The 70,088-nt window shown below is 39.5% G+C and overlaps 5 protein-coding genes and 1 non-coding gene across 10 annotated transcripts in view; 2 read left to right on the top strand and 4 right to left on the bottom strand.

Moving 5' to 3' along the window:
* trmt10b (tRNA methyltransferase 10B) overlaps nucleotides 1-10,476 on the top strand; it is a 65,757-nt gene extending 55,281 nt beyond the window's left edge. Inside the window, exons 2-10 of the mRNA XM_036146328.1 lie at nucleotides 5,428-5,471; nucleotides 5,747-5,880; nucleotides 7,718-7,826; nucleotides 7,918-8,039; nucleotides 8,127-8,279; nucleotides 8,470-8,548; nucleotides 9,632-9,699; nucleotides 9,847-9,970; nucleotides 10,054-10,476. Coding sequence (XP_036002221.1) covers nucleotides 5,767-5,880; nucleotides 7,718-7,826; nucleotides 7,918-8,039; nucleotides 8,127-8,279; nucleotides 8,470-8,548; nucleotides 9,632-9,699; nucleotides 9,847-9,970; nucleotides 10,054-10,283 — 999 coding nt within the window. The 5' untranslated portion in view covers nucleotides 5,428-5,471; nucleotides 5,747-5,766 and the 3' untranslated portion in view covers nucleotides 10,284-10,476. The remainder of the gene's footprint in view (nucleotides 1-5,427; nucleotides 5,472-5,746; nucleotides 5,881-7,717; nucleotides 7,827-7,917; nucleotides 8,040-8,126; nucleotides 8,280-8,469; nucleotides 8,549-9,631; nucleotides 9,700-9,846; nucleotides 9,971-10,053) is intronic.
* LOC118565953 lies at nucleotides 3,510-3,725 on the bottom strand. Its single transcript, XR_004932702.1, has one exon. It is a non-coding gene; the product is annotated as a small nucleolar RNA U3 (small nucleolar RNA).
* A 2,170-nt stretch (nucleotides 10,477-12,646) lies between the features above and the next one.
* cxcl19 (chemokine (C-X-C motif) ligand 19) lies at nucleotides 12,647-17,490 on the bottom strand. The gene is made up of 3 exons (XM_012858179.3): nucleotides 17,362-17,490; nucleotides 15,614-15,749; nucleotides 12,647-13,235 (listed from the first exon to the last, which is right to left on the bottom strand). The coding sequence occupies exons 1-3, from the start codon at nucleotides 17,411-17,413 to the stop codon at nucleotides 13,109-13,111; spliced, it is 315 nt and encodes a 104-aa protein (XP_012713633.1). The 5' UTR covers nucleotides 17,414-17,490; the 3' UTR covers nucleotides 12,647-13,108.
* Nucleotides 17,491-25,595: 8,105 nt separating this feature from the next.
* LOC105922289 (C-X-C motif chemokine 9) lies at nucleotides 25,596-27,101 on the bottom strand. Its single transcript, XM_012858173.3, has 4 exons — nucleotides 26,916-27,101; nucleotides 26,690-26,798; nucleotides 26,520-26,600; nucleotides 25,596-26,082 (listed from the first exon to the last, which is right to left on the bottom strand). The coding sequence occupies exons 1-4, from the start codon at nucleotides 26,974-26,976 to the stop codon at nucleotides 26,010-26,012; spliced, it is 324 nt and encodes a 107-aa protein (XP_012713627.2). The 5' UTR covers nucleotides 26,977-27,101; the 3' UTR covers nucleotides 25,596-26,009.
* Nucleotides 27,095-60,679, top strand: LOC105922291 (protein mono-ADP-ribosyltransferase PARP14). Of its 5 annotated transcripts, XM_036146334.1 has the most exons (8): nucleotides 27,095-27,112; nucleotides 27,189-27,308; nucleotides 51,335-51,375; nucleotides 54,550-55,474; nucleotides 55,562-56,152; nucleotides 58,483-58,619; nucleotides 58,825-59,005; nucleotides 59,704-60,679. In XM_036146334.1, exons 4-8 carry the CDS (start codon nucleotides 54,589-54,591, stop codon nucleotides 59,982-59,984), a joined length of 2,076 nt encoding a protein of 691 aa, XP_036002227.1. In that variant the 5' UTR covers nucleotides 27,095-27,112; nucleotides 27,189-27,308; nucleotides 51,335-51,375; nucleotides 54,550-54,588; the 3' UTR covers nucleotides 59,985-60,679. The 5 variants fall into 5 exon arrangements, with proteins under 5 accessions (XP_036002227.1, XP_036002223.1, XP_036002222.1 ...); XM_036146329.1 differs by lacking the exons at nucleotides 27,095-27,112; nucleotides 27,189-27,308 and adding an exon at nucleotides 50,729-50,933; XM_036146333.1 differs by lacking the exons at nucleotides 27,095-27,112; nucleotides 27,189-27,308 and adding an exon at nucleotides 51,024-51,181.
* LOC105922290 (C-X-C motif chemokine 11-1) lies at nucleotides 35,094-36,353 on the bottom strand. Its single transcript, XM_012858174.3, has 4 exons — nucleotides 36,088-36,353; nucleotides 35,848-35,959; nucleotides 35,684-35,770; nucleotides 35,094-35,450 (listed from the first exon to the last, which is right to left on the bottom strand). Exons 1-4 carry the CDS (start codon nucleotides 36,146-36,148, stop codon nucleotides 35,363-35,365), a joined length of 348 nt encoding a protein of 115 aa, XP_012713628.2. The 5' UTR covers nucleotides 36,149-36,353; the 3' UTR covers nucleotides 35,094-35,362.
* Nucleotides 60,680-70,088: the final 9,409 nt, after the last annotated feature.

Consider the following 70,088-nt stretch of genomic DNA (forward strand, 5'->3'; position numbering starts at 1 on the left):
TTACCAACGCAATCTTTTTAAGATGATCGAAAAGTATGAGAGCCAAGTTTTAGTGATGTGAGCGGCTTTACCGATACAGACTTCATTCATAAGAATTCTTAAAAACACATCTTCGGCGACAATAGTAGAGAGTAAACGCGTTGCAGTGGGACTGTTTTGACTTGCAACAGGTGCTTGTTACCACACAATAGTCAACCTCTTTTTTTTTTTTTAGCCAACCTCTTTGGTATAGCCAGGTCCACCGTTAGTGACGTTTGTCAAGTATCAATGACGTACAGGTCGGATTAATGCGACCCGGCCGTACAGACACAGGTCGCATTTGAAAAGATCAGATACGTATCGGATTCAGGACCACATATCCAAGCGACCTGGGTCGCATTTGAAAAAATCTGATCTTTGTTGTTCAGACTGTCATGAAAAGGTCAGATCCAGGTTGTATATGGGCAAAAAAATCTGAATTGGGTCACTTCAGGCTGCAGTGTGAACGTAGCCTAAGCCTACGTTCACACTGCAGGGAAATCCAACCAAAGTCCGATCTTTTGCCCATATGCGACCCATGTGTCTTTTTCACTGCAGTGTGAATGGCCCAATTCTGGTCTTCCCGCCCCCAAGATAAAAGAAAAAAAAAAGTCGGATTTGTGCCACTTATATGTGGTACTAATTCGGAAACAACTCGGAAATTTTTCAGTGTCCTCAGTCTGAACCGTCATGTCACATTTTATCCATCTTTCACATCACCCTCTTGACTCTCACTATACATACACACACATACTGGTAGCAGTTAGTGCTCCCTAAAAAAACGTTATTAATAGCATTGCTGCTTTCTTCTTACCTGTCTTCATCTTGGTATGATGTGGTCTTAATATTGTCAGCTCCCATTGTTGAACAGCTTTCTAATAATAACAAGGAGAGATGCTAGCCGGCATCCGCGGTTTTTTTTATTATTTATTTTCTTTTAACGTTTTTTTTAAACAAAACTTTATTGTAAGGCTCTAGAGTGGTTTAAATCCTATCTCTCTGGAAGCTCGTTTAGTGTTTTTGGAAACATGTTCATGTCCGACTCAAAATACCTGCTATGTCGGGTACCACAGTGCTCTGTCTTGGGACCTGTTATTTTTCTTTTATATATTTTCACCCTCTTGGACAGATAATCAGGCAGTTCCCTGATGTATCGTATCATTTCTATGCTGATGACATTCAGCTCTATTGTTCCTTTAAGCCTACTGAATATTTTAAGATGTCGTGCTTGATCAAGTGTTAATGATATTAAACAGTGGCTCTGTGACAACTACTTGCAGGTAAACAATGGAACGGAAACACTCATCATTGCCCCTCAGAACCAAATAACCAAATTTTAGTCTTTACTTTTAGAGCCCTGAGTGGCCAAGCTCCAGTTAATATCACCAACCTCATACAAGCATATTCCCCATCTCGTAGTTTGAGATCCTCCAGTCAAAGGCTGTTAATGATTCCATAAAATAATTTCAGGACCAGAGGGAATCGGTCTTTTAAAGCTGTGGCCCCCAGACTGTGGAATCAATCGCTTTATCTTTGCGCTGTCTCGACTCTGTTCACTCTTTTAAGAAGCAGTTGAAGACCCACTTGTTCCGACTGGCTTTTAACTAGTTTTTAACTAGTTTTATGCTAATGTTGCATTTATACTGTTTCATGTTTTCATATTTTTATTTTGTGTTGTTATATGGTTGTTTTTATTGTGAAGCACTTTGTGGTTTTTATCCTGTGAAAGGTGCTCTATAAATAAAGTTTACTTACTTAAAGTTTTCTTCTGGAAACAATTACATTCATCATTACTTCTGTAAACAGTGCGCTACTATGTGATGTTTCTTTCTGTCATCCATGCATGCGGGTTGTTTTGCGGCCTTCCTGAACCATTCAGACAGAATTGGTCGTCTGATGACTGTCACATTTAATAGTGATGTGAACAGCCACCTCAAAAAAATCGAAATTGAGCATCAAGACCTGCAGTGTGAATGTAGCCTAAGACAATGGTGTCCAAATTTTTCAGCTATTGGGCCAAAATTGTTAAATCGAAAGCGCTTGAAGGCCAAAAAACAAATAACATAACCAAAAATATTAACCCTGCCTACCAAAATATGATAATTTTAAGAAAAGTATGGTAAACTTTGTTAGCTTATTTTGTCAAATGAATTCCAATCAGTTTTTAATGCACCAAAGTCTGAATTTTGAGTAAAAGTTGTGCTATGTACTATGAAATTAAAGCAAATGTAAAAAGTGTGTCCCTGAGCAAGATCCTTAACCCTTTACTCCCCCTGCGCTGCACAGTGGCAGCCTACTGCTTCCCAAGGAGATGGGTTAAATGCAGAGAACAAATTTCAATGGAATGTATGTTGCAGTGACAATAAAGATGATTATGATGATTATTATTATTAATAGACAAATGTCTTGTGTTGTACTGAACATCCAATTTAGCATTCAATCGTAAGATTTCAACTTGTCTATAATAAATTTACCACAATTAAAATTATACGTTTCCATCTGCATAGAGTCGCCAGCGGTAAATCGTTCTTGAAATTCAGTTGGATGGCTGCAAAAAAATCAGCACAGGGACCCCTGGGCCGCACTTTGGACACCCTTGGACTAAGACATTGTTAATAGAGAGGACAGATTGTTTATAGGGAATGTTACTTCCATCCTGGGTGACAAGTGATAATGATTGTGGTTAATTTTGCAGTAAATTTCTTACTCCTTTAATGAGGGTGGTGTGCGAGAACACAGCTTTAATTCGCCACTGATGACACACATTGACTTGTTCAATGTGTGTGCGTTCAATGTGTGCCGCTACCTCTAGGTTTTTGATCAACAACAGCGTTGTTTATTTTTATTAGTTTTATTCGCCAAATGCCGCCATTAAAATTTAGAATTCCCTTGGCAAGAAATACACACTTCTTATGTCCTGCCATTGCCGTGGTGAATTGCATTATTCGGAGCAGGTCTATAAGTGTTGAGTCATTTTTGACTTATTAGTTCAAAGAACGACACATTCAAATGAACGAACGAACTAGTCTATCTTCCCCGGAATATTTATTTTCTAAACTGGTTAAATTTACATTATTACATTATTATGCAAAGGAGAGCTGATTCTAGTGTATTCCAACGGTATTGTATTTATTTTGTTGCTCTGATCTCCTGTATTTCTGAAGCTGTTGCTTTTTTTTTTTTTTTTTGGAAGTTAAGTGCAAATGTGCATTTGATAAAATTTTGACTTTTTCTAAAGTATTTTGTTTTACACATACCTTAAAAATTAAGGCAATATAAGTCGTGGCCTCCTTCGGGGTTAAGAAGGGATCATTTATTTCCCGGTCTGTTCAGCAACCCGAACGTCTTTCTACAACTAATACAGTGGAAATATGGTTCACAATAAACTCTGAAGTTACGTGTATTTGACCATACAGCTTCACGTAGGTTTATACAGAGCCATAGAGCTTTCAACCTCTATGGCACTGACACTTCTTTTAACATTTTGCACTACCACTCTGATCATACTCTCACCCTCGCTACTCCCGAGGAAGCAGTGAACGGTCATCAATTGTTAAGAGCCCATGAATAAATTCATCACTCTATACTAGTTTCGCGCTCAGGTAAGAGTATCAATACCTCTTCATCGTGGTTAGCGAGACCACACAATTTAGAAACACATTTCTCAAGTCATAAACTATAGAAATGATCCCTGAAAGTATAGTCTTAACTAGTCATTTCTCCTCCCCACCCATTACTATTACCGTCATACACTTCTCAGTGACGGTGCAGATCACAGCTGGATCCGTACATGCGACTTAAAGTAGACTGATGATCACACATACCGACATTAAACCCACATATCAAAATCTTAACAGTTACGTTTACAAGATTTAATTGTATTTAAAGTTTTAAAGCAACCGGTAGATAAAGCAACCGGTAGATAAATATTATGTGTTTAAGTATAAATTATATTTCACATCTCCAGTTTCCACCATTAGCTACATATTACACGCAACATAAGTGCTATGTCAATTGTATTCTATACTTAAAATTACACAAACATTAATAAGAAGTATAAACTGTATTGTATTACCCATCATGCATTGCTGATCCGTCCTCCGCCTCTGATTGGCTGTCTGGGGGACACGCTGGAAACAACAACGGGGAAAACGTCTATGCGACGTTTAAATCAACACTCCTGGATAGATATAAAACGTTTTGAGAAAATAGCTAAACGAAAGTCCGGTTGCCTCCGATTCAAGGCTGTTTGCTGTTTAAAGGACAACAGAAATTGTTCTTAGTACGTCTGAATCCAAGAGTGAGATGACATTTATCAGACTTTGCAACTGAGATACTGTGAAGTAAATGTCCATTGAGTAGAAAACTAATTCTGTAGCATTATTATGACCCCTTTTCCTTGGAGAAAAACTCAACCTGTTGGACTTATGCTGCAGCTCCTCAGCTTACCTGAATTCTTGAAAACGAGCTTAAAATGCTACAATCTTCATGGTGTCTGAAACTCACACCTGGTTTATACCTTGCTGATTCTCCCTGATAACGAAACAGAGCTTTGATCAATAATTAGATCTCAAAGTCTGACTTCGATAAATTATCTGTCTTAATTCAGAAGTACGCTTAAAGTTCCTTTTCGGTCAAATTTGTTGCTGTTGTCTTTTTAGCGCAATACTAATTAGCTACTACTAATCGATTGCGCATAATTAAATATTCTAATTAAATTTCAACTTTTACTCACTATGTAAAATACGTTATTTCTGAGATTTGCACATGGAAAGTCAAAACAACTAACTCTTTAGGGCATGTTTATGTTCTGTTTGGTGTCACTCTGCAAGCTGTTCTAAGTTTAACTTTTGAAAGGATGCAGAAGCTATAAGTGTTAATAATTAAGACTATAACTAATTAAATACTGAAAATTTTACAAAACATACCAATAACTTTTAAGGAACAGCCAGAGCTACCGTTTTACATTGTCAAACATCAGCTTCAACATGTTTAAAACACTATAGGGAAAACATACACAGAAAAAACATCAGCCTCCTCATGTTTAATTATGGTTTCATATGACCGGTTAGGCCAACATTCTGTCTTATTTTTTTGTAAAAGTTCAATATTGGTTTGACAAAATTTGAGTAACCAAGTACGGGCTATTAAATTAAATTAAATTAAATTAAATTAAATTAAATTAAATTAAATTAAATTTAATTTAACTTAATTTAATTTAATTTAAAGCGTCCACCGCCCTCTTCTGGTGGAACGGTGCAACGTTCACGCTCATAGGGACGAACGTTTATTTTTTTATTTTATTTTTAAAACTTCAAAACACTGAAAACAACACATAATCCACGTGATTTAATAAAGTAATATGTAGATGACTTTCGTTTTCTCGACCTCTCTTGATATTTTGTTTAGGCTGACGTCACTACCGGGGATCGCCACGTGCTCGCAACCAGGAAGTAAGTTCTTTGAACTCAGGCATGTGTTTCTTCTCTTTCTCTGCCTTCGCTGCTGTCAGCGGGTTTTCCTTTGGGTTTAAGATTATTCCAAACATATCGAAAATAATAAAGAGTTACCAGTGTGACGGTGACAACATAAGACTGTCTTTTACCACGCACCCCAAACTCTTGCACCCGTGTTGATCCACAAACAACAATCCTTAACGGGAAGTTTGCTACGAAACAACAGAGATACCTAGATATTTCCGCGTAAAATAAGGTATTATTTTATACAGGTTATCGCAATCCCCCAGAAATGTATGAGACCGAACCGGATGGGGTCTCAGAGCTGATGGATCTGCTGCACATAGACCTGGAGGCTGATGGAGTGGAAGAAAAAGCAGCAGGGGGAGACCATGCACCGTGTTCCGTGAGTAGGACAGATGAAGCAGCTCCTCCAGACATGCAAGTGGGCATTTGCAGCTTTTTATTGGGGTGTCTTTCAAATCCAGCCATGGCCAAAAGTCTTTGGCATTGATGCAAACTTGCATTGCTTTTGGGTGGTTGTGCAGAGTGAGCAAATTCATGCGAATGTATTGCATGCAGTTTTATTATCTTAAAGAGATGATTTCGTGGTGAAAAAAAAAGACTACTACTGTGTTTTGCACAAGATCATCAACTAACCTCATTTCAAAAGTAATGTCATATTTCCATTGTTCTGATTAGGAGGTTTAAACATTGCTTTGCCTCAAAATGTTCTCACATGTAAGAAAATCGCAGCTGAAATATGTTTATCAAGATCTTCAAGGTGAAAGGTTCAGTTGAAGTAAAGGAGGCTGTGGAGTGTCCCAAGAGTTTCCAGCAATCCCCAACCTACTGATGCTTGTTGCTCGCTCAGCAGTTGGAGGATTTGGCCGCAGCAGTCAGGTGCAAAAAGGTTTATCTTCATGGAGAGCTGCACATTTAGCTTAGATATTTATCATATGCACAGAAGCCAGTTAAATCATTATCAACTCTAATAATAATAATAATAATAATAATAATAATAATTAATCCCAATCGGTCAGTTTGGTCCAGGGAGTGCTAACTTCACATGAATTTTATTATTTCCTTGTAAAATTCTTCATAGGAAAAACACAAGTTATCCTTTAAAAACAAGCCTTAAAAATGTTTCAGCTCTTAGAATCACCACCAAACCCTGTCGCCATTACTGTGCTCAGACAAGAGAATGATCTTGAACATCAACATATTTCAGATACACTATTCCTTTTTTTAAATATGCAGTTGCAACAGATGAGCACGATCTAAAACAATCTAAAGGATCCTGTTTACTCTTTACTGAAAAGCATCAAAATGTTTTTACGACGATGCTGCAGAAACGTTCTAAACCTGAAGCTGCAGTGATGTGTTTTTTTTTTAATGGCTTCTAAAATATTCTTCTTTCACTGAACACTTTCATTATTTTTCTTTTACTACAGCTTTTATGATTGCTGTATCCTTAAAAAAAAAAAAAAAAAAGCTCTTTACATTGTCTTGTAAAAGTATTCACACCCCTTGAACTTTTTTCTGATTTTGTCACATTACAACCCCAAACGTTTAATGTCTCATGCTGGGATTTCATGAGATAAGATAAGATAAGATAAGATAAGATAGTCTTTATTGATCTCACAATGGAGAAATTCACTCGTCACATCGGCTCATACAAGAAGGTGCAGAGTAGGGAAGGTGCATTCAGTTATATACAGTGAATCTTCATATATACAATGGGTCAAAAAGAATACCAAAAAATACAAAAAAGGAAATAGGAATGGGCATATGATGTCTCATTTACATTCTTAGTGGTCTATATATATATATATATATATATATATATATATATATATATATATATATATATATATATATATATATATATATATATATATATAATGTATAAACATATCTATATACTTAAATATATACATATATCTATGCGCCTACATACATACGTACCTACGCGTATATATGTGCATATACATTGTATACATTTGTACATACATACATACATGTGTGCTGACTTATGTTCAGGTGTTGGTAGCAGCAGAAGTCACTACATCAGGATTATTGCACGGGTTGACCAACACACAGTAGCTCATGTGGGTGAGGTGGAAGAAAAGGAGGCACGGTTCCCAAAGGGGATTTTATGTTATGATTTTATGTAAGTAGGGGATCCCTACTTACATTTATTTTCTTCCTTTTTTTTTTTTTTTTTTTGGTTTCATGAGCAGAAGAACGTGCTGAGGAAGCAGCGGCACTGGGAGAGGCAGCTGGCTGCGAAGAAGAGCAGACGGAGAGAAGAAAAGCAGAGGAGGAGGTTGAATCGTGCCCAGGAGGCGGGTAAAGACCGGAAGAGAACGTCGAAGGATCGTAATCTAATTCGACATTTTTTTTGTAACCCTGTCTCATTTTCACAACGATGCTGACGCAGACCCTGCTGCGTTAACTAAGCGAGTCATGAAGGCGATCACCAGAGAGCGTTTGAACGAGGCTCGATCCACAGGTGTCAGACTCTGTGTGGACCTCAGCATGACGGACTGCATGTCGGACAAGGTGGGTGGCGGATCTTCCTCTGTGCTGAGACACATGCTGCAGAAGTGAAGGTTAAAAAAAGACCCGACGTCCTTCCTTGTCGCTCAGGAGATAAGCCGACTGGCGGGCCAGTTAAGACGGCTGTATGGGTCTAACAAAAAGGCGACCCGGCCATTTCACCTCTTCCTAACAGACCTGAGAGAGGACGGTCGACTTTACCGGGAGTGCGTTCGAATGAATGACGGCTTCCTCGGCTACACTGTGATTATCGTTTCCTGATTATCATACTTTGATTAGGCCATTTCCAAAAGTTTCAGAAAAGCTCTGTAGTCCCTGAGTAAAATAACATTCAAAGTTTCTGCTATGTTTTATATGCCATGGTTCTTTAATTCATGCTAGTTTCCTTGTTGTCTCACTGTCGCTCACTTCTTTTATGCCTTTTTGATTCTAGATGGAAATAACGGAGGAAAGCTGTCTAGATCTGTTCCCTTCAGAAACTATTGTGTACCTCACCCCAGATGCTCAAGAAGGTCTGGCAAATTTCAGTTGGTTTCTTACATATGCAGATGCAGCTCAGTAAATTAAAATATCATTGAAGAGTCTATCTATCTATCTATCTATCTATCTATCTATCTATCTATCTATCTATCTATCTATCTATCTATCTATCTATCTATCTATCTATCTATCTATCTATCTATCTATCTATCTATCTATCTATCTATCTATCTATCTCGTGTAATATTATTTTCTGCCTTTACATTTGCTGTTAACCATAATTCACGAAATTAACAGAAGTAGACAGTTAAAGTATACATGTCTGTATAATGAATATATATAAAATATGAGTTTCACATTTGAAATAAATTATGCAAATAATAATTTTAATGATTCTCAACATTATTAGGATGCATCAGTCTTAAGTTTAACTTTAGAGGTCCGGATCTTTGTACCTGAAAAATCTTTTATAACATCTTTTGGCCACATGAGGGCGCAATCAGTCCATATTTTTCTCACTATCTGAAAACCAAAAATGTGTAAATAAGTCAGTAAATGCTGATTTATTAATGTAATATTTTAGATAAAGCTGGAAACGAATCTAATAAAGTAACTAATTTCTAGTCATTTAAATGTTTCTATAATTTATTAGATGCATAAATGCCAAAAAGGATTATTCCCAGTTTATGTTCATTGCATTTTTTAAAGCAAATATGATTATTCAAGTATTCATTTTATCATTAAATTAAGTATATTCTTGTGTTTCACAGACCATGACTTGATTTAATCTCCGGCCTACACATCACAGACAGCGAGCTGTGCCGATTCTGTTAGAGGAGAGATGCTTTTGTGATTTGACGATAGTTACAGATTTGACTATTTCATAATGGAGTTTAGTACCAAAACGTGAAATGAACTCATAATGAATTCAAGTTTTAAGTGTGTATTTACGCATCAAATGTTTATTTAACTAAGATCATTTTGTCTCTCAGCAGTACACCCAGGAAAATGTAAATGTAATGAAAGTGTGATGGGAAATGTTGAAAAGAAAGACTGAAAACCTGCAGAGCACACAGGATATGTTCATGTCCGCATTGTTTTATCATTTATCACAGCTTTGGAGACAGTGGATCCTGACAAAGTTTACGTCCTTGGAGGTCTTGTGGATGAAAGTATCCAGAAGGTAACATGACACAGACTTTCACTATCGGCACATTTATTGAGACCGGCTAGGTTATCGTTTGCCTGTTTAATCAGAACATCGCCTTTATCGTCTGGTGTGTCTCATAAACGACAGTCGATTCTCAGCTCTGTCGTCTTTGTGCTGCAGAAGCTGAGCCTTTCCAGAGCCACAGAACTGAGCGTCCACACTGCCAGGCTCCCTATAGACGAGTACATGGTGAAGAAAAACAACGCCAAGAATTTCCACTCCAAGATCCTCGCCGTCAATCAAGGCAAGCGATGACGACATATTTTAAGTCTTTTTTTTTTTTTTTTTTTTTATCCTTTGTGTTGAATATTGTCTCTTTGTCCGCAGTGTTTGACATCTTGTTGATGTTCTCGGAGACCGGCAGCTGGACACAAGCACTGCAGACGTGGTTTCCTGGAGGAAAGGGTTATGTCATCTCACCAGGAAACTCGACACGTCTTCCTGATGCGACGCAGACTCAAATGGAGAAGCAACAAATGAATGAATTAGCATCGGGTTTTATTCCAGAGGTTCACACGGAAGGACAATCGGCTGCAGAGAATCCTGATGCACCATGATGTCTCCATGCTTTATGGGCTACTTGGCTGAAGGTTTTAAAACGAAGCTCGCATTTAGTCTGTTTTCTGTCTCGTCCGTTTTATCCACGCTGAGACCCAGTAGAAATGGTGGAGCTCAGCCATCTGGATGACAGGTTTAGGTCCAGACTGTTGCTTCTTTTTTTTTCAATTAAAGCTTCTCCTATACTTTCTACATGGGGGGGATTTGCGTTGTTATCTTTAGTTGAGATATTAACCCGATAACGGTGGGAAAGGTTGTTTGTCAGGAGAGATTTTTCCACACAGCAGAAAAATTCGCTGAATAATTTTCAGGACAAGGTGGGCGATCCCTGCTTGAATACTTTTTTTTTTTTTTAGAGCTGTTATAAAGTTTCTCCTGAGGGCTGACGTGCTTTTCAGTCACTCGTGAATTCTGATCAATGCTTCAGGATGTTCCCAGTGTGAGTAAAGGTCTACCCGTCGATCCTGTGGATCAAATCAGATAAACCTGCCAACAAAACAACCTCCTGGCTGCTGAGAAACATGACTGCATCTCAGGGCAGCAACAAAACCTAAAATCCCGAGCCTGTCTAACAAGGTCCTCCGAGAACTTACATCTTTCAACAGTATAATGATGCGCGGCACACTGACATTTACCCAAAACTATTGGCAAAAAGCGGAAAACCCGTAAAAGAGCTGCTGGGCTGATTTTTTTTAAATGAACGACAGACACCAATTTCTTTATTTTTCATGTGACATTGCAAATGGATCTGATTTCAGTTTTATTTAATTAGAATAACCCTTCGCTGTCATTGCAGTGTTGTAAATAATATCCTTTTATTAACAGAGGTAAAATTTATGTCTAATTTCACCTGAAAGAGAATGTTCTGTGTGGATTTCAGCGGGTCTGTTTTTTTTATTTATTTGATTTATGCTGCTAAACCTTCAAATGTCTGTTTATTGGTGAGGTCACTCTGGGCCTTAGGGTGAGGGACTCACAGGCAGAGTCAGTTCCATTGAATCGGTGGAACTGAACTCTTTAAACTCTCATTACTTACCAAGATAAGATGTTCTGAAGCAGAAGCAGAGCTTGTTATCCTCCACTGACACCGTTTTCAGCACAGCAATGTAAAATTCTCACTCAGCACCGCCTTTTGTTTACTCTCGTTATCTACTGCCCCGCTGCAATGAGCATATTCCCAGAAATACTTACAGCCACAGAAATTTTCCATTGTCAGCACATTTGCGCCTGGAGCATAATGGGATTGATGCTGATGAAATATATCAAAAAGTGCAAGTCTGCTGAGCAATACATTAGGGTGTTAAACATGCTAGTTTCTAATGATCCAACAATGGAAACGTGATGAGATGAAACGACTGTGAAACTAAAAGTTGGATTTTCAGTATATCAACCAGTCAGAAAGAAAAGAAATGCCTCCGGAAGTTGAATTTGTAATTTATCAAAACATTACAGTATTTGCTGCAAAGCTACCAAACAAGGCCAACGGTTTTCAGTCTCGCAAATCCGCCATTTTTAATTCTCTGAGTGATTTTGTAGTCCAAGCTCAAGGCGCTGAAGCTACAAATGAATAAGTAAAAGTATTCGATTGTTCACTACCCCGCCCCCCTAGCCTAGCCAGCCAGACTAACTTCCTGCATGTGTATTCAATACACAGCTTGTCAGTCTGAGCAGCCTTAGACTATCCGGTCTAAAACTTAGTGGATTAATCACAGCATGGGAGGCAGGAGTTTCCGAATCATCAATTTTAGGATTAGAATTACCCATGATGCAGCAGCACTTTTTTCTGTAACCATACCAGTCAAGATGGCAGCCACAATGGAGTGATGCTTTAATGATGCCCTGAATGAGCTGGGTGTATCTTTACAAACTCAACAACTGGCTGCTCTAAGAGCTAAATCTGAGCATCTCGCTTGGAGTTTGGGTCACATTCGTAGTTCTCTGATTGGTTCTAAGCTGTTTCTGCTGACCTGTCCCCCAGCATCCTACAAAAATGGCCAAACAACATGGAGTGGACCGCTCTGCGGCCTGGAGGGTGGCAGGGTGTGAAGTGCCTCCTTCACATTTAAAGAGACGGCACCAAAACAAGTTGCTCTCAGACCCACCTCAGAACGGGGGTAAGAGAGAGAATGTGGGGGTAAATTAACGAGGAATTCAGACCAAATCGTTGCAGTTCCGCTTTTTATAAACCACAACTGAATGATTTCAATGTGAAAAGGAGGAACTGAAAAGCCTGATATGTCCCCTTTAACTGGGCAGTGACGTTATAGTTTAATCATCACACAAGATCCAAAGGAATTTGATTGGCTAAAACTGATGAAACTCAGCCTGGAGCTGGAGATATAGGCCTAATAAATGTCCTGCACAATGTACTAAAGTTTAATGAGCTGCAACTGGACAATGAGTTAAACAGTGTCATGTTTTACAACCAAAGACAGGCACACAACTTATTACGTGAAGCAACAAATGACACTTTATTCAAATCTTACATTTAAAACAAAATCTTCACAGCACATTTCTCAGTGAGCTTTCCTCACCTAAAATGCGGTCTGATTTATTGCGGCTGCATGAGAGTTTTAATGAGCTTGTTTAAACAGCCTCAGGAAAAATCAATGCTACATATTTGCTACATACAATGTTTGTATCCAAAAAGTCGTAAAAATGTGAAATACAGAAGCGACTGAAAATAAAATGGTAACAATGAAAAAGTTAAGAAACTGATTTGATGACAAAAGTGAAGTTATACAGCAATAAATGAATTATAATGAGGCTCATGGTTGCAGATATCAGCTGTAATTGCTGGGATTTAAGGATGGGAGCCGAGTCCTCATGCCTTCTTCTTGGGAGGGGTCGCCTGCTTCTGTGTCTGTCTCTCAAGAACAAACTGGACCAGCTTCTTGACCCAGGCTGACCCGGGGTTGAGACAGACCCTCTCCCCGCTCACCAGACCGGCTCTAAGGGAAGAAAACCATAAAAAAACGACATTCAACTCCATGAACAGAGCAGATCTAAAAAAAAAAGCAATCCTAACCCACTCCAAGTGTTTTGGAGTGGGAGGAAAACGCAGACACGCCGAGTAGTTCACGGATTTCCTCAAAGCGCACGCCTTACGTGTTAAACCAGACGTCCCGTCATTGAACCTAAGTGTGCGACCCACGCTGGCAGATTTATCTGATGTTACCGGAGATCTCTGAGGATTGACGGGTAGACTTTTACTCACACTGGGAACAGGTTTGGAAACAACCTGCAGCATTGATCATATTTCACGAGTGACTCAACAGATTCAACTTTATGGCTTTTTTTTTTTTTTTTAAACTTCCACAGTAAGCCCGTGCAGTTGGGAAAAGTATTTCCCAATCCAGGCCAGTGAGGGCACATCGTGATTTGGTTTTGCATACTTGTATTATAAGAAGCCAGATTCTCATGTGAATCAATGTTAATCTGATCAGAGCCAATAGCAACACGCACTTCTGTGAGTCAAAACAGCTTTTTTTGGTGTAATGTATACATTCTTTACACTGCATACGCTTTACTGCACACTTATCTGCTCCCCTGCTAGAATAAATTCAGCTTTTAATGGAGCATTATTCTCCTTTTATCTATTTCCTAGCCATTTATATGTTCATTTCTAAAGTGAATCAGCTTTTAGGAATTTCTGGTTAGTAATCCACAGCTTTCTGCTTCCCTAGGGTACACGTATAACGTTGACACAGGTGCCTATTTCTGTTAGCCAGGGGCTACTAAAGAGGATGCTGACCAATATTCATCTGAGAAAGGAAGCACAAAGTGGCATCTTGGGATCAGTTTGGGAATGAGGCTCGGAAAAAAACGTGTGGAGTTTGTTAAATGGTCGGACGAGAATTAGATCAAGCCTTTTAGCAACAAATCAGAGTTTGGTGTAAAAACAAAGGATGGATGTGTGGAAAAGCATCTTGTGCCCGCTGTTAAGTACAGTGGAGGATCTGTGGTGCTTTGGGCCTGTTTCTTGTCTAAAGGCTGGAGTGCATGGTACCATGATACGGCCAGAAAACAGAAATGGTTCACCAGACACATACATCACCCTTTTCAACAGTCAAACCCTTCAAGATCTTAGAACAAATGTCTGACTGGCATAAGGGGGTTGGACCATAGCCTCGTGAGACCATCCTGATCTCGCGAGCTTTCAAGGTTTCACTCGCAGATCAGTCTGGCTACTCTCCGTTAAAGAAAATTTGGAGCCGTTCACCAAACGAACGTCCAATCAGCGTTGGCTTTGAGGCGGGTTGAGGTGTGACGCAACGAGAAGCGCGACAGTTCAGCCTAAAGAACATGGCGGCTTCAGCCGATGAAACTAGCGTTAGCGTGGCTATCGAGCAAGTTTTATCGGAATTACAGAGTATTTCTTTGCTGAGCTAACGAGCCTTTACCTGCAGCAGCAAGAGTAGCTTGGCTTGTGGTTGTGTTTTCGTCGTCGCTCTGTTACGAGCGACGACGAATCTGATTGGTTCATTTGGCCCGTCTATCACCAACATTGGCCAATCAGCTAACCAGTATTTTCGCCCCTTCCCAAAATTACTTCAACGGAAGGTTTCCAGATGGATATGCGGAGCAAATCTATCTGGCGGAGTCAGGTAAGTTGGACCATACTATTTGTAGAGGTGTCAATAATTGCAGCACTGCTGATTTTGGTCAAAAACAACTATTTTCTGATATGGGATTTTTGCCTAAAAGGTCCAATTCAAAAAGAAGATCCAATTAATTTAAAATACAGGTTTGATTTTCTAAAACTGTCAGTGGGAGGTAATACAACTGCAATATCTCATGTATTCATTTCAAGTGTTTGAACACATCTTTATCAAATGTGGCTAGCACTGTAACACTCTTTATTAGATTCAGGAGTTTTCATGTCAAAACTATTTATTTAGATTTTTTTTTTTTTTATCTTGACAAAGGCACGTCAAAATTAGACGAAAATTTTGGCTGCTAAAAGTTTATTATGGCCCTTAACTATTCAGATAGTATGTTGGAATCCCCACCTGCAAGAGGATTTCCTCTCCACTGTCGCCTCATGCTTGCTAATCATGATAAAGAATTGCATTAGACAGAAGATTCTGTACGGTGTGCTGCTTTCACTGGATAGATAACATTATCCTAATGGGCCTGAATCTTGATAAAGAAATTAAACTGTACCTCAGTGAACTTTAAACGGATCATTTGCCTCACTGTATTTGAAATGAATGTCGTTGGATTCGTTTGTTTTCATGTAAAGACAAAGACCATTTGTGGAATTATACGGTTTTAATTTCTAACATCAAAATTGAAAATTAAATCCAATCGTCCCTCATTGACTCACATGACTTCTGTTTGGGCACAGTTGGGCCCCTCGGGGAGCAGTTTGATGCTCTTCAGGTTTTCAGGAGGGATGATCCTCGACTCGACCTGCACGCACCGACAGTGCGTGTTCAGATCCCTGCTGATCGGTGGCATTCCTGACATCAACAGAAAATCAGACAAAAAACAGATTTTAAATAAAACAAACAGAACTGGTGAGCTTTTTAAATTATTATTTTTTCGTACTTTTTATCTGAACTTTTACAAATCATTGATGAGTCTAGACTGAAATAGTGTGATTACCTGTGGGTCATGAAAAGGGTCGCAAATAGATGTGTTTTGTTTGAGGACTGATAATTTGCAGAACTAAATGAAAACCTGCTCTAAAAGCCTACAGAACCTTGCAATAGAACTGGCACCTCTGACTTTTTCAAATTTTTTATTACATATACAAACTGTAACCTAAGTAAGCAAGGGGTTTAAGTTGTGCAGAGGTATGATTTTGTCTTTTGCTACTATTGGAGCTCTACCAGCTTTTTTTTTTACCCACAGACTGGCATTATTGCTCATTCTACTTTGCCTTTGAAAATAGTTCAAGCTCAGTCATATTGGATGGAAAACATCTGTGAAACACAATTTTCAAGGCTCGCTACAGATTCTCCCCTGGATTTAGGTCTGGACTTTGACTGGGCCATTCCTTTGATCTAAACTACAGGCTTAATGTCGTGGGGCACAAGTCGCTAAAAACAGCACAACCATCCGGGGAGCTGCATCTAAACTTTTATTTTATGTCATTGTTTTTCCTTTTTAATCACACCTGCATTTAAATAGATTTAAAAATGACAATGAATGCCACGCGTTCATCGGCACATTTTTCACATTTTTCATGTGGACCGAAAGTGAAATGCTGTTGCACTAACCCATCTTCTAACCTTTTGAGTCTGTTTTCCTCTGGCTGCATATCAGTAGGATTGAAATAAACTAGCACCTCCTAAATCAAAGCTCAGCAATTCCTGCTTTTAACGGCATGTTTCATCACCTCCAACCGCTTGTGAAATTCTACAAAACTGCTCTGCTTCCTCTCTTTCTCCTTCAGCTGGCTTCCTGCCGATTTACAAATCGAATACTAAAAGTCACGATGAATTAACACAGTTCCACTTTCCCCGTAAATACTGACGCGTTTTGTGAAGCAGCTCGTGACGAAACGCCATCGTGGTTTCAAACGCTCATGCTGGAGTAAGACTCGGATACACAAAGGTCAGATTCACATGGAGGTGATCTCAAGGTTGTAATGGACACACATCTGAAATGGTCATTTAATTCAACCCTTTGCAGGGAGTTCTTGTGTATAAATATGTTAAGCCCTGAAAATTCCTAATTTTGTATTTTTAAGCTCATGAACAAAATATCAAATTCAGCGTCCTGTAAACCTTTAGCTAAAATGTTTAATTAGCAGATTTGTTTGGGAAAAAAACAGAAATATGGACATAAATTTGCAACAATAAAAATCTTTTCAGGTGTCACATCAGTAGAAAGAGGAGATATGATTGATGAACAGACGTCCCTAAAACTGATTTCTATTACATGTTAAAATCTTTCCTATTTACCACATCGTGCAATAAGAAAATAAATGTCTAAGAGGTTGCTGGTTGTTCCAAATAAGGTTTTATGAAGGTAAATTCCTTTTCATGTTGTCATACAGTAGTGAGTTAAACCTAGAATAACAAAGCTGGCCTAATTCTGGACCTTCAATAGTTTTGCTGCTCTTACCGTCGGTGAGCGCCACCAGGGTCCCGAGCACAAGCAGAACGCACAGCTTCATCTTCTTCCACCGGATGCTTTTGTTGGGTTCTCAGTCAAAGACAAACAGACAAACTGTGTACACTGCAACCCTATCTCATTACTCCAGTATTTATACATACAGTGATCATGTGCTCATTTTGAAATGTGAGCAAATCCCAGTATGGTGTATGTGTGTGGTTTCACTTTGGTGCGTTCACATGTGCAGCAGCAGGCAGTCATGGGACGGTGGGTTCAGGGAACGACCGAAGGCCCCGCTGAGGTTAAGACACGGCGCGCCTGTGGCCAACAGACCCAGAAATGAGTCAGGCAGATGTTAGCATGTTTGTGCGATCGATCAGACAACAGCTTCTCCTCTCTCATCTGCTTCTCGTGGATCTGGAGAATTCACCTCTGTTCACCCGGATCCCAGAAAACAGCACGATCATCAGATCCAGTTTTGTGAACATTTTGTTTATCTGCCTCCACAGTATGAAACTGAAGTTGTTATTGTTGGAAGGTGTTTTTTGCTGGGGGGTTTCTTGTATTATTACACAAATAATACAGTAAACTAGTCACCACGTGCTACAGTTAGTTTCGTTCCTTGATTGCTAAATGGCTCAGTTGTTTTTAATTGTAATTTTTTTTCAGCTAAATGAATTAATTTAAAATAAACATTCTTGTTTTGGCACATTTTCCAGTGTTAGTTCAGGATTCTTGATGTAAGATTACATTAAGAGGCTGTAAACAGTTACTATATTACATGCAGTAACAGTGGATAATGCTCTTGTTGTCTTCATTTAGCATCAGATGCTGACAACAAGTCCAAGGTGGCCGAATTTCAAAGTGGAAATGCCCTCTCCAAAAACGATATTTTATTAACTTTTACACTAGGGCCACATAATATCAGGAAAATATGTGTATACCAGTGCTATAGCTGAAAATTCATGCAAATTTTCCTGGGTCTTTTCTGCTTTTTACCGCTACACAAAGTCCCAACGTCTCATTGGAGCTCTTTAGCTTCTCAGCCGCCACAACATTATTCATCAGGTGTAAGCGTTACGGACAGTTAAAGTAGCTATAAGTAAGATGTTCACAGTAAAATAAGTCTAAATCATTGTCATTTACATTGGCTTACAACCAGGTCACGTGACTAACAAGTTTCCCCCAGCAAAAAAAGAAAAGAACATGGCAGCCGTTGCCCGTGGAAGAGTAAACATTTAAGCAAAAACAATTACGTTTATATGCATTTTAGATTTATTGGCCTGAGCATACACTACAAGGGACGAGTTACACATTCTTAAGCACTTCTCACAATTAGTCTGACCTTTGTCAAATTATAAAAATTCAAATTGATAATAAAACAAAGATCAGGTGTAGGTTCTTTAGCCAGAAAATTACTCAGCCATGATGCATGCTTACATGGACCCAGAACAAAACATCAAAACTTGTATATATAGAGCCAAGAAATGGAATTTGCAGAACTGAATGTTAGCTCATTGACCTGCTACGAGTGGGAATAAAACACTGAGAAGAATAAAGAATAGTGATTTTTCAGCACACCAGTTATGCTTATGAATATGTTGTTCTGCAAACTAATTCCTCTATGCTGCCTTTGTGTGACATAGAAAAAAGGTTGACTGTGATTTCTTGTAAGGGACAATTGTATCTAGTAAAAACCAATTCACAATTAAATGTACAATAAAATGCTATCTCCTTGATTGAATTAATAAAAAAACACAAAAGATAACTTTTGATTAACTGAAAATAGTGTTTTAGCACAACCCAGATCATTATCAAACACTTTTTAGCTGAAAACGAAGAATGATGCATCTCTCTGGTCCTCTGCCATGAAGATTATTTCCTGCATCCTAAAGATATATCTTTCATTATCCGTTCCTCCGCTACAGGTGAGTTTTAGGCATGGGCCACACTTTTATCCACCTGTCAATGTTCCTGTTTTTCAAGCACACACAGAGCACAACATGCCGTCATGGCCAGGTTACAGAACTGGATAAAAAAAATCCCCCCTGAATTCACCATATTCATTAAGAAACACTGCGGTGGCAGCATCATGCTGTGAGGATGCTTCTCTACAGCATAAAAGCTGTAGAACTATGGAAGAAGTTTGCTGTGGAATAAAATGTATTCAAGCATTTTTAACATAAATAAACCTATTTTCACTTACATTTGTTTTGAAAATTAAGTATTTATCATTCTAATATTATTGAACAATGATATTTCCACCCATAATTCTCACTAGAGGTGTAGTGCGAAGTTAAGATGAAGTAAATTCTGTTATTTTCCAGCTGAACTCAGTGATTATGCATTTAACTGATGATTATTAGACAGACAACAGACAGAGGGATGATTATTCAGACAGAGTGAAACCACATCCAGCCTCAGCGGTAAAAGCTGTTATGATCATTGTGGTTTCACTTAAGAGGCGTTTGCTCCCACATGATTACAGGCATGTGTCCTTCAGCAAGTGTTCGGGCCATAAAAGAGGAACTAAAGTGGGTGAAAAAAAAATCCTGAACACCACATGACTGAAAGGAATTAAATGATATATCACAGGATGACTCAGCAAAATTAAAATCTCTTGAAAAACAAAAAAAATAACATTGTAATGTCCGCGCTACACCAAAGGACTACTGGACCGGTTCAGATTGTTAATGAATCTCATGGACATGGAAGATGCCTGTACCACAAGAATAAAGCACAGGAAGCCACTGCTAAACTCAATTGAAATTAAAGCCTGGATGATGATGACCGATAACCTGCTTGTCGTACATCATCTGCTTTGGAAAAACGCTGACGTCCACAAAACTATTGACATTCTCAGGCCCGCAGGGTGAGGGCCCCTCTGACATCAGATCTGGCGGCTCTTTCAAGGTGTAAAAACCAGTTTGTTGAGGTTGCGAAATCGACCCTTTTCCTTCCACAGCTCAGGTGAGGCGTTAAGTCTCTGTCGGCTGCATAGACAGATAACTCATGCTATTATCACTGACAGCATAGACGCCCACAGCACTCTATAGGTTGGTCCAAATCATTTCTCTAGACATGACATGCCTGGTATGGTTTCCTATCTGTCTCTGGGCTACTCTCAAGATTTCATTACTTACTTCATTAAAGTTTTCAATGATCTATTCCACTGATCTTATAAACATCCATCAGTTTAAATGTCCAATAAATTAGAGCTTGTCGATCAAGCGGAAAGATTCCTGAGGGTCTTTCCAAAATGAAACATAACTTGAGGATAATGACACACTTGCCCCTCAGCTTTCAGGGTTTTCTTCTCACGGATGAAACTGAAGAAAAAAAAAAAACTGCTGCAGGGTGATGACTATGACAGTAATTATTGTGTTTGCTCTGTTTTTTTTTTTAACCCATATGTAGCAAAACCAATTCTTTATTTCAAAAGACGCATTTATTGTCAGTTGTATTCTGTCCTTGTGAAGGTTCTGCACTTGTAATCTCACGATGCGATACTTTGGACCGTGATAATTGATGGAGCTGTTGAACGTCCAGACTTTGGCTCTTATTATGTTCTAAATATTTCAACTTCTTATGGGTCAGTAGTTCTGAAAACCTCTCAAACCAAAGACCACCCTGGAAAACACAAAACTGGAGTTAGACATCACACGAAGCTACAGGTTGCTGGAGCTGTCGAAAGCAGTTATTGGGAAAATAACTTTTACTTTTAATAGCTTTTACGCTATTCAGGTAACTCAATCATGACCAATAATGAACAACGACGACAATGAATAACTAATAATTCTGTGCTGCAGTAGGTTTTTTTTTTTAATCTTGCTATTAAAAAAATAAAATGTCCATGTTAGAAACCATATTAAACGGGAACTAATCAGTTTGCCAAGGGAAGTTAATCTTGAATATATTGTTTTACTGTTTTACACAATGTTACTCACTTTGATTTGTATATATAGAGTTCCATATACCAAGGATATATTTTATAATCAACTTGGAACGATTTTAAACCACTGCAACACTCAAAGGGAAATTCGTCTTATGGGTGATTTTAACATCCACTGGGACAATAAATTGGATAGAGGTAAATTGAAACAACTTGCTGACAAGTATAATTTAACAAAGATCATAAAAGGACCAACAAGAATAACAAATACATTCCAAACAAATATTGATTTAATCTTTACTAACAAACCTGACAGAATTTTGAAGACATTTAATCTCCTATTGGATCTCTCTGACCACAATTTTATTTTTTGCTCAAGTAAACTCGATGGGCAGCATCCAGTCATAATTGGTAAAAATAGATCCTACCCTTTTTTAACTAGACATCTCCAAAAGTCTCTCAAGACTGAATTAGAACAAATAAATTGGTCTAATTTATTGGAATATAAAGATACTAAGATATGTACTAACAATTTTTATCAAGAATGTCAATGAAATCTTAAGCCAGTTGAGACAAATAGGCGAGTTTAGAAAACAGAAACATCATTTGCCTTGGCTTAACTGTGATATTTTAAATTTGATCAAAGAAAAATATATAGCCTATAAGAAATCCTTGAATACTAGAATTACAACTGATCATCAGATTTTTACATCACTAAGGAAGAAAGTGATGTAAAGCAAAAGCTATTTTCTACATTGACATTATAAAACGACCAAATGGAAATGGACCAATGATATGGGGAAATTTAAATAGGCTATTAGGACGCAAAAATGCTGATAATCTCATAAATGTACAGCTTCAAGTAAATGGTATGCTAACAGATGACTTAAGTAAAATTGTTAATCTGTTTAACGCATTTTTTATTAGTTCAACTGATGAATTATCAACGCCTCTCAAAAACCCTGATAGCTGAAACAATTCTCTAGATGTTACTAAACCAGTATTTAGTATACGAGATATCTCTGTCACTGATGTTATAAAAACGATAGCATCTCTAAAAGGCTCAAAGGCTAAAGACACACTTGGCCTGACAAGTCATTTCTTTAAGCTTCACAAAACATATAATAACCCAATCCATTAAACATGGAGCAGTGCCATCAATATGGAAGATTGCCAGGGTTACCCCAGTTATGCACTACAATGTTCTTCTCGCTAAACTAGGTTATTATAATTTCTCCCATACTGCCCTCTGCTGGTGCTGGATGAAATCACATCTGTCTGGCAGAAAACAAGCAGTACAAATAGAAAACTTACAATCTACCTTTCTTACCTGCTCAGCTGGAGTCCCACAAGGTTCAATACTAGGACCAATCTTGTTTAGCTTATATGTTAATCATTTAACCGATGTCTCCAAAACAGTAAATATGCAATTATATGCGGATGAAAGTGTATTATATGTTCACGCAAAAAGGCAAAAAACGAAGCTGCTGCAGTACTTTCTGGTGCCGTGATACCAGTCTCTCATTGGCTCCAGGACTCCTGTTTATCATCTGTGTTAGTCAATGGAGAGACATTAGACGTGGTTCAACAATTTAAACATCGTGGAGTCGTTTTTGATTCCAATTTAAGTCTAAGAATTTCACTTATAATTAAACTTAATCTGTCAAATTTTAAACATATAAGACCTTCTCTGATGACATTATCTGCAAAGGCTTACATGCGTGCTATGATATTCAGTCATATTCCTACTGTTACACTACATGGTCTCCCACTTCAGAGGTCATTTTGAAGCCCCTAAAGTCTCTTTTTAAGAAAACACTGAAAGTTCTTGACAAAAAGGCCTTTACAGTATCATTATTGCAACACCGTAATTAAGAACGACCTCTTGGATTTTGATAGTTATCAGAGTTTTATGGATGCTGCGTTATTTTTAAAATTTTAATTGGATTTGCTCCTCCCCCTTTAATGTATTTTATAAGCAGAAAAATAATTAATACAGTAAACACAAGAGCATTGACCAGAGGAGATTATGATGTACAATGGCACATGACTAAATATCAGAGGCAAGCAGTCGTGGAACACACTGCTAGCTTATATCAGGATCTGTGGCACCTTCTCCTGCTTTAAAACTCTGAAACATGGGCTTAAAACTAACTAACTATGGTGCACTCATATGTAGATTACTTTGTCTAATTGTTATACAGTCTATCTTTATTGTAACATGTTTTTTGTGTTGTGCTACATAGGTAATGTTTCTATTATTCTGTGCTGTTTGTTTTTTGGGATGCTTTTTGTTCTTTTCTGCGTTAGGACAATGGATGAAAATTACCTGTTGTGCTAACTCCGGCGTATTTACTGTGATGCTTACTGCTAACATGCTAATTAATATAAATTGTCCAAATTTAAATTAATTCATTAATTAATTAAAGGAAAAACTTTTCAGGATGAACCTGCCCACTTCATGCCAAAACAAGATAGGAGGCAATGGAACGAGATGAATTTTATTCAAAGTATAATTATGAAAATAAAATATAAATCTCCCAAATTCTTTTAAATTTATAAGGTTTCTTTCATTATTTTTTTCTGTTCTTGTTGTGTTCATAAGAAAATAGGGGTTGTGTCCATTTGTACTTTTTTTTAAACCAACATTTAACTAGGAATTTAACTTTTCCAAAAAACACAATAATTGCTCCATCATACTTGGATTATTCAAAAATAAAATTGAAAACAAAAAGGACATTTTAAAAAACCATAAAGTTAATTTGTAGAATGGGAAATTTACTAACATTTCACAGTTTGTTTATTTTTGTAGCACAGCTTTGTAATGTCACTGCAGTTTTTTGACACATTCGGCTAAAGTGTGCCAAAATGACAGCTTTACTTTGCACAATAGCAACTAAAAGCTTTGTGGAACAAACAGGCTTCAACTGATTCACTTTTTATTTGCAACGGTTATTGTCAAGATGTCTGTAAAATTTGATGCTTTCCCTAGGTTTGCAAAAGGGTTTTTATGGTGTTTTGTAATGTTTACTTTATTTTAAAAATTGGGCAAGGCAAAAAGAAAAAAATCAGGCATAGTAACAGTTGTAATGGTAGTTCCACTGGAAAGATATTCTTCTATGTCTTACTATTACACAGGTAACAAAAGTTCGCATGTTACCTGCAGCTGGAAATAGGCACCAGCACCCCTTGTGACCCCAATAGGGATAAGTGTGTTAGAAAATGGATTTGCATTATCATTAGGACTGAACTGGATCTTAATTAAGACCAAATAAACATTTTCACTCATGGGTAGGAACAGAAAAAAAATGAATAGCAAAATTTATTTCTATTATTACTTTATTGTCCCAAAGAAGGGAAATTTCGGGCGTATCAGCAGTAAGATGACGGGAAAATGGCAAAAAATGTATAAAAACCCCAAAAAATAAAAAGAGAAGTATAAGAGACTGTAAAATAATGGCAAGTTTAGAACAAAATAAAAAAGTTACTGCACAGTTATAAGATGCACTCTCAGATAAAAGAAATGTGGAGCTAAGCTTAGTGATCAGAAGAAAAAAAATACAAAATGTGCATACATTTAATTAAAAAAATTAAAAAAAACTATGCAATAGCAGCAGGGATGTAAACACTTATTGGGTTTGTTGGGAGCAGTGTAGGTTACAAATCATAAAAGTCTAACAGCAGCTGGAAGCAAGGACTTGCAATAACATTCCTTTATGCCTTCAGGATACTGCAGTCTGTCACTGAAAAAGCTCCCTAGCTCTGCAACAGCTCCATACATGGAGTGGGAGACACTGTCCAACAGTGATGTCATTTTTACCCGAGTCCTTCTGTGTCCCACCACCTGCACTGGGTCGAGGGGACGTCTCAGGACAGAAGCGGCATTTCTCATGAGTTTATCTAACATTGCCTCTCTGCTGGTGGCTGATTGCACCATCTAGTCAAAAAGGTCTTCAGAAGTAGATCTTTGGTTCTGTTTTGTCTCGTACAGTGGATGGAGAATGACATTTGTTGGGCTCTCGCAATACATAAATACATGACCTGAACTGAACTCTCTTGTGATGCACTTGAACCACTCTCTTTTTATAGAAAAGATTACGGTTCTGATTCCAGAAGTTAGTTTTGTTGTAATGCTTCTTGAAAATAGCTGACACCAAAAAGCGGAAAGGCACGTTGTTTGAGATTTAGTTTTGAGGTACGTTAGTTCAGGATAAGCGTTCTTGTTGATATTTTTGAAGCAACTCTGAAGTTTGCCCCTTGTCTCTGCGGGCGACTTTCTAGCCTCGCACGCTGTGAATTGCTGCAACCTCGTGTTCAAGAAAAATTGCCAAGAGGACACTTTCTTGTTGTTCTAATAATTGTGGTTTAATATCAAATATGTTTTCACTACATCACACAGCAAGCAGCATTAGTGTAAATATATAAATATAAAAACAAAAATACACAACATATTCCATATAATATTATGTACATATTAAAATCCTTCAATGTATAACAATAAATGCTAATTACATGTTGCCTATATACAGCAATTACATCTGTGAATTTAAATTATTCAGTAATTGAGTTATACAATATCAAATATCACAGCACGGATAATTCACAGTTTTTACAGTCACAGTGTGCTAAGACTTTCTGACAATGCTAAGCTGCTCTTGATGCTCGTTTGTCGGGCAGACGAAAACAACACAGAGCAGCTCTGACCCCGCACGCATCCAGGCAGCGAAACATGTTTAGCATGTTACTGTGATGTTACTGCTGCTGATTATATTGGTTTGGTTGCTGCAGTAGTTGTTCTTGGCTGGCTGTTTTTCATCTCACCAGCATTTTCCTTTTTCCTGTGAAGAAAGCAAATCAGGATCAAACGTTTGAAAAACCGCACCAGTAAGTCCTGTTTGAAAATATCAAACAAATTTAATCCAAGGCATCATCACAGTCAGATAGGTCACATAATGGAGTGTATACGTTTTTTTAGTTAATTCTGATTTTAATCCCACTTTATTCTTTCAGGTGGTGATAAAAAAACTTTGCATCAACTGTTGCAGTACAAAGAACACAGTTCAAAAAGCTCAAAGATTTGACGTTTTGCCAGTTTAGAACGGTTTTGTTTCATCTCAGATGTTTTTTTTTGTTTTTTTGCACACTGGCTATCATGCATGCCTGATGTGCAGAGCATGCTACAGACACTTTCATGCACTGCAACTACTATAACAACTATACTTCTCCCACTTCATTTGTTGTGTTGAACTAATGTGAGAGGCTATTTTCCACTTACATATTCCATATTTTCAGGAGCTGTTTGGTGAAGTTTGATTTAGGGACGAGACATCGCTGGCTGTCGTCTTTCATGGTGACACTGCAGGTGATGATAAACAGGTGAAATAAACCAGTGATCGCTGGTGATTGCAACCTTAATTCGTTTTGTTTTTTTTTGCAGGTACTTACATCACTTCGTGTTTGCTGCAGTATGGACTGGGTTCATACTCTCTGACATCAGCGATGAGCGAGATATTTGCTCTTGTGGTAGCTTTTATGCATTTGCAGGTCAAAATTCCTGGAGGAAAAAATGACAGCATACATTAAGAACAGAGGATGCACTCATTGATATAAACATATGTCATGATAAATACAGGTTGTGTGAATGAAGAAAAGCTTTGCACAGGACACTTACTCGCTGAGGCACAGAAGGTGATGCTGGCCAGAAGGACGATGCACTTGATTGTAAAATTCATCCTTGTGAAGATCAGCAGAGTTTACTTAGCAGGGATTTGGTTCCTCTTTGATATGAAGGGTTCTTCACTCCCGAGGCTGTCTGACTGTGCAGCACCATGAGCTTCGCCTTTTATACACAAGATGAACACTTGGCAGGTGAGTTTTCTCTGGAACTGAGCAAAAAAAACAACTTTCATTCATTCCTGTTGCTGCCCCCGTATCTTTTCCACAGAATTTTAGGAGCCGGCTTCCTGCGCGTCACAAACGTGTAAATCGTGTCGAAACTCAACTGCCTTCAAGGCATTTTCTGGGCCATGGGTGTTGGAATGAAAACACTGTATCTGCTGGTTAGGTAAGACTAATGACTCTCACTTTTCACAGTGGTGATTGAAAACAATGCTATTGTCACTGATCTTGCATGGCTTGCGGCCATTCAGTTGTACCTGGATGAATGATTTAATTTTTTTGTTATATGAAGTAGAGGATTTTTCATGACAATGAAAAATATGATCATAATTGGACAGAAACTTTACAATATTTTTGCTAAATGTAGGTTTCAAATTGCTTCTTGCTTGTTTTATCTGTTCATGTACAATGAATTCATTCAAAAGCATTCATAAATCCCACAGGAACACAGGACTGTGAATTGGCAGAAAAACAATATATGATTTTCAAAAAATTTTTACAAACAAAAATCTGAAAAGTAGGATAAATATGCCCTTAAATAAAATCCAATGAGACAAATCATCATGAGAAGTTACCCAATTAGCCCATGCCGCTCAGCTACACTGTAGAAAATAAACCATAGCTCAGTTTGGAGAATCTGGTGAAAGGACCACTCTTAGTTGAGCACGCCACAAATGTAGACTTCAGTGGCAAGATGAAAGTTATTGTTGAAAGAAAGCAGTTTAAAGCTTACAACAGGCCATGCAAGCGACACATGTGGAAGAAGGGACTCAGGTCAGAGTGGACCAAAACTGAACCTTTAACACTATAGGCCTGATTTTCAGATTCCAAATAAGAACTGCTAAATTGTGTCGACAGAAAGAAAACTGTGAGAGCAAAAAGTGGGCGAGTTGCACCTGATCTTAAAAGATATCCACAGTGGATAAGAAGTACAAAACAGATTTGGTCTGACCCATTTAAATGAGGAAACTGTGTCTATTGCTGACAGTAGATATGACAGGGAGATGCTGTCAAAGAGAGGAAGTTCAAATCCTCTGTTTTTAATGAATGGAGAATTTCAGCTGATAAACTTTGTCTTGTAGACAATATTCATTATCTTTTTAAATAAAGAAAAAAGGTTGCTTTGTCAGCAGACATTTTGAAAAACAGGAAAAAAAAACTTTTACGCCTCTCTTTAATGAGAAAATATTGCAGCTGTCAAATCATATCTATCCCTGTTTATCCTTATTCTACAGGTTTGTGTCTTGATTTAGGTTTTTGTTTATTTAGGTTTGGACTTTTGTGGACTAATTTGGTTCCACAGCCACCCGTCATCATCCAATAAGCTCAGCAACCTACCAGCCACCACTCTGCACCTGATTGTAATGTTTGTACTACAGTACATAAAGAAAGCCAAGTCTTTAAAAGTTATCTAGTTTATTAACTAAATGCATTAAAGACTGTCGCTAGGGTTTACAGCCCAGCCTGCTCTAGTCTGTTTTACTGGTGCTCATGTGCTCCGCCTGGTTAATCGTGAACTTTTTGTCCTGCGCTCTGTATTACTGGGAAATATTTGCTACTTCGGGTCGAGTCTGCATCACCCCGCTACTTGTGCTCAGTTCATGATCGTGTTTGGTTCAATCTGCATCAAATATTCAAGTTAGCTCCTGCCTTCATCATTGGTTTAAGTTTGTCACTGCCTTTTTGCATCTGATGAAGTCTGGTTCTGCCTATACCTCCCTGCCTCAGAACAATAGCATTACATGTTGGTGTATCAGTGACGGTGGTCTTGTCAAATGAGACAGCTGAGCAGAGCTTCTCAAGCTCCTGTTGACTGAAACTTCCTTCCAGTCATTGGAGGTAATTATAATAACTAGTTAAAAGGAAATAACACCATAAATAGGTCTGTTCACGGTTTCTCCCGTTTTGTCCCCCATTGACCGCTGGCAATAGGCACCAGCTCCTCTCGATCCCTGCATGGATAAGTGGGTAGAGAACACAAAGGAAGGAAGTTTTAGAGACCGTATTGGAACAATAAGGGAGCGAGTTGTGGATAACTTGTGGACCCGTGCTCTACAACGACCACACATCCCAGAATAACACACGTGCGTGTGTGTGAACCATGAGACCTGCACAGTGTCCACTCTTCCCCCTCCCCTCTTCCATCCTCTCAGAGCGACTCCAATGGCTGCATCCAGCTGGGTAAAACAGTGTTTACAGCCTACAGGCTGTTCCTTGGAGCCGGTTAATATTCAGCTTTGTTTGTTTACAAGCATGCCACAATGTCTAGGATCGGGTTTGGTTTTTGGTTTAAGTGCATGAAGATTAATATTGCATCTCTCCCCTGCCCCCAACCCCGCGCAACGCTGCAACTCTCCCAGGCAGCAGTACTTTTCCCCCACAAAAATTATTCTGTTATTCAGACAGCCCAAATATGCTCACATGCGGAGGGACTCTGTCCTCCTTCTGTTATTATACCAGTGCCTTTTTTTCTAACCACAAGCGCCGCAGGCATTTTTGCATTCGAGTTTGCACCTGACTTTCAGAGGTTATAAATATAGAGGCGAAAACTGCAACAACTGTGTTTCAACATTTGAAAATCGCTTTGTGAGTATTACGTATTTACATTCCCATAACCCCTCCAATAAATTTGCATGGTTTTCTGATCTGCACATTCAGGAAGGCACTTACCTAAACATGTTGGTTCTCACAGTTCTGCTCAGTTTACAGACACATACTGCTTTGCTCCTGGTTTGACAATCAACTTTGCACACACTAATCACTTTGTCCCCGTTTTAATGCGTGCAAACCTTTTTGGAAACCTTTTGGAAATGTGTGGTAGCAAAGCAAAACTTCACATCAGCCTGAACACAACATCCCTACAGTGAAACATGGCGGTGGCAGCATCATGGAGTGGGAAAGGGAAGCTGGTCTGAGTTGATAGGATGGATAGAGCTAAATAGAGGACACTCTGGGATAAATACATTTAAACTGCAGGTATCAGAGCAATGCCAGCATTTGCTATTCTCCCCAGCTTCTTTTGATGAGAAAATAGTTTATAAAACTTTTTTGACATAACTACAGCAGCAATCCATAGGCACGACACACACAACGGTGCCACCTCTTGGCGGCATGGCAGCTCACCATGGTATGGTTGCGTTGTATCTGTAGGCCATGTCTTCAGGCCTGTCCGAAAATGAATCAGAGAGCTGGATCTGTTCCAGGTTTCCAAGAGATTTTGTAGCCGTACTCAGCTGACATGTTTTTATATGCTTAGCTTAGTGCGACGGACCACCTCAGGGATATTGGAGCGTGCCAATAGTTTACTCATCAGCGGCACAGAAGACAATGAGACTGATAATCATAGCCAGGATGACGGTTATGTGAATTTTTCTGTGAATGAGAATGTGTTGCAACCTGCCACAGCTGGGAAGCACTTAGAAATACTTAGTAAATTCCTGACCCCTGTGCCACTTTGCTCTGTAACCGGTGGGATGTTAGTTTGAACCCCTGCCCTAACCATCACTTCGGCCGTTTTGCCACCAACAGCGTGTGAATGACTGAATGTAGATTAAAGTGCTGTGGGATTGTCAGACTTGATAAAGCGTCATACAAGTGTAGGCCATTTATCATTTACGATCTCCATATTGCCATCATAGAAGTTAGATTAGACCATCAAATTGGGAATATTACCCATCCTTCTGTAAAGCATTGTTTCCCTCAATTGTAGCAGCAATGATGTGGGAAGAGCAGGGAATCTTTCTGCACCATCAAGGGAATCATGGACCATAAAACATATTTGATTCAAGCACCAATTATTACACACTAAGGTGGTGGACTATTCGTTCAAAAACATGTGACGTCAAAAGATTGTTTCCAATAAGTTCTTGTTTAGGTAGAATCCCAAAAGAGACAACATATTTCTAAAATGGAGATAGAGCAAATTTAAGCAGCTATTAAGTCCAGCCACTGATGAGCTGTGAAAACATAGTTGGATTCATCAGTTGCGTGCTCTAGAGGTTCCCGGCCACTACAATGCTTTTCTACTGAACAATTAATATTCTATTACCCAATCTCTTAAATGGACTCAAGATAATAGCAGTGCTTCACGTGAGAAATATGTTCCATCAGTTTGACATCAGTCCCCCTGAAATCCAAAACACGCAGGATTCGTTTCCACCCACACATTTTTCTAACTGCAGAGGCCAGGGAACAATGTTCTAAAGCGTAATCCTTCACAAGAACTAGTTTGGATTCGGGCATGTCTTGTTTTGTTGTAGTGCACGGGTTTAAAAATGTCTCAATGAGACTACCTGTATAAATGAAATAATCACAATAATAGCAATAATAATAAAGTTCAGTTCCCACTGAACCAGAACCCTGACTACAAATTTATTCAATGTTCATATTTCAACATTTTAAGATTTAAAATGGTTTAAAACTGAACCGGGTCACCTTTTTATTCATCAGTTTCTCGTGCAAGAATATCCTCTGACAAATGTGTTAAATTTGTTTCTCACATTTGGACCTGTGGTTAGGTCACGATCTGCCACTTCTTCTTTGTCATTTTCTCATAGTGAAAAAAACAAAAAACAAAATCCATGCTTGTGACTGATCTTCAGAGTCAGAGACAAGCCAGAAATACAGCAGTACAATGGTGCTATCTAGTGAAGCTTTCACTCCAGTCTCTTCACTCCCTCTTCTCCAGGCTGGTCCTTTCTGGACTTGTCTTGGTAGTAATAATTGGTTGAGTCATACAACTCAGACCGCAGACCGCCACTATCAGCTTGTCTCTGCCGATCACTTTGCGTCATGTCGCTCTGATGTGGCACCTGTGCTTAGGCATATCATGTAAATCTGTCCTTTTGGCCTGCCACATTCATACTCAATGTGAACACAACTTCAGGGTCTCTACTGGACTCGGTTGTAAACATTTCGCCCCTTCTGTTACCTTTCTGCACGTCCTCCCTTCGACCATCCTCCCCAGGGTTTCTGGGATACCTCTACTGCAAAGTCCTAACCTGGAATAGAAAATCAAAAAACTTTGTTTGAAAAAAAAAAAAATAAACATCAAGCTGATTCACGCTTCTTGCCATCGGCAGATAAGCTGAACTTCCCTGTCTGCAGACCTTTTAAATCCTCTTGTCATTTTTCCTGAGTAAACAGGTTTTATCTGTAATGTTGATTAAAGTGGGGTTTTGTTTCCAGTTTGAGTCAACACGTCTGTTGTGTCATGTCTGTTGAGGTGATCTTAACTGTATATGGTTACGTCCTTCATGAGAGAAACTTCTGCTGCTTTACAGGAAGTCGCAGAAGTCCCATTTTACTCGAAGCCAACAAGCACATCTGAACTTCAAGAGAAGCTGTGCAAACGCGAACCAGACAGTGAACAAAATCCTCTGGAGCGTGAAGGCAAAAAAAAATAATAATCTGATATCATTGCTGTATTCTCTTCACTCTGTTATTGTGGGCCTTCACAAATATGATACCAGCAAAAAAAGAATTGCCTCCTTATATTCTTCCTCTGTTTTTGCTTGTTTTTGAGCCTTTTTTCAGGTCGTCAAACATTTTTTTAATATCCGAAAAAGATAACGTAACTAACTACATAGCACAGTTTTCAAGTAACGATTTTATTCGTTCCAGGGAAAAAACTGTTCAGCATTATCTGTAACCTATGAGAAAAAGTAATTGTTTCCTAAACATAAAAACTAGAAGTGCCATCCTTGGCAGGAACTACCGCGTCCAAAGAATTCGTGGCCCACTCTTCCTTGCGAGATTATTTCAGTTCTGCTGCATTGTTGGATTTTTTTAAGCGTGAACAGTCTGTTTAAGATCAAGCATCTCAAATAAAAGTCCAGACTTTGACCAAAACCTTAGTTTGTTTTCTTTGAACTACTCAGAGGTGGACTTAGTGCTCTGGATCAGTAGCTACGTTTACATGGACTAAAGTAACCAGAAAAAACGGCCGATTAGAATAAAAATGTGTCATGTAAACTCACCAATTGGAATGTTGGGATCAGATTAAGATCAATCAGATTGAAATTGTAATCCTAATCAGAGGGGTGGTTTATGCCAATTGATAATCCCATTAACGTGCATGTAAATGCTTGTCAGGAACAAGTTATTCCGAATCTCTTAATTCAGATATACAGCATTCTATAGTGATGTTCTCAGGATGCTCATTTTATTTCTGTTAATAAATTCTTTAACTTGAAGAGAAGTTGTCACTCATTCATTCTATATGTGTGCAGAGTTTGCTGTTAAAAGATCGCCAGTGCACAAATAATCCCTTTGATGTATTGTCCTGGTATCAGCTCTAGAGCTGATTTTCACTGGAAAATAGCTAACAGACAGAGGGTTATTTATTAAACATTAAATAACTGCGTAATAGCACAACAGCGTATGCATCCTTGTTTGCATAGCAATGCTTTGAACCTGCTTAGCATCTGAAAAAAAAATACTTTTCTATAATCTAGTTTACTGCAAAGTAATTTGGTTACAGGATTGCAATAAATATCACCATCGGGATAGTTATTTTGGTTTGATTTTGACTTTATCAGGTTTCTTACGAATCAAAAAAGGTTGACAGACCCAAAGAGGCATCAGAACCACGATCCGTGGAAAACTGCTTTGACACAAAGTCTTCAGAAAACATCATACAGCGAAATTATGGTATACATTTATTCTGTCTCCATAATTTATCAGAAGACGTAACTACCATTAGAAAATAGGTACAAAATGGCATGGAGGTACATGCTGCCAAAGGGGTGAATAGACTCAGACTACTAGGAAATCCTTCTCTGACATCAGAAAGAAAACCTTCAAACTTCTGACTGATCTGTTAAAAGAAGCTCTGATGGTTATAAACAACATGTTCAGGCCCTCTGTAACAGATGATGCCTTTAAAATCAGGGCCAACCACGGGGTGAGCCTGGTTTAGGACCTCAAATGGTACCTTTGTGACATTTGAACACTTGGTCACACAGTTTGGTATTCCTGGGTCACTTTTTTGTTCGATATCTCCAACTTCGCAGCTTAATTTCATTCCAGAACAGGGGTTTTCTGTTACTTCCGACAGAGTCACTGTTTGATGCAATTTTTTAAAAAACACCCCTGGTCAAAACAGATTATTGGAAAAATGTATTCATTACTTAGTTCAGTTGATCTAAAACATGTAAATATCCTAAAATCGAAATGAGAGGGGAGGTGTGGCAGAATGCTCTCGACGGGATACATTCCTCCTTAATTTGTCAAAGTCACAGAGGTTTTCAAATTCAAGTAGTCCATCCTTTACACTGGTTTAAGGTTAAACTTGCTCATATACAGCCTAACGTTGATGACCTTTTTTGGCCGCTGCGACACAGAATCAGGTAGTTTATCACAGATGTCCAAAGTTGGGTGAGTTTTGGAGATCAATTTTCCACTTTCGTTTCCAAAGGTATTGAAAACTCTTATTGAGCCATTCTGTAAAACTATTATCTTTGGGGTTACGTCACCTAGATTGGGATTAAACGCTGCTGGTAAAAACAATGATAGCAGTAGGAACTCTTTGGCCAGATGGCCAATAATGACAAAGTGGAAGGACAAGTCTCCGCTTACATTTAAACATCTGACACTTGAACAAATACGTTATTCTTTGTCTGGAAATACACAAAAATATATTACCATTTGGCAACCAGCTCTCCAGACTATTAAAGACATTAACTTCAAAAGTTATGACTCTATAATTTGTAATTTTCTTTCTTTTTTCCCCCCCCCCCCCCCAATATACTGGCATAGTAATTTTGAATTTTGTGATGACTCTGTAACAGTGAAAATTGTGCTTCCCCCCCTATTTTTTTTGTACTCAATATACTGATGTGTGTGTACTGGTGCTGCAGGGTGGTGGGTGGGAATGAGGGTTGTTTGTTTTTGTTCTGTTATATGCAAGAGAAAATAATTAAAAGGATTCTTAAAAAAAAAGAAACCACTTAAACACTCAGTGTTTACTTATATTAGCATTTATTGTTACTTAGCTATCAACAACAAGCAGTAGTAATATATAGTGCAGTAAAAGACAAAAAGGCAGTGGATCCACATGCACACACACAAACACACACATATAAACAAGAGCATAAAAATTAATTTACAGCCTTTAAAATATATAAACAGGATGATGTGTTAACCACACAGCTTCACTTATAAATAGCATCATCCAACCACATGGGTTCATCTTGTTTAAATACCACACAAAGCATAAATTCACAGGTGATTTGTTGCTGCTGATGTGGTGGTGGCTGCAGTGGTTGTTGTTGTTGTTGTTGAGAGTTTTGCTTGCCGTGCTGCCTTCCTGTGAAGAAAACGGACCACAGGTAAACATTTTTGAACCAATCGCTGTTAACATTTCTTTAAAAAGAATTAGCAACAAAAGCAGGACATATATTGCTGCGTTAGATGTTGTGGTGACGCGATCCCTGCTGACCGATCGGTGCTCTACACCTGCTCCAGCTGCCACTGATTAACTATTCAGTCTTTTATGGTCAGCTGAAGTGACAAACATTAAAAGGATAAATTTTCACTTACTTTTGTTTTTTCATGTGGTCCAGTAGTGCTTTGGTGAATTTCGACTCAGGGTTAAGACAGACCTGACTTTTGTTTTTCAGTATAACTCTGCGATAAAAGAATAATAATTAACTCCTCAGTCTTGACTTTGGTCTTTTTGGTCTTTTTGCTCTGCAGGTACTTACATCACTTCCAGGCTGCTGCAGTAGGGACGAGGTTCATATATCTTCACATCATGGATAAGAGAGGATTTTACAGGTTTATCGGTTGTCTGTGGACACTGGCACCTCTCAATAACTGTAGAAACAAATACGAAAGTTTAGATTAAAAACATAGTGTATACCCAATGAAACAAAACGTTTTGGCCATGTCTCTTATTCTCGTGAAAGGATTAATTGGAGAAAACCTTAGTAGCGCATACTTACTTGCTGAGGTGCAGACGGTGATGCAGGCCAGAAGAACGATGCACTGGATCGCTGAGTTCATGTTTGTGTCAAATGGTAAAAATGAGCAAAGTAAATTTTTTCCCCCCTAGATTCTCTCCTCCTCAGTCTGAGGGATCTCTCTTCTCTGTGGGTGTCCCTGTCTGACTGTGGAGCGCCATGAGCTCCACCTTTTATACACAAACAGTTGCAAAACAGATGTCTTCTCAAGAATTGGAAAAAAAAGAAGTTCCTGCTCTTCCACTTTCGTTACCCCTACTTTAATGTATCGGCACTCCTCTGAATCATAAGGGCTTCCTGGCTTTCTTTCACAGACTTCCTGTGCTAACTCCCTGCACCCTGTGCAACCTCATGGTGACACAGAAACACCGGCCTCTGTGGAGCTGGACCGGCTGTTCATATTGATCCAATTATGTCAGTAAATCCTAACAGTGATAACCACGTTAACTCCAGGCGTCTGGCCGAGTGCCAACCATCATTCCCAAAACAAGGTTCCCTCTTTTACCCTTAAAAATGACTCAAAAATGAAATATCCCTAAAGATGGTGGTCAATATTGAAGTGATGGCATTAAACAGCTGCCCCAGATTTGTTGGCTGCACGTCCACGTAAATGTATTTTACAGGTCCTCATCTAGTCTGTATGTAAATAGATCCGAATCTGACTACACGGTCATATGACACTGGAATGAATGGGGTAAAAATTAACTGGATTTCGGCTGCATATTCTATATTATTGTTTATGTAACTTGTTCTGCAAAGTTGCCTACGATGATACGTACTGTGAAAGCACTTTGAGTGGTTACCGGGATTAGAAATCACTAGGTTCAGAAAGTAAAAAGCCGGTCCAGAGATTAGTTCCAACCATTTTTATTTCCAACTCCACAGCATAGACAGGGACTAAACTCACCTGATTAAGTGAACAGGATGAAGGAAAACCAGACAGGGTTTTTACTTTCCTGAAGCCGGATTCCCCACCTCTGCGAACACACCATATTAAATAAATTAGATCATGCAATCAAATGAGGTTTGTTTGTCTGATTGAAAAGTACCTCCTTTAAAAATGTATTGAACCCACTTTTTTACTAAGCCCATATTTCTGTATTAAAAATGTTTTTTTTTATTATTTTGTCTGATGTATTGCTCTAATCTTAAATGTCTTGTTTTCCTCAGACAAAGTGGAAAATCATGACATCAACAGAAATAAAAGCTTGAAAACATTGGTTTATAATTCAACTATATAATGTGTTTCACTTAGTGTATTGATTTAGTGAAATAAATGAACTTTTCAATAACATTTACTTTTTCACTGGAAGAATACATTAGGAAGCCAGACTCAATGATAACAAAGACTGTAATGGGAATATTTGTTTGCATGAAGATAACAGTTTTGTGATGTGAACTCTAGCAGCTTTCTGTGGGTGAGAGCGTGCTGCAATCTGATTCAGCTGGAAATGTCTAAATACTACTGTATTTAGACATTGTATGACGTGTATGTTTTTCCCCCAGTAAGAACAGGTCGAACAGGCTAGATAGCAGATCTGTTTAGTGACTCAGAGAGTGAGAGAGATCGTTGATCCATTTCTCGTCATGGGGGTGAACGTAAAACAACAACTTCATTATTTTAAGCCTCACAGTAAGCACCTGACAACAGCTGACTGGAAACGGTAGTTAATGTGCAAGGAGGCCAAGCCTGCAGCTCTATAATGCGAGTAGAAATACCAGAAGACAGCTGAATTCTGGGTGCATTCACACCTGCCTGTTGTGCAGGTGTGAATGCACCCAAACGACCCCGGGTTCGGGACCAGGCAACCGGACCAACACCCACTTTTTGAGGCGATCTCGGTCCTCTACCAAACGGACTCTGGTGCGGTTTGCTACTAGTGTGAATCAGAAACAGGTTCGATCCGACCCAACTACAGAAAACATACGTGTGTTTGGACTTAACGAGCCGTCCTAGCAGAACTGGACGACGACAGAACTCAGCAACCCTGCTGCCAGCATGCTGTGGGACTCCTTCGGCTCGCAGGGCGCATTTCCTGGTTAAGTTACAAAATTAGGAATAAAATGTCCGGAAGCCTATATTTAATGAGCTGGTCTTGACACAGTGATTTAGCCGCTGTAATAACAGAGGTGCTGCACGCAGGATTTCCACAATAGTTTCAGTGTCAAAGAAAACCAGGCCAAATGAAAAAAATAAATAAATAAAAAAACTGCACAGGCTGCCACTGAAGAAGTAAAGTGCAACCCAGTTGTAAACCTGACTTAAAAGAAACAACAACCAAAAAGTATCAGCTTTGGCCTACTTCTGACCACACATTAAAAACCCAAACAACCATCCATACTAACCACTAACTCCCTATTTACTTATTTATCTATACATGCTGCACAATTTTGCCTTTGACTTGAGTGAACATAAAATAGTGGCTAAATTTTCATCTTTCTATGCTGTCTTTTAATTTGCATCATAAAGGCCTCTACATCACCTCCTCTCCTTCCTCCACCCCCCCCCCCCCCCCCACACACACACACACACCCTCTGCAGGGTCCCTTTTCCCCCAGCCCAGGAAAAAACTCACTCACAGCAGAGAATTTGCTCCTGGAAAGGTTGCTTTAATTGAGTCGAGTTGTAGTGTAAGTAACCACGAAACAGCGTTCCCAAAATGAGAAAAGTAATTAGATTACTCCACTACTGAAAACTAAAAAAAAAACAAACATATTTATTTGCTAACGTTGCTATTTGCTAACGCTGTCACTCCCAACCTCTTCTCTGGAATAATGAGCTTAGCTTTATCTGGTGTGAAAAGCAAGAAGCAGGACAGCAAGATAGCTAAAACTAAACATTTTAGTCATTTATGGGGAATCACAGTTTCCTCTTTCTTAAGAAATCGTCAAAAAGGGGAACACAAGGACATTACTATGCAATAAGGAGTACCTAATCCGTGATTTTGAGGGGGAGATAATAGATACACTTATTTTGATGATTGTGTCTTTTTTAGGGCCATAGGTCTACTTTTTAAGCCATCTTGGGGGGGGGGGGGGGACTAAATGTAAAGAAATAGTGCTTTGAGCATTAAAAAAAAACACATAGCAGGAAAAACTCTCGTGATGTAAGGAGCAGCAAGGAGAAGAGGAGTTCACAAACCTATCAATTTTCTAACCTTAATTTATCACAACAGGTTGTTTAAAGATGTTTTCAGGCGAGAAGGTACACCTTCAAACCTCATCTCTGCCGTCAGTTCATCAGAATTATGAGCCAATTTTAATTTAGCTCTGACAGGCGAGCCTGGCATGGGAGACCAGCCCCACTGCTGCTGCGTGCTGCCGGCCAGACTGGATCTGTTTTCTGCAGCTTAAAAGTCACTATAAAGCATTTACTCAGTTAGTGGGGGATATCTGCACATGACAGATATCAACTGTGAAATTTTTTGGCTGGATGAGTTTGGCGATTAAGTTAAATATAAACTGTTTCACCAGTGTGTGTGTGTGTGTGGTACTGACTCATTTGACTCTGTATCTTTTAATAATTGGAAACTTTTCTGCAACATGGCACTCCTGGAGAGTTTTTTTTTTGTCTCTAGTAAATTTACTAAATTATGTAGTTGAGTAATAATTATAAGACATCTATCCATCCATCCATTTTCTTGCCCGCTTAATCCCTCATGGGGTCGCGGAATTGTAAGAAAGATTTTTAAAATAAATATAAAGCATTAACTCTGGATCAAATGCGCCAACAGTAGGTCATACAATAGCCTCTGACATACCTTTGTTTTATTATTAGCTTGATCATAGTAGACATTGGTCTAAAAGGTTTGTCACATTATGTTTTTCATCTCCATAATTCTGAAATGACAAGGATGATATTATTACTACATGCTGTGTATTATGATGTGAGATAGAGGCCTTTGTGACACAACAACAGCAAAAGACTACAACGCAGGTACGTTCTGCCTGGCTGTTGTCTGGAATGGTGAGACCCCTATTTAATTTTACTGTGTTTTTATTTTGTTGTATGGCTTGAAAAGCATTTTGTAGTGTATCTAATTATAATGTTTTTAGTCCATCTGATTTTGTTTTATTGTTTTTTATTATGAACATTGACCATGATAATAATCATATCTACATAAATGTATTGCAATTCTAACTCTTCACACACACACACACACACACACACACACACACACACACACACACACACACACACACACACACACACACACACACACACACACACACACAGTAGTTAATTTACTTGATTACATGCATTTTATACATGTAATTAAGTATAAAATGCATGTAATTTATTTGATAATTGAACTCAGTAGCATTCAAAGTTCCAATAACAGTGAAGTCATGCAAATTCATTGACATTTTAGATGTCAAAAGTAACTATGTGGTTACTTTTCCTAGTAACTAGTTACTTTGATAGAGCAGTAACTGAGTTGCTAACTCAGTTGGACATGAATGGAAACAAAAAAAGAGATTGTCCCGTGAGTATGTAGAATAAAAGAAGTCCCTAAAATACGTCTCTAACTGTTCCACATGTCATGGTGTCCATGCCATTTAATGTCCTTCACCTGGACCCCCAAATCTTCTTAAGGGAAACCTTGTGATTGAGCCACTGATTGATTGCTGTTGCCAGTTTCCTGATGGTGTCATTGTGGTCAATGAGGTTGTGTCAAACTTCTCCAAGAAACCACATTTAAAGCACTTTCATTTCTTAAAAAAGATATTTGACACAAACAAGGATTTCATTGATCAATGGCTTAAAGGACACAGTTTAGGTAACTTTTCCCTATAGTGTGTCGTTTTTATGCTTTTCAATGCTGGGGAGATTTTGTCCTCTGTGAATAAAATATATTGTTGAAAGTGAGATATTTATCACATCAGAAGAATGTGAGCTCCTCGGGGGAGTGCTTAAGTGTTCAGAAACACTAAATAAAGCAACTGATGACAAAATAATCCACTCAGTGTTTTACTGCTTTGGAGATTTTAGGGATTAAAATCTTCTGTTTCTGTCGGTCGACACTGAGCTCTGTGAGGTTACGTCATATTTCTTGTTCTGCATTTGTTAGGCTACATAATTAAGCTTATTAGGCTGATTTTTGCAGAAAATGTGAAACGGTGAAATTTGACTGTAACAGCTGAAAATGAATGCAGTTGACTTCATGCAACATAAGATAAGAAATACCTACATTGTCCCCCAATGGGGAAATTTGGCATGACAGTGGCAAAACACATAGAGTTACACACTAGATCAATGATGAAAAACAAGCTAATCGAAAGCTCTTAAGCAACAGAAAGAGAACTTATCAGAAAAGGCAAAAAATAAAAGAAATAAAGTATTTCACAATTATTGATTGACACGACATAATTCGAGTTAAACAGGAACTCACAACCAATTTACACAATGGCGTGAGAAAAATATGCAGTATTCATGATTGCACAAGCAACACCCCAGAGTAGCTAAAACATGTGTAAATGGACATCAGCATCTGAGAGACAGTGTAGAGGATTTATGATCAGATCAGAACCCATGCGATCTTTAAACAATGAGTCTGTTGTGAGCAGCATAAATAAGTCTAAAAGTAGCTGGGAGGAACGACCTGCAGAAAAGCTCTGTTGAGCATCAGGGATGCAGCAGTCTGTCCCTGAAAGAGCTCTCCAGCTCTGCAGCAGATCCATGCACGGGATAGGAGACATTGTCCATTAATGATGTTATTATTCTTACAGTCCCTCTGCCTCCCACCACCTGCACTGGGTCCAGAGGGCATGCCAGGACAGAGCTGGAAGAAATAAAATTGCTCTGAAAACTGAGGCTCACGCGGCACATAACTGTAAGGTTTTCTTTTCTTATGTTCTGTTCTGTTCACGTACGGCACTTTGAATTGTCATGTTACCGAAATGTGCTAAACAAACAAACTTGCCTTACCTTGCCTTGAAATAAGCTGACTTAGCTTTTACAATATAATTAGAGAAGCTGGATTCACGTGTAGAAGAGAGTCAAAGGCTTCAAAGTGCAACAGTAAAGTAAACATAAAACAAGTAGTTGACTCTTATGTTATCTGTAAAGCTGCTAACCCTTAACGAAGTGTTCTGCTTTTGTAGCACCGCAAAAAGAGTTACAGTAAATATTACTTGTTCAACACATCGACCAGCAAACTTAAACTTGCTTCAGCTCTCTGTTTGCACTCATGAGCAGTTGCTTCTCAGAGTTTGCCTCGCCAAGCGTCTTTCTCCTTGGCCTGAATATCTGCTCACCAATACAGAAAAAAGTCTCTTCACTTGAGCTCCTCAGGGGAGTGCAGTGTTGTACTTAAGGAAGAGCTCTTTTGGCCCGGGCAGCAGCTTGTGCTTGTCAAAGCTATTTGGTGTATCCAAATAAGTGTCTGCTTCACTTTTTTTGAGATTCTGTGGGTTTTGGTTAAACCTGAAGAAGGTTCGCTGTTGTGTCTTTGTCAGTGTCAGCACTGGGGTGGGACTGATCAGGGTTTTGTGCTTCTGAGTCAACAGAGTTGACAGAAGCTCTCGTTTGAACATTACTCTGTAATCGAGTCGTTTTTCCTCCTTTTCCACCCAGTTGAGCTTGAATATCGGCAGCAGCATGGCTGACAATACGTGTTCCTTCTTCTCAAGCTTTCCGTCAGCTCTCGTTCTCGGCGACTGCGGGACGTTCTGTATGAGAGGGTGGAATGTGAGCAGACCTTGTTCAGCAGTGAACTTTGAGCTCTCATACAACAGGCCATTCACATCACTTTGCAGTCGGAGCCAAGTACCCAAAGAAGATATTCTTCTCTCCCTGGAGGATGTCAAGATAAGGGGCCTCATTACATCCACAAACTTGGGAATGGAGCTGATTTCTCTGAAAGCTGAACTCATCACAGACATTGTGCAAGATAAAGTTGTCGTATGCAAGAGCAGCAGTCTGATGCTTTGGGGCTTCTTTTGACCCTGTTCCACAAAGCAGATGCCTTTGAAAAAATCAGCCCTCAACAGTTTTTGGTACAGTTTTTCTGTCACCTTTCCGTTGTCTTTGGCAACAAGATTTAAAGTGTGTGCCATGCATCTTCTGTAAGGCGGAAGACGGGGACGTTCAAACGCTGAGATAGGCTCACCGTCTTCATCTGAACGCTCACTAGCAGCAGCAGGTGATGAGGTAGATCCTGGTTCAGTTTCTTTTTCAGTCGCTTCGTCGCTGTCAGCATCTGGATTTGGATCTTCGTCAGCAGCGGCAAAATCTTCTGCAAAACGGTTAAATGCGTTCGCAAAATTAGCAGCATTCTCTGTCCATGCGCACACAATCTTGTGTTGGATTCTGAACTCTTTACGCATCTCCGACATCGCTTTGGTGAGGACATCAGGTGTGTGCTCCTCTTATGCGACGGCATCAATTTCAGAGTTCAGACTTTACGTCAGAAATATTATCCTGATGAACGGTGACTTGTCGACCTCACTTAAAGGCTGCCGATCTCCCACAATGTAATCGAGAACAAGCTCGTCCACTTGTCCACTTGTCGGGAGACGAAGGAATCAGGTCCTTTACTGAACGGAGTGAGCTTCACTTGGGTGGATGCACTCGGTTGTGGTTCTCTCTTCGAATAATGATTTCTTACGCTCGTAATTCAGTCACAGATATTTCCCAAAAAAGTTCGGATGCTTTAAGGCGACTTGTTACTTCAGAGTTAAAGTGGATGTGGCTGATGTTTGACTTGGGTGGGTGACTTTTTTTTCTGTCTGAGTTGTCCTTTGTACATAAAACTCTGTCAAATGCCTTGCAAACTTGGGTCTGAGTCTGAGTGGGCTAGTGCTAGCACTAGACATGCCGGCCCATCATGCTTTGCTGTGTGCCGTAAACAGTGTCGCTGTCGTAAAACCTGACGTTTACCAATGAAAAGCGTTGTCAAAAAAATGCGAACGCGAACTGTGCTGTTATTTCTTCTCATAATGAGCACCACTCTCATTTACGTTCATAATTTGAAAACTGATCCGTTCAATTCACCGTTCAACCAAACATATGAACAGATTCAGTGAACGTCATTCACTGATCGCGTTCAGGCACGACACTGTGTGTTGGCGGGTCATATTTAAGTGTTACCGAAAGAAAGCAAGAATCTTACAAAACTGACAGGAAGAGACCAGAACATGTAACTGGGATGATCGTAATACAAGAACCTTGGAACAATGAAAACCCTGGGGCTTAGATACAGAGGAAGTGTGATTAGTGAAATGGAAACCAGGGGCCTTATGTACAAAAGAGTGTGCAGCTCTCATACTAAACGTTGGCGGTAGGGAAAAATCCTGAAACTCTGACATTGTCTGTTCATACCCGTTTTTTTCTCCAATGTTTATTAAATTCAAACTTCGCTGTCTGGCTGCTGCAATGGCCAACTATGGGTTACTACTTTATAAGAAACTTTGGCACAAATTTGAAATTGAGCTATTGTGCAAATTATCTTGGAAGAAGCTACTGATGTATTCACCCTGAAGCGCTCTGCAGACGGGCATATATGAGCTTGCCCGGGCAGGAAGCTTGCAGTCCCAGTTGGCAGCGGGATCCAGTGAGAGGTGCTGTAGGGACAATGACGAAAAGCTCAATGTCTGAATGAAAAGTGAAAGACAAAGAGCTGCACACTTGCAAAAATTGAACGATTGGTGCCTCTGACCCAACGTCTCTGGAAGCAACGTCTGCAGTTTTAACCATTAACACAGGCAATACACACACTGATCTTTGTGGTAGCTCAGTAGGGAGAAGGAAGTTCTGCTTTCTATTTTAACTTGCATTTAACTGACCAATCACCTTTTTTTTTTTTTCAAAAAGAACTACAAACACGTCAGCCAAGCTTGAAATTCTGACTTATCTGGAGGTTTCTGTGGTGGTTGGGATCTGCTGAGATCAGCATAAAGGGCCGGTAACAACAACCTGAACTAACTCCTCATGTTCGTCAACACACTCTGTGCGACCTCGTGGTTACCCCAGTGTGGGTAAAACGAGTCCTCATGAAACCTGAGTCAGGCAGTCCACACAAGCACTAGTAATGAAATTAGCAAGGGAACGGTGAGAACAGGTCCAAAGGAGAAATGGGCAACACGATGAGAAACCACTGGGGAAGAGACAAGACAATCTGGCAGGAAGTGAAAGAATGAGGCAGGTATAAACAGGTGGAGTGACAGGTGTGCTGAGTTGACTAATTAGCTGCAGCAACAGGTGAAACTAATTATGCTGAGTTGTAGCTGGAAGGTGACTGAAATGAGTACGGAGCGGAACTGATCAGTCCAAAACAGTCCAGAAACATTAACAAAAACCCAAATCCTGACAGAGCCAATAATAATTGATAATTCAGCCTATGAAAATAGAAATGGGGAATTTCTAACAAAATTGGGAATGAATAAATACGAGTTGCCTGAATAAAACCTTTATTTATATATATATATATATATATATATATATATATATATATATATATATATATATATATGCTGTCTGTCTGTACAACACCATGAATGTGTTAAAACACATTAATTTAAAGATGGCTCCTCCCCAGTCAGTTTTTCCTCAGAATGCCCTGGAGTCTCGTTTCCTTTTATGGACATCTTGCAACAAGGAAAAAAGGAAAAAAAAAAGCAGAAGGGATTTCTCAATGAAGTGATTCATGAAAACCAACCCACGCTTAGATTGTTCTTGTCTCTTGTCTCTTTCACAGCTGTGGGCGAAAAATAATTACGCGGGCACACATGTTAAGCTCTAGCCATCAGGTAATATACCTGTCAGGCATGATTTTTTTCTATTGTTATTTTTCTGTTGAAAGCAATCTCTTAAGATTGGCTTTAATATTAGTAAACTTTTCTTTTGCACCATTTGCGTTTAGAAATGAAGAGGCAAATAGAAAGATGATGAAACAAAACTTCTTTGGGACAAATACAAAATAGTTGTTAATTAAAATAAATGGTTGCAAAAAAGCTCACTTCTTGTGGCCCTTTCCCTTTTAGTATGATTTTTTTTGTTTAAACATTAAATTTTATTAAAGTTAAATTTTCTTTCTGGAGCACCAATACTCAAGTACATACAGCTGTCTAAAGATATGACAAACAACACTGTTGTTGCAAGGTATTTACACCTAATTTAATGACCAAAATGACCTGCTCTTTTTAAACAGCAGAGAACAAATTATTTCTAGTATTACTAAAACATTAATTAGTATGTTAATGGTAACATTTAGCAGCACCTGAGATCAGATCAGGGTCTCGATCGCAGCAGTTTTAAATGATTGGTGTTGAACGTTGCAAAGAAAAATCAACTTAACTTGTTTTTAAGAGAGTGTCCTTCCGTTTTTTTTTTTATGGATGTGTGGTTGCAGGGACAGTGTGAAACAATCACAACCTGTTTTCATGTGCGTGGGCGTGTATTAGGCTGCAACTGACTGCTGGCTAATGCCTATTTTTAAGTGGCTTGAATTTGTGTGTGAAATAAAAAATAAAACCAGATCAAGACATCCATCCATCCGTCTATTTTCTAACACATCTATTCCTTGTGGGGTCGCAAGGGGTGCTGGTGTCTATCTCCAGCTTTTAATGGGCGAGAGGCGGTGTACACCCTGGACAGGTCACCAGTCTATCGCAGGGCAAGATCAAGACATCCTTGATAATGTTAAACAATGCACACTTATTGTTCCTTTAGTTTTTAAACATAGACTTAAGAAAAAATAGGCAACCACTTCTTGTAGTTTCTGTAGTTTTCTCCTGTGGAAATATTTCTAACTATGGGTATAAGCAAGCATTTTTTCGGTATGGAGAATATGTGGCAGTCTCATTTCAGCCAGCTGACCAGCAGTGTGCATTAAGAAGTAGCTCCATGTGGCCGGAGAAACTCGGCTCACTTCAGAACTTTCTCTGGTATCTCATTGGAAAGCTTTTTAAGCCGTAGAAACAGTGTACTAGCATTTTGTTTAATTTTATTGTTCTAAAACCTCTGTATACCTTGCTATCAAACACCAGGGGATGTCTAAAAGTGAATCACATGCCCTCAGCAGCGAGAGGAGTCACAGTTATGCCACCAGCTGGAATGGGAAGATGGCTTCTGAATCAGATGAGCGTGAAGCTAATGCTAGCAGCAGCTAACGAGCAACCTACCTGTGAGACACCACTTTGAGAGACAGGGCTTGATCAGAACAACACACACTTATGATGAAGACCTTCGTCACAAAGAAGGCAGGAGAGTTCTTATCGTCACCGTTGTTACTGTATTTTTTTAAAAAAATGGCCTAACATGCAAATAATAGCATGGTGAACTGAAAAAGTTTCACAGACAGTGGAGTCAATAATATTATTGATGTCCTTACACAGACCCTGCCACGGGGAATTTAACAGGAAGGTGTCAATAAACTTATTATGTATAACTACTACATAAATAAACATTTATGTAACTTTTCACATGGAACAACTATGTTGTTCTATTGATACAAAATACAGAATAATGACTGAAACAGTGACATACGTGTGTATCAGTCACCAGAAAATCGTGAGTTTATTGTTTTCAGGATTTGTTCTCATGAACCTGGACACAACCACACACTGAGCTTATAGCTTTAAGAGTTTTATTAAAGGTTGATGGATTGTGGAAGATGAAAGAGAACCAGAGTCTTGACTGAGCAGGAACAGAAGGATGTAGTTGGCAGGAGCTGGAGGACTGGAGACAGAGACCTGGAGGGCTGCGGGTGCTGTGCCGTAGACCCAGAGAGACGCTGAGAGCCAAGGAGCATACAGGGCAGGCGTGGGAGCGCTGAGATCCAGGAGGAGCCGGAAGCTCAGCAGCAGAGAGGGTTCTTGGAACGCTGGAGTTTGAGGTTAGCTGGCAGCAAAGCAGCAAGAGTTGTTGGAGCGCTGGAGTAGAAGCAGAACCAGCAGCACAACAGAGAGATTACTAGCAGGCGGGCAGGCAGGCGCTGATGAAGGGAACTCTGGCAGGCAGACGTAGGAAGCTCTGGCTAGCAGAAGTGAGACGCTCTGGCTAGCAGACGTGAGCAGGACGATTTTTGGATGAAGACAATCCGGTGGGGAAGAGCAGACTGAGGGAGGTATAAGTAGAGGTGTTGGCAGGTGTACTGAGTCCAGGCTTAATTAGGAACAGCAGGAGGAACCAATGAGGAGGTGGAGTGAGAACTGAGCTGCATTAGAAATGGAAAGTGCTGGAAAGTTCATAGGAAACTTGGTAAAACGTGGTAAATGCAAATGATAATGAAAAACCTCTGTGTAAAATAATGTATAGTCATGATCAAACTCAAATATGTTTTTTCTGCCTCTCTATGGTGAAAATATATTCAACTGATTGATTTGCAGGATCTTTCCAGGTTTGTTGTAAAGATCTCTTCTGCACCGCCCTGTTTGGGTCTAATGGTTGCGTTTCCCAGATGTATAAAGTCTCTTAATTAGTCTGTCCTTCCAAATTAGTCATGCGTTTTTGTTAAACCATGTTCTATAATCTATTCTAACAGTCCATCTATCACCACTATCCCAAAGTGTAGTTTTTACCGCCTTCAAAAGCACCATTTAGTAACCTACAGCCCTCTCTGCTGGTTGTCTGGGGTCAATACATTACATATTTGCAAATTATTGGTACTATAAGGGATAACATCACTTACTCTTTAAAATGTGAAGATCACCTATACAATGCCTTCTACACAGACCAGCCATTTACTCAATGGTCTGTAGTCAATGTGAAACACTCAATGTGAATTTTTACATCCACAGGATAAGTATATGATGTTGTGTTCTGTTTTACTTCTGGTAGGAGAGAATACAAACCAAATCATGCGCTCTGAGTTGGGAACCCTGGGAAATCTCATATGATTGGCTCAGGAACCAAGAAGTAAATACGGGCTACACTCTGAAGTTCTCGTAACTCTAGGTTTGAAAGGAGAAAAACTTGATTCAGACATTGTTGATGGAGAGAACATATGGTTTATAGCGAATGTTACCTCCATCCTTGGTGAGAAATGAAAATGATTCAGGCTGATTTTATGGTAAATATCTTACTTATAGCTCCTTTAATTTACACAGACATCTTGGCAACCACTGGTCCCCTCAGGCCCGCCCTTTGGCACCGGCTCTGTCATTACTGTGTTATTAATGATAGTAACAGAACTTTTGATCATTTTACTTTCGCAAATTCTTATATTTATTTCCTTACCATCACAGAAAGTCTGCCATTAGAATCACAACAAACTTAAAAAGTAACATTTTGGCTCAAAAACTTCTTTAATGACCGATTATATAGAAACAAAGTTTGACATCAGTTTCCTGTTGAGGAACTTAGTATTTCTGCAATTATATGAATGGTGGATGTCACCCATTTGCAGTACCATGAAAAAATAAAGTCAAATAATGTGTGTTAGTGTTTCAGAATAAGGTGATTATCCTAGAAGAACCCCTTAGGTCTTAACGAATTAAAGATAATAATTGAAACAAAGTTAGCAAAGTTTGACTTTTTGTCTTATAAACTTGTCATCTTGTACCCGAGTTCTCATCAGTTTGAGAAAATTGTGTTTTTGAGCTCCACTCTTCATTGTCCCCTATGCTGAAAATTGACCCATGAATCCCCAACAGTCACTTCTGATTTTCCAGAACTCGATTCTAATGTCAAACTCAAATATGGCCATATTGTAAGATAAGACTTCATTAATCCTCCAAGAGGGACATGAATTGTCAGAGCAGCAAGCAGTGCAAAAGGTGCGCATCTAGGAAGATACTGTAGGCTATGAAAATAATAATATGAAATTATGCAAACAATAGTGCAATGCAGCACACTCCACATTTAGTGGCCCTGGTAAAAATGTGTAAATGGCTTCAATCTTTCACTGTACAGGTGTAATTTTACCGTGTTAAAAAATCAGAGGACTTCTGCTTTCAGTTTGTGAAGATTTATTGTGTAAGTGTAGCCTTTTGTAATTAATATATATATTTTACACATCATTAATAGGGGTAATAACTGTGGGGGTTACTGTCGACTTCTACATCCACTGTCCTTCCTCAGTCGTGTTATAAATCTGTTTCTGCGATCAAGCGGTTTTTAATCACAGTGCGACATCTAGTGGTTTGATGTGGTAGCACAACATGCCAGATATACAAAATGTTCTTTATTCGGCTTCAGTTTTAGTTATATTTATAATATATCATTTATAATATGTATTCAAATAGCATCACACAAAACAAAGCAAATGTGAGACAACCTAGTTTAAATGTGTGTTGTTGTTTTTTGTTTTTTACAAGATAACCTGCTGTTCCTCCAGTGAATGTGATAGCATTGAGATCATCATCAAACCATTCCTCTTATATTGCTTCCCAGGAGGAAAAGCTATCAGACGTTCTGAAAAGTCCGAAACAAAATAATAAAAAACCCAAATAAAATAAAAATTAGGTGTTTTTCTACAAAGCAGTCATTTTACCAAATGAAATCAAACTATATGAAATAATTGAAAATGAGATCTTACTGTAATTAAGGGTAAGTATTTAATGGCTCTAAGTATGTGGTTTACGTGGCTCATGGTTTCATTCGCACAACAAGACGCACATAATAGTCGTTGTGAAAGCAGGAATTATTTGGGCATGTGGGAGTGTCTAAATGAAAGTGAAACTCAACCAAGATATTTCGTGCGAACAGCAATCGAGAGTGAAGCTCTGGGACATCGGGCCCACTAAATGTTACTTTCAGAAGCTCTGTTGATTTAGTAAAGTACATAATGTCAGTAGTCATTGTTCACTAAAACCAAGAGAGAGACAAATCCTCAGCAGAACAGCAGACTCGGGGGGAGGGACTGAAAAGCCGCGAACCGGACTTGGTAAGCTCAGCTGTATTTAAAAAAAGAGAAGAAAAAAAAAATGTTCTGACCCTGTTTTCAGTACGGAAACAGCTGAAGGGTTGGCTGAATGGTTGGGTCACAGTGCCGGCACTTTTAACAGGCTAGTCAGTGTTTGCAAAGCCAAGCAAGCCATCTCTGACAAAGAGAAGTAGGAAGAGAGTACTTCTGAAGGCAATGTCTCACTTGTACAATATGTTTAAATAAGAACTCAGTTAGTGAAACTAAAGGTAAGAGGATCCCCAACTGTGTTGAGGTGCACCACAAGAGGTGAAGCCGTAGTAGCCGAGACATTTTCACAACTTAAGTTTTGCAACAAAATACTGATTTGCAGAGCAAATGTCAGAGTTTTAATACACTTGATGACATATGTTTTCTTCCAGATATTAGAAAACCAGGGAAGTACTACAATATTTGGCAAAATGTGAGTAAGCAGTGATGTGCTGAAAATTCTTGACTTGTTTAGATGTGCTAACATTTATTAAATTCAAATTTATTCAAATCATCCACAAACAACATTATTATTATTTTTACAAATTTTTAAAAAATATTCTGTGCACATCAATAGCTTTGCCATGACATTGCTAATTGAACTAGGATGCATCTTGTTACCACTGGTCATCATCGTTTAGATGTTTCTACAACTTGTTTGGAGTCCACCTTTCTGTGAATTCTGATGACTGAGCATGTTTTGGAGACAAACACGTGTCTTTATGGGTCCCACAGTTGACAGTTCATTGTAGAAACTAGGCACCAAAGGGGAAGGCATTGTCTGGAGACCTCTGACACAGTATAGACCAGTTCATTGTTATTGTTTTGATCCGGGTTCTTCGCGCATGCGCGCCGGACTGGTTGGCAAAAGACGAACACAATGGCGGAGGCAAACAGAGAAACTGACGAGTTCTCCACGTATTTTTCTTCTTTAGATAACGTACTACAAGATCGTTTTAAGAGTAAGTCGATGGTTGATGGTGTCAGATTGCCAGATCCACACAGCAAAAGCCTGAAGGGACGGAGCGAGTCTGTGAAATGCTGGCCAACTGTTCCGTACCGCGACATATACAGCTGCCTTATAAACACGGCAGGCCAGTACAGACAGAGAGCATGAAAGCCATGAAACCACTGGACGGCTACAATTATTTTATATCGGGAAAAAGGCTCCAGCAACGCCCGCGACGCCATGAGGGATTAAGCGGGTCAGAAAATGGATGGATGGATGGATGGACGTTGTTCACACGTTTGTGCAACAGCACAAAGCGGCATCGGACACAGGCCGCGTCTCAGTAGAGAGGAAGACCCGCCCGGTAGGGAAAAAAAACAATGTTTACTACGGATTATTTTGGTGTTTTTGTCTTGTTAAAATGGGTGGGGGTGTCGGCAACATTGCAGCGTAAACACAGAAGTACTAGCGCCCCTGAACGGGGGCGTAATGCAGCCGCCGTAATGGAGCAGCCTGCTGCGGCGGCTGCTGTAGCAATCGGCACCTCCCCTCCGCCGCTATTTAAGTAGAACAATGACTAGAGCAGAATTAAGTTGTATTTACCGGAGATGAAGTGTAGACTGCAAATTCTCTCGTACTATGATGGCTCCCCCAGTCCATTGGGAGTGTCTGCCTGCGCTCTTTTCATTGAAAATATCCATTTCTTTCTTTGTCCTTCCTCCTTCGGTAAACGACAGAAACGTACATCCGACGATTTGGAATGCCTCTGTGTGCAACCGGGAGCACAACAAGTCGTAGGCATTGTTTAGATTCCAAAAATAAACAAACTAAAAGTACTCTCTAAATCACCCGTTTTGTCATGTAGTAGACGAGAGCAGCTCTGTTTTTTGCCAACCACCGTACCCGGATGTAGCAATGACGTCACGCGTGATGTCACGCGTGAACTACCCTATTGTGTCAAAGAACATATATGGGAAATGCTACAAAAACATTTTGGTAGAATTGACGTTTTTGAAAAGCTCAATGATCCCGATTACTTGGTAACTGGAAGATGTTTGGAACTACCAGGGCCCTGCATCGCCCTGGCTGTCCAAGCAAACTGAATAAGCAGGGAAGACAGGACTTGGTCATCAAGGCGGCGCACCAATATTTTCTTAAGGAGAGAGAACCATCCAGAGCATGAACTGTTAATACACTGCCAGGACATAAATCCAGTTGAACATCTCTTGAAAGACATAAAAATGGCTGTCTCAGTCTAATTTGACAGAGTTGAGAATGGACTGCAGAGACATTTGGTAGAAGTGACACCAAAACACAGGTGTACCAAGCTTGTAGAGATGCGCCCAAGAAGTCTTTGGCTCCATCCATATACCCTTAATAATTGCTCCTAGCTCCTGTTCCATTACCTCCTTTAGCTTTGATTACGGCACGCATTGGCTGACATTATTTCAATAAGCTTTCTGCAATGTCACAACATTTATTTCCACCCAGTGTTGGATTCATTTTACACCAAGATCTTGCATTGATGATGGTAGAGTCTGCCCGCTGCGCAAAGCCTTTTACAGCACATCCCAGAGATTCTCAATGGGGTTAAAGTCTGGACTCTATGATGGCTGATCCATGTGTGAAAATGACATTTCATGCTCCCAGAACCTCTCTTTCACAATATGTGTCCAATGGATCCTGGCATTGTGATCTTGGAATATGCCCGTGCATCAGGGAAGAAAAAGCATCCATTGATGGAATAACCTGGTCAGTCACTATGTAGTCAGCTGACCTTTTCCTTTGAGCTCATACCGTTGCTGAACCCAGAACTGACCAACTGCAACAACCCCAGATCATAGCACTGCCCCACGGCTCAAACATCAGGCATGATAGCTGCATCACTTCACCTGCCTCTCTTCTTACCCTGATGTGCCACCAATCTGGAACAGGGTAAATCTGGACTCATCAGACCACATGACCTTTTTGTCCTCTAGAGTCCAATCTTTGTGCTCCAGCAAACTTTAGCCCCTTTTATTCCCGGATTAGTCCGTATAAATTAGTGGTTTTCTTACAGCTACACAGCTGTTCAGTTCCAATCTCTTGAGTTCCCTTCACATTGTGCATGTGGAAATGCTCTTATTTTCACTATTGAACATACCCTGAGTTCTACTGTTGTTTTACATTGATTTGATTGGGTCAACCATTCAATTACCAACGATCATTCAGGATTTTTTTCCCTGATCACATTTCTTCCCCATAGACAATGATTCCCCACTTTTCTTCCAGTTTTTAATAATGTGTTGGTCAGTTCTCAACCCAATCATTGTAGTTTCTGTAATCTCCTTAGTTATTTTCTTTGCTTGATGCATGTCTCTGATTTGATGCTTCTTAAACAGATATTTATGTAAAGCAAGATAGTCTTCCACTGATAATTGGGAGTCCTGTAATATGCAATTTTCTTTAATAAATGTAAATAAAAACAGATTTATTTTCTAAGTAGATACCCTTTTTACATTGTATAATCATCCTTTGAGAGCTTTCTTTTATGTCCTATCAGAAAAACAGTTAAATCTAAGTTAAATCTAAACCTTCCTGGGGTATGAATAGTTTTGGACCTAACTGTAAGTGATGATTGCAAATGATTGTACATTTTTGTTTTTGTTTCATTTCTAGAAGGACCCCCATTAGAGGGAGGAGCAGTTCCAACTAGTGATGGACGATTTCACTAAAATACATAGTCTGCCTCACCTTAAAGGAAACAGCTTAAGAAAGACAGATACAGCTGTCTTGAAATGTCCTGCCAGGGCGGAGCACATAGGACCTGCCACACCTCATGGACTGATTACAAAAGAGCTAGAGAGGAGAATTAAGCTCCCTCAGGATTTAATAACCTTTATTAAATCCAGCAATGCTGTTGGTAAGTACCAGGCACTCTTCCAGCAGCGCTTCAGAAATCCTGTGTTCATGGAGGTTGAGTTGGACTTGGCTCTGTTCAGTATGTACCCTCATGACCTGGATGAAGCTCAGGCAGCAGTGGTGGGGGACCTGAGTGTGGAGATCGAGAAGCTCCAAGGTGCCGCTACTGTACCTCCAGATGCAGACAGAATAAAAGAAACCCTCATAAAAGCCAAGAAGGAGTTAAACCGTGATGAGCTCAGGGTGGACTTCAGCTTCATTCCCGGGCAAAGTGCAACCACACTGGCCAAAGTGCGCCTGGTGGGCTACACCGAACATGTGAAGAAGCTCAGAGATGTTCTTCAGGATTACTTGTTGAATCAGGTTTCTACTAAAGAAGTGCTGAACCTGGAGCATCCTGAAATGGTGGACTGCTTTGATAAAATCCTGGAACTGATTAGCTTTAAGCAAACAAAGGTTACGTTGAAAGCTTCCCTTCTTCTAAACCCGTGTGTAGCTATCTCTGGTCCCCGCTGCCATGTCCAGGAGGCCCACAAGGCTCTTAGGTCCGGCCTAGCCAGTCTGACGTTAAAAAAGGTGATTTTAGATGGTCCAGGAGCTCTGCGTTACTTCCAGGCAGAAGGTAAAGTGAGCAAGGAGCTGGTTGAGAGCTCTTGTCAGGTTCTTATCAAGGAACGACAAGGTAAGCACCATCAACAGGAGTATGATTTGTCCTCTTTTTGGATCGTTTAACAGAATCCTAACTATTCATCCTTAACTTAATTTGCAGTGTCAGTTCCAAGACAATTTGCTACTTCAGCTGCGAGCCTTCTTCACACCAGTAACACCAATCAGCGGTCCTCTTTCCTGTTTGTGGGTCTTCAAAGAAAGCAAGTCGATGAGGCCATAACAAAAATTAAGAATCTGTACCAAGCTCACAGCTCCACAAAAACCTTCACTTACCACGATCTGGTAGACCTCACCCAGGACGACATGAAGGGTTTGATGAACCTCGTAGAGACTCATGGTCTGTATGTACACGAAGACCCCTCCTGCCAGGGAGGCTTGACGGTGAGCGGGTTGAAAGCTGGGGTCAACCAGGTGGAGCAGATGCTCCGAACCATTACTCCTCTTAGGAGAGAAATGAGAGTCAAAGAAGAAGAAAATCTTTACTCGTCTGTAGCTTGGTGTATCCTGGGACAGAACGGCAGCTGGGAGAGGCTCCCTAAAACAGCCAATTACAATCTGGAAAAGCAGAACATCACAAACGGTATAGTGGATGTACTGGGGCTCACATGGCATGTGAATTTACTGAAGATGGAGGCCAGAACAGATTTATACAGACAGAAGGCCAAGTTGAAACGACTTGAAAATTTGCCAGGTAAGAAAGGCAAAGTTTCTCAATAATTTGTGTTGGTTTGATTGCTGGCTTGCTTAAGGTTTCTGGAAATCCCATTAGGTTTAATCCAAACCTTGCCAGAGATAACGAGAGCTGTACCAATGCAGGATTTGCCTTTTAGCCAGTAGATTGCGCCGTTACCACCATCTAACTATTGTGTGTCTGCCTTTTGTTTCAGTATAGGATGAAGATATGCATTTTAAAGTAAATGACACTCCAGCATAGCCTGTCTCTGAATCGCATATTGTAGTGTAGGTAAAGGCTGGTTCATACGGTAGGATAATTAGTCCGATTTTATTTTCCCCGATCTTTCCCTTCTGACAGGCCCCGACTATCGCCGTGGTTCGTAAGATAATCTTAAGAGATGTTCCTGCCGTGTTAAGAGTGATCTGGTCCACTAAGTAGAACGTCAGGGCTGCTCCGACCTCAAATTGAGGATATTCAACATGTTGGATTGTCTTGCCCCGATATCCTAGCATGTGTGGTGTTCCCAGAGGACAAACGAGCACACAGTCTGTTGAATGTGACGTGTAGCCAATCAGAAAATGAGGAGAGGGAAACCTAGAGATAAAGAAAAAGAGCCCACCGTTCATGCTTTCTCCACTCCTTTAACCAACAGCTTTTCTTTTTGTAGTACTTTTTCTCTTGAAAAAAAAAAAAAACTATCGCCATTGTTCTTCCTCATTGTTCATGTTTCTTTACACTCACGTTTAATCTTGAGACGTTTAGCAAGATGTCGCGTCTAACATCTGCATGATCATGAGTGAAATCTGGTCGTTTGTGGTGTGTTGTGCTAGCCGTATGACCGGCCACCACACGTTGTACGAGAAAACTTGTTTTATCAACGATTTTTTAAAATTGTTACGTGTGGTCTCAGGCTTTGAAAATCATCCAACCATTTTAAAATCTTGCCATGTGAACCAACCTTAAGGTTAACTGATGCACCACTATAACAGCAGGTACCCAATAATAACTTTACTTGATCTTATGTTGAACTACTTGCTCTGTCTGTACAGATGACGATTCACTCACCCTTGCATGCCAAATGCTCGGAGTGGCCGTTATGGCCATGGAGTCAGATTAATTTCCAGAGTGATTTAGCTAACAATTATTGGACCACTCTGGGACCATTGTAGATTGCATGTAGGTCATTAAACTCACCACAAGAGGAGAAGCTCATCATTAGAAATGAAAATAGAAATAAAAAAATAGTGAGAGAGTGAAAAAGTGTGTTCTGATTCTCTAGCAGACGGTACATTTTACACCGTTCATCCCAGTATACACACGTTGTGGAAAACAGGGGCACACCTTAACATTCCCCAAATATGCGACAGAACGTTGATGATGATGCTTCCCAAAATTTGCCTAAAGATTCAACATTTGGGCTTAAAATAAAATGTTTATAAAAGCTCTAAAAATTACACAGAATGCTTTTTTCCCCTATTATCCAGCTGCCAGATAATTCTGTGCTTTTAACATTGAGTTTGAAAGAACCATGTTTTTATTGTAGTCACACGATCTAAATAAAATTTCACAGTACACCCTCTAACACTACTGTAATGCAAGATCAGGCAAGGCAAGATCTGTGCTTATCTCTCCAGACGTCGTGTATTTTAAATCACTCTCATCTGACCTGGATAGCAGTCATGTTCATAAACTGTATGGACTTACAAACAAATAAAAAACATGTACTGAACATTTGTTCAGTGGCATTTATTTGTAGTCATGTGTAAACTGTTTATGAACCTCCAGCAGAGACTGATTGCCAGTAAGAGATGATTTTATATCACAAGGAAGTAAGTCGTTAATCCCATTTGACTGACTGTAAAACGTTTAAACAATAAGTGAAGTGAACATGACTGGTTTGCCAAATGTACCCACACATAGACACAACAACACTGTGTGTTACTTTTTTTGTTTATTTATTCTTAAAAATTAGCTTGCTTATATTTTATTACAGGCATTTTGGTAGAACATGTGCAACTATTTCAACTCAAAATATGAAATATACTTTCTGATCACTGGAGATAAGACAAGTTTTGGTATCACAGAGAAATAAATTCTCAAAGGTTTATTCGCTTTGCTATGTTTAAAAAGTAAGGTTGCAAGCCATATTACCGCACCTGATTTAGAGATGTGACATGTTAGTTGGAGGCCAAATATGTACTATTTTCATGAAATCTCTGTCTGGTTTTAGCTAAGATAGGTCAGCCGTTAAATTTATTACATGTATTTTTCAAGTTCTCTGTACATCTTTATGTGTTTTAATGTGATTCTAATTTCTTCCAATTTCAACTGTGACACTTTGCTAGACTTTACTTTCCCCCTGTACTGGGACAGCATGTCTAGTAATGAAGATTTGAAAGAAGTGCTACTGGATCCTTCGTCTGCAGAATATCAGACCGTCCAGCAGCAGTTCAGCAGAACTGCCAAGAACACCATCATGAAGGTGGGGGGCTTTCGCTCAGTTGGCTTCTTCTTTAAGTCTCAAAACGTGTACATCACACATCATAAAGTCAATTACAAACGCCTACTAGTTTTATGCATTCATCACAGTATAAATCGGTAGAAACAGTATAAATCCAAACATAAGCAATGATTTTAACCAGCAGTATGAACAATATCTACCCTGTTTTCTTTTTCCATCCTGTCAGATTGAGCGCGTACAGAACATTCACCTGCGCCGTGGGTACGAAATGCGGAAGAAAGAAATCTCTGAAAAGAACAAAAATGAAGGTGGAGCGGGTGAACGGCTCCTGTACCACGGAACAAGCCAGGAAAACCTTAAATCCATCAAAAACAAAGGGTTCAACAGGAGCCTTTCTGGCAAGCATGGTAATGACCATTTGTTTCCACCGTAACTTTGCTTGAGCCTGTCACTAGGATTAAAATAGGGCCAAAATAGATTTTAACAGCCTTCAGTCATTTGTTGAGGAGTATGGAGATAGTAGATGATACTAGAAAATTTCTGAAGAAATTTAAGAAGGCGCCTGCCTCGTGGTGCGTATCGTGCTACCCGTAAGAGTTACCCTTGCAAATATCATATTCCTACGTTCATCACAGCCCCCGCAGTGAGCGTCGAATTGTGGATTATGTGATTTTGGTTTCTGTGGAGACATGCTTTATCCGATATGGCCCAAATTTGTTGTGGAGCTTTCTCTGTAAAGGAAATACATACTCTGTCAAGCAGAAGTTGATAGGACCTTCCTAGAGCTACTTCCGGTTAGCAACATGCTAACTGATAGCCGCCAACATGGTTGTGTTCAGTATCACTGGGTGATGGTACTCTCTTAGTTTGGTCCAAATGCTGCACTGGAAAGTGCCTCAAAAAGGGAGAAAATGCAATTTTGCACGGTTTTGTTCATGAAGTCGCCATGGTAACTCAAAATGGCAGCTGATACAAAAACAGCAGTTGACTGGATGAAGACGCACGTTTTGATATATATATACTATGGGGTAAAAAAGTAATTTTCTAAACTTGCCAACCGGGTTGGCAGTCAAGGTAATCATTTCCTCTATTTTCTCTTTCACAGCGACTGCCTACGGTCATGGAACCTACTTTGCTGTAAATGCCAGCTATTCAGTGGGCTACGCACCTCCAGCAGCAGATGGTACTCGAACCATGTTCGTGGCCCGAGTCCTGACGGGCCTCTACACGCTGGGTCGCAGCGACATGAAGGTGCCTCCACCTCGCAGCAGCCAGCAGACCCATGACTGCTATGACACCTTGGTGGATCGAACGGACAGCCCCAACATGTTTGTTGTGTTCCATGATTACCAAGCTTACCCAGACTACCTCATTACCTTTCATTAAGTAATCATTACATGCTCAGTACTCAGGGTGTGGATCCTTAAACCCTATTGACCACTTTATATCTTGGAAGTTTTCTTCCTTCCTAAAACTGACTTGGGTTTCGTGCCCAGCCTGTTTCAGCTTATTCCTACCTTGGAGACGTACTGTACGTACTAGGAGAACTGAAGATTTCAAGTAGTTAGACCTGAGCACTGAAGGCCGGGCTGAGGCCAGAGTTCTTGTTGATAGCTGCAGCGATACCTTTAACAAAGATTAAAGGCGTTATCTCACTGCAATAAACCTCATTCAGTGTCTTTTTGTATTTCTCAACTAAGAAAAGATTTTGACGTTAGCTAAATAGTCAGTGGACTGATTCTAAAGAAAAAATAGACCTCTTCAATGAGGCGGGCACAGTGGAAGGAGTACAGCCTCGTGGTTGCTATTATGATGCTATGCCAAACGATAGCAATGAAGAGAACAACAGCCAGAAGGATTTGGCTTTTGGAGACGGACCTAGAGCAAGTCAAAGGATGATAACACTATTGTCTGTACATATTAGTACAGAACGAGCCACAAAATTGTTATTTTATAAAATTAATTGTAGAAAATAATATTTTATGTGATTTTATATAACTCTTGCTTGTAAATGAGTCCCCAGGCTCAATGAGATTACCAGTCTAAACAAAAGTAAATAAAAACTTAGGTGACGGACGAGTGATTGAAGTACCGTAATGTGTTTGAAATGTGTGTTGTTGTTGTTTACATATCTTTTTCTAAACATGAAAATTTAAGACAGGTGTTCGTTTTATTTGTGTTATTTCTTTTATATTGTGGTGGGGAAAAAATAATTGCTGGTAGAGAGCCAGTCTTTAGCTCAGTTCCACCCGTCCTAAAAACCTGCCGGTGGAGCATGCTCCAGAAATAATCTATTCAAAGACATAGCACATGGTTTTATGTATACAATTATTAACTACTGGCCAAACATTGATTAGGGGTTGGTTTGGTTTGATCAGGGGTCGTAATCTGTAATATTTCATTTAAATCAATGATCCAAAGATGGACGAAAACCATAACCAGAAGGAAAAGGGGATTAGAATAGAAATAGAAATGATTATACTATTGCATTAAAATATAATTGGAAATCTAATGACTATTTAAGTCCTATTGAGCCATAAAAAACTAACGGAATGCAAGAAAGAGTCCATGTTTTTTTATTTAATTTTGTTCAAAGATACTTCATTAATATATAAAGGAAATTAAATGTCATAATAACTAGAACTAAGTTTCTTCAAAAGCAGATTTAAACTGGCTTTCAAACATAAACTGGTTCATCAACTCCGCGACTTTCAGATCAGGAAAGCCACTGAAGAAAATGCTCTGTCTCCTTTAGTGTTCATATTTGTAAGGAACGTAGTCAGCAGGCCCACCGTCACAAGACTTCAGGGTACTGCCTCAAATGCCCGAATGCAGAAGTCATCTAATATCCCTTAGTGGATACCCAAGAAGAGCTCTTTAAGTCAATAAAATAATCTTAAAATGTACCAGAAAACAAACCAGCCAACAGTTGTATCATGGAGTGGAAACATAAATGAGATCTTTGTTGACTGTGTTAGAGGCCCGGTAGCAACAGACTGAAAAAACATTGAATGTTTTGCATTTGAATGTTTTGCTCAGGATCACCAAGGATCATAAGACTAAAAGTAGCTCTTAGTGACGTCATTTTAGGAAAAATTGTAGAATTTCCCCAATTCTATGCTTTATCATTTCTGTAGAGAGAAATCTCAACAGGACGGGTTTAAGGTGCGGCTCCAGCCAAATAATTTTATTGAGGAGAAATAAAAGGAAAATATTGCATAACATAAAAAGTGGAGAAATGTAAAAAATAATACAGTACAGAGGAATTTCAATATTATTAACAGATTCTAAAATACTTTGAAGAATAAACATTTTAGAAAAATTGGACAGTTTCCTAAAATATATACATAAATACACACTCTAGACATGATAAAGAGATGTAAAAAAGGTCCAAAGTATATGCTTTATTGAGGATATCAGTATCCATAGCCTAAATGGCCACCCAAAAATATGCTTGTGTGATGCCATGTCCTCTCTGGCATTTAATTGCTGCACGGAGCGCTCTCACTTTCCAGGCTTGTGCATAAAGACAGAAAAAGGGACGCATTAATCTGCGGCAATGCAATTCAAAGTCCACCTCTTTGCACCATAATCCAGGGACCAGTTTACCTTTCAACACTCCTCTATTCTCCTCCCAGAGCTGAGGTGCTGCTTTTCAACCAAGTTCAATTTTCTCTACCTGTGAATAGATTAGTAAATGCGAGGTGGCATTGCAGTCACTTCATCTGTACCTATCAATTGTTATGTGTGGAAACCCTTGACTTTAATGGTCCCATGAACAGAAACAGGGACAATAATTTGATTCTGATCATGCCACAATGTGTTTTTTAATGAAAAGTGTGCACAACTCTATATACATTACAATTTACTACAAAGTTCATGTCACATCCTACCCTCTTCTGTGATTAAAATATCACAGGCTTTCCTTCTGGAGCAGTAAAACTGGATTGGGGAGGAGTTGCAGCTTTGCATGGGAAGAGCCTGACTGTAACACGAAGCCACTTCATCCCACCCACTTCCACTTCTCAACCCATCCCATTTGAAGTTCTTCCTGGCAGCAGCAGACTTTATGCAAGAGAAACAGTCTACACTGGAAGCAAAGTCCATTGCTTGCCTTGATACATTATCATTACATTTATATTATGTATAATTCAGCTTGAGTTTTGAATGTGTGATCGAGAGTCAAATGATGGGTCAAAACAAACCTGTGCAACAGCTAAAGATGTGTGTTGCAAAAACATTTAAACTGAAAGAAAGAAGCACTGTACTGTATGTTTTCCTAACAAGGAGTTTGAAATATTGTTAGTTTGTACAATCACAAGTGATTTCATTCCATAAAATGTTAGACGATGAGTTTTTGCATTTGTAAACAATACGTAGTTATGATCAACCGTTTTGTTGTTCTTTATTTATATTTACATTGCAATGTTCAGCAAAACAAACCAGGAAACTCCCTTCAAGCTGCGCAGTTACCGGATTGGGACTAGGTGTGTCAAGGTATCTCTATGTCATTGAGGGGAGGGGAGTAGAAAGTGAAAGTAATAGTGCCTTAGTGAATGCCATTTGCATGGAAGGTACAAACAAAGAAAGTCGTCTCTCAGTTGAGCGGTTGGTAAAATGTCTGAATATTCGTACCCGCTGTACTTTGAGGCCAGAGGTCTGACTGACAGAGAGAAGGAGAAGGTCAGGAGACACTTTCAGAAAAGAAGGGACTCTGGGGGAGGAGATTGTGGGGTGATTGAAAAGATCGGAGACAGCCTCTACAAAGTCTGCTTCAAGGAACAGACAGGTATGTGCTTTTGCAGCTTTTGCAGTTTTTAAACATACGTGCATTTTTTTATGATGGTGTTTTCACCTTGTAGACCAGGAAAGAGTTTTACAGAGGAAAACTCATACGATTAGTCTTCCTGACGGAGATCTACATCTGACTGTGAATCGAAGCAGTACGTCACAGACTCAGGAACAGCCATCAACAAGTCATTCACAAGTGAGTTTCTAGTTAGTCATCGTATCGTTTTTTTTTCTTTGTTTCACTTTCAACTAATCAGACCAGTTTCCCTGATATTACTAACTTTGGTGGATGAGCCATGCAATGGGAAAGCACATGTTAGATAACTAAAGTGTTGTGTAATGTTTATTTTTGTGACAAACATATTTCACAAAGACCATGCACAGTACTTTGCAAAAAGTATTTGCACATCTGATTTTGTCATGTTACAGCCATGCGTTTTAATATATTTTTGGTTGGATTTTATGCAATAGACCAATGAAAATACATTTTTGTTAAGTGGATAGAACATTATATTAGATTTTTCAGATTCTTAAAAAATAAACCAGACAAGTTTGACACACACTGGTATTCAGCCCCCCTTGATTCAGTCCTTTATAGAACCACCTTTCACAGCAATTGAAAGTTTTTGGGTGAGATGAAACAACAACAAAGATCATTGAACTACGGCCTAGGGTGTCCTGGTGCCAAGAGCAGATATGGACACTTACCTTAAATAACCAATTAGAGATAATGTTTTAAACAATGTATGTTTACTGTTTACAATTCTTTCCTGGAATTTTGATGGGACCAGCACCCTGGCGTATCCTTGAGACAAGCTGCCACTGCCCCCACCTCCACATTTCATTCTGGGGGTGCTGTATTGAGAGTAATCTGCAGTGTTAGGTTTCTACCACACAGCTTCCATGGTCAAAAAGTTCAGTTTTGCTGTCATTTGACCACAGCACCTTCTTCCACATGTTTACTCTTTCCTTTACATGATTTGTGGAGTACCTGAAATGGGCTACTTTTATATAAATATTTGTGGTGTGCACGTATAACAGTTGTCCTGTCAGCAGATTATTGTACCTGAGCTGTGAGTCTCTGCGGCTCCTCCAGAGATAACGTGGGCCTCTTGGGCCATTATGTTTAGGTGAACGGTGAATTTTTGGTTGGTTGGTAGTCGTGCTATACTCTTTCAGTTTTCAGATGATGAATTGATCAGAACACGCAAGAGTGTGACATTCAAAGCTTGGGATATTGTTTTAGAACCTAACCCTGCTATGAAACCTCTCCACAACTTTACACCTGGTCTGTCTGCTGCGTTCCCTGGTCTTCACAATGCACTTTGTGCACTAATGTTCTCTAACATACCTCTAAGGCCTTCACAAAACAAATAGATTTACAACGAAGGAAAGTTACGGAGAGGTGGGATCATATTACTAACTAGGTGGCCCTAAAGGCAACTGGTGCCTCTGAAATGTATGTAGATGTAACAGAGGAAAGGGGGCTGAATACAAATGCACATCATGCTTTTCAAAATATTTTTTGAGAAAAAAAAATAAAGTTTGCATAACTTTCCTTCCACTTCACAATTATGTGCCGCTTTGTGTTGGTCTATCATAAAATAAAATAATTAGATGCTTTTAGAGACACAATGTTGAAACGTTTTTCAAGGCACTATTTTTTTTAATTTTTGTTTTTTACATGGGATCTTGTCTGGATATACTTTTTCTTTATATAACAGATTCAATAACTGTGCCCTTTTGTTTTTTCAGACAACTGCTAAACTCAGCACAAAAGGTCTGGAGAAGATTTTCGGGATAGACATTTATTACCTGTTCTACTTGAGAGACAACCCCAAAGCTTACAAAGTACTGCAAAAGCAGTTATCTGCCATCTGCTGCACATTACACCTAGATTTTGAGGAAGAAGAGGCAGTAGTGAGGGGGGACATAGAGAAGGGCCCTGGAGGAGCTTTTGATGGTGCAGCAGAAAACTGGGAACTACAAGTGGATCGGATCTTCATCGGCTTCATCGAGGCCTACAGCTGCCATCATGTGCTTGAGCCCAAACAAGTCAAAAAGGTTCTGCAGGACCCATTCTTTGTGGCTGATGATGTAAAAGTGTACACAGGGAGTGGTTACGCTGTGTTGGTGGGGGAGACAGATGTAGTAAAGGAGAAGATGGCAGTTTTGGAGAAAAGCACGCCAGTACGCAAGGAACAGCCAGTTGTGGAGAAGCAGTTCAAACTGATAGAAGAGGATTTTAAACGAGAGATGAGTGCACATCATCCAGAGGTTAAGATCGTCTGTGAGGCTAACTTGGTCATTTTCGAGGGGCCTGAAGAGAAGGTGCAGTCTGCTGCAGCAAAACTTAAGGAACTTATCATGAAGATCAAAGAAAAGAGGGTTAATCTTCCTACAGTTTTATTGACCTTCATGAACACCAGCAGTGTCCTCTCCAAGTACCAAACTCGGTTTCAGCATAGTCTCAGAAGTCCAGTTTCCTTGGTGGCGGAGTCTGAACTGATTCTCTCCAGTGTGTCCTTGGATGCTCTGAAGGAAGCTGAGACAGCAGTGGTGAGAGATCTGACTGAGTCCAGTGTGAATCTTCAGGGTCCTGCAGCTATTCCTCCAGATCTAGACAGACTCAAGGAGATCCTCAACAAAGCCCAGAATGAAGCAAACCGCGGTGAGCTCAGAGTGGAAGTTAGCTTCATCCCTAGCTTCAGTGGGATTCACTCCATCAAAGTACAGCTGGTGGGCTACGTTGAACACGTGAACAAGCTTAAAGAGCTTCTTCAAAACTACCAGGCCAGTCAGGTTTCAACTCAGGAGGTCATCAACCTGCAGCCTCCTGAACTAGTTGACTGCTTTGATAAAATCTTAGGTGTAATTGGCATGAAGCTGACCGATGTGAAACTGACAGCCTCCCGTTTTCCAAATCCTCATGTGCTGTTGTCTGGCCCCCGATTGCGGGTTCAGGAGACCAAACAGAGCCTTCAGTCTATTCTGACCAGCATGACGTTAGACACATTAACTCTGGATGGTCCTGGGGTTGTGCAATACTTCAGAGGAGATGGTAAAGAGAGCAAGGAGTTGGTGGAAAGTTCCTGCCGTGTGATTATCTGGGAGCAACAAGATGTTAGCTCACCAGTGGTGCCGTCCAGACAGCGAAGCATCAGCAGCATCAGCAGCAGCATCAGCATCACACCATTAAGACCATTATTTACCAGGAGACATTCCACCTCTGTTGGACAGATTGCAATCAATAAAATCAATCTAGAAATCAAGATTTGCAGTTTAGAGGACGAGCAGGTTTGAACATTTTCATTTCATTCTCATGTTAAGCAGCAACACCTACGTCAGGTTGTTAATAACGCTATTTCTAAATGTTTCGACAGGTGAACGTTTTGGTCGTCCCCACACATAACAAGCAGCTGTCTTCAACAAATATTGGCAAATCTTTGCTAAAGAAAGGCGGAGACACAGTCCAATCAAGGTTTGACTCTTTGGTAGCAACTTCTGCCCTCTTCCCTGGTGGTGTTCTGCAAGTTGACGCCAGCGCATCTCTGGGTTGCTCCAAGATATTCTGTGTAGAGTGTCTGCCCTGGGACAGAGTTGGAGGAATGAGTGAGCAGGTGAAATATAAAAACAATATCAACATCTATTAATGGCGAGAAAAACAACTGAAAGCCAGTAGTTACTTGTTAAGTTTAGAGTCCTTTTGTTTCATAGCGTTTGTCCACAATGTAGAAATGTTGTAGTTTAATGTCAAGCAAATGGATGGATGGATTCTTTTTAAAACTCAGAAATTTTCTTTTTTGCTTTTCAGGCTCTTGCTCAGGGGCTGAAGAGATGTTTGGACCTCTGTGCAGAAAAGAGCTTCAGTTCAGTAGCCATACCTGTTATCGGGCCTGGATTACTCCTAAAATACCCTGTGAGTCAAGCGGTTAAAGTTCTGGCAGAAAACATTTACCAATTTGCCTCGTCTGCGCAATGCGGAAAACTCACCACCATCCACATTGTCATTAAACCTGGCTATCCTGACTCCGAGGAGGTACGTCTTAAAGGAAAGTTATGGAGTTAAACAAATGTTGCTTAACATTTAACTCTTGAGTTTTTATTTACAGAGCTACCATGAAGTGTACAAACATCTCAGCTTAAATATGAACAAGGGAGGCCAAGGTAAACCAGATAAAAGATTTTATTTCCAGTCTTGTTCTTTAAACTGCATATGATGACTTCCTTCTCTTAGCAAACTTCAGGTCCCTCACCAGTGACCTCGATGACATCAACATCACTGTAAGAGGCGGGACTAAACTGCAGGTGGTGTTCGGCGACATCACCAACGAGACCACAGATGCTGTGGTGAATACCACCGACTTTGTGAATTTTTACAATGGTAAGTGATAAATGCAGGGGATGAGCATGTGCAGGTCAAAGTCCCGTGAAGGAAGCACACTGTAACTGTAAAAACATTTTAGGTCACACTCAAAAACCGATTACAGAGTAGAAAAGAAGATGAAAACATACATACAAACTTAAAATCATGGCAGCAAAAACAGATTTAAAAATATGACAGACGACATAGAATTAAGAGCTGCACTGCATTTTGCCCTTAAAGCTATAGTTGGTAATCCTGTTCAGAAACAGTTTTTGTTATACCGGGTAAAATCGTCCTTCCATCCTGAAAGTAGTAAATACATTATTCATTCATAAAAAGGTTAAAAATTATATCTCTCTGGGAGCTGCAGGCCTGTAAAAATGCTGACCATTCACTGCTCTTCACAACAAAGGGCAGGGATTGGTCAGAGCTTTGGTTCCGCTCTCCCCCTCCTCTGTCCCTCCAGCTCTGGGGGTATCGCCTTATTTATTAGTCATGCCACATGCCATCATTCTGACGCGCTCACGGAACGCCAGTGTGTGTGTATGTTTCTTGTTAGTTTCCGCTTGCTGGCTGCACATGCACACTTGTAGTGTATCAAGTTAGCTTAGCGGTTAGCTTCTGTGTTAGCTGTTTATTGTAGCTTCGTTGCTCTCACCGTAGACTTTGAACACGACTGTGAGTCACAAAGAAGCAAACTGTGTACAAGTTTAAGAGAAGAGGAAGGCCTCAGTAGAAAGAAATAAGACCAGAGTGAATTTGGGAGATTTTGTTTTCACCCAATCCCCCTGAGGAGCAAAAGAGAAAGGCAAGACAGTCTTGCACATGCACAGTTTATGACTCTGTTTTTAAAACACATCTGTGAAGATTTTCTGGATTTCCTGGTTTTCGGGAGGCATAGCCTTTTGGTGGTGTTAGTCAAACTGATGCAGATAATATTTGTGGAGGCAAGAAGCTGTAAGCTTTATTACTGACTCACCCTCATGACATCTTGTAAACTAGCTTACACCTTATCAAACAGAATTATAAAATGTTCAGTTTATGATAGGGTGACCATATTTTCATATGGGAAAACCAGGACACATTGGTGCTTAACAATTCCTGTAATGAATGAATAGCACAATAAAGGCCTTCCATTTGTCTCGACCCGGTCTGAAAGCGGGGAAACTCTTTTGTAAATCGTCGGTAAACATACATTTGAGCTTTGGTATGTTGTTGGCGTACTGACAGCCACGCTATCGTTCTTCTGGTTAAGAACAGGGCTGCCCGCACTGACTCGGCTCAGGGTTACGTCACACGCAGCGCCGTGCGCAGTGCCCTAGTGCCTTTCAATTTAATGGTCCAATGAAGGTAATTTAAAAAACAGGACATTTCCTCACTTTCTAAAAAAAAACCGGGACGCCCGGGACAGGACGTGAAATACGGACATGTCCCGGGAAATACGGACGTTTGGTCACCCTAGTTTATGATGTTTTATCAAACTGAAATAACTCTAAGTGATACAATTTATTTCAGTCATTTCCATACAGTAGATTAAAAGCAAAGATAGAAATTACTGTTAGTTGTCATAACAGATATGAAACAGCCCCCTGATGGACAAAATTTGAGTCATAGATGGAATAAAAGATCTCACAAAAAATGGGTACAAAATGCAAACGAATGAAATTAATGAAAAGGGAAATAACCATGAACCATACACATGTAAGAAAAAAACACGACCAACATTGTCATAAAACATCATCAAACATTTTTGGTTTTTCATCTAGGCCAGATAAATAGGAATGGTTATCAAAATTTCTTTATCTGTTTTGATTTGCTTTACTCATTGCTGAGAACTGGGACCCTAAATGAGAGATGTTATCTGCATTCTCCATGTCAAAAAAACATTCTGTGAGCGCTGTGCCCAAAGTCAAATTACTTGATTGTGCTCACAGGTATGACCAAATGGTGATGATTCTGATTTCTATTATATTTTATTTCTTAAAATTTGTATTATTTAATAATTATATTGTTCTGAGGCAACAAAAGCCTTCATATTTTTTGTGTTGTTGTTTTTTTTTTTTTTTTTAAACAGGCAAAATCAGGAAGCCAGCAAAGACGCATTTCTGCAAGAATTTTATTCTTGAGAATCTTAGTCTTTCACAATTTAAACTGCAACACTTGCTCTTTGTCAAAACATTTTTTGAAGCTTCATTGTCACCCTTTGTAGAAATTAGGCTTTGCTTAATGTTCATCTGCTTACAAATCTGAAGAGACAAAAGCTTGAAGTGTATATAATTATTCTTTACAGAGGGGGTTTGCAAAGATATTTTAACCGTAGCTGGAACTGAGGT

Source organism: Fundulus heteroclitus, chromosome 14, assembly GCF_011125445.2.
Source record: "Fundulus heteroclitus isolate FHET01 chromosome 14, MU-UCD_Fhet_4.1, whole genome shotgun sequence".
NCBI classification, from domain to species: domain Eukaryota; kingdom Metazoa; phylum Chordata; class Actinopteri; order Cyprinodontiformes; family Fundulidae; genus Fundulus; species Fundulus heteroclitus.

What these genes read in the sequence shown, in the direction of transcription:
- cxcl19 (XM_012858179.3), bottom strand. Translation starts at nt 17,413, where the DNA reads ATGAAGCTGTGCGTTCTGCTTGTGCTCGGGACCCTGGTGGCGCTCACC. An exon ending in CCTGGTGGCGCTCACCGACG is followed by an intron (nt 15,750 to 17,361) that starts GTAAGAGCAGCA and finishes TGTTGATGTCAG; the next exon opens with GAATGCCACCGATCAGCAGG. An exon ending in TGTGCCCAAACAGAAGTCAT is followed by an intron (nt 13,236 to 15,613) that starts GTGAGTCAATGA and finishes TTCTTCCCTTAG; the next exon opens with AGCCGGTCTGGTGAGCGGGG.
- LOC105922289 (XM_012858173.3), bottom strand. Translation starts at nt 26,976, where the DNA reads ATGAATTTTACAATCAAGTGCATCGTCCTTCTGGCCAGCATCACCTTC. An exon ending in CACCTTCTGTGCCTCAGCGA is followed by an intron (nt 26,799 to 26,915) that starts GTAAGTGTCCTG and finishes TTTTTCCTCCAG; the next exon opens with GAATTTTGACCTGCAAATGC. An exon ending in TGCAGCAAACACGAAGTGAT is followed by an intron (nt 26,601 to 26,689) that starts GTAAGTACCTGC and finishes CATCACCTGCAG; the next exon opens with TGTCACCATGAAAGACGACA.
- LOC105922290 (XM_012858174.3), bottom strand. Translation starts at nt 36,148, where the DNA reads ATGAACTCAGCGATCCAGTGCATCGTTCTTCTGGCCTGCATCACCGTC. An exon ending in CACCGTCTGCACCTCAGCAA is followed by an intron (nt 35,960 to 36,087) that starts GTAAGTATGCGC and finishes TTGTTTCTACAG; the next exon opens with TTATTGAGAGGTGCCAGTGT. An exon ending in GACCACATGAAAAAACAAAA is followed by an intron (nt 35,451 to 35,683) that starts GTAAGTGAAAAT and finishes TTTTCTTCACAG; the next exon opens with GAAGGCAGCACGGCAAGCAA.
- LOC105922291 (XM_036146334.1), top strand. Translation starts at nt 54,589, where the DNA reads ATGGACGATTTCACTAAAATACATAGTCTGCCTCACCTTAAAGGAAAC. An exon ending in TCTTATCAAGGAACGACAAG is followed by an intron (nt 55,475 to 55,561) that starts GTAAGCACCATC and finishes CTTAATTTGCAG; the next exon opens with TGTCAGTTCCAAGACAATTT. An exon ending in ACGACTTGAAAATTTGCCAG is followed by an intron (nt 56,153 to 58,482) that starts GTAAGAAAGGCA and finishes ACACTTTGCTAG; the next exon opens with ACTTTACTTTCCCCCTGTAC.